At 32.5% G+C, this 72089-nt stretch overlaps 2 protein-coding genes across 2 annotated transcripts; one reads left to right on the top strand and one right to left on the bottom strand.

The window, feature by feature from the left end:
- Window positions 1–35760: 35760 nt before the first annotated feature.
- LOC139512663 (uncharacterized) lies at window positions 35761–47097 on the bottom strand. The gene is made up of 7 exons (XM_071300446.1): window positions 46757–47097; window positions 41793–41897; window positions 40968–40994; window positions 38800–38929; window positions 38240–38319; window positions 37269–37472; window positions 35761–35954 (listed from the first exon to the last, which is right to left on the bottom strand). The coding sequence occupies exons 1-6, from the start codon at window positions 46980–46982 to the stop codon at window positions 37285–37287; spliced, it is 756 nt and encodes a 251-aa protein (XP_071156547.1). The 5' UTR covers window positions 46983–47097; the 3' UTR covers window positions 35761–35954; window positions 37269–37284.
- Window positions 47098–49988: 2891 nt separating this feature from the next.
- On the top strand, window positions 49989–66189 carry LOC139510959 (sulfotransferase 1A1-like). Its single transcript, XM_071297516.1, has 7 exons — window positions 49989–50061; window positions 52898–53089; window positions 54002–54337; window positions 56827–56933; window positions 57807–57972; window positions 59643–59786; window positions 66077–66189. The coding sequence occupies exons 2-7, from the start codon at window positions 52915–52917 to the stop codon at window positions 66187–66189; spliced, it is 1041 nt and encodes a 346-aa protein (XP_071153617.1). The 5' UTR covers window positions 49989–50061; window positions 52898–52914.
- The last annotated feature ends 5900 nt before the right edge of the window (window positions 66190–72089 follow it).

The raw sequence follows: 72089 nt of genomic DNA, 5'->3' as shown, positions 1-72089 counted from the left end.
CCTCTGAAAGAATAAGTTCAAGGGATCTATTATATAGCATATATATTATATAGGATTAAAGAGTGTGAAACATTGGAATTGAAAACTAAAAACTAATTTATTACTACGAAAATAGCTTCTTTTACCATGAAACAGAGTGGGTTGTATTTCATCATTTGAAATCTTATCAAATCAATCTTATTCCATTCTTTTGTGACAGAAACAAATCAATTTTATAGTTCTGTTCAAACATTGCCTGCTTTAATTGTTTTAACAAATTTAAAATGTTCCTTTATTTCATTTGTTCTTTGCATTTCAAATAATGAAATTATCAAGAGAACTATCTTTGAATTATACATTAGAGAATTTATTAGAAGTAGTGGATTCGTAAACGGTAATCAACGAGCAACGTTAGTTGCAAGTAATTTTTGGTTTCCGAATCCACTACTTCTAATAAATTCTCTAGTTGAACTCATTTATAGTAAAACGACTTTCTGTTTTACGTTTTAACAATAAATCCGAGGAATTTTCAGAAGATTTAAAATTTTGTCTTATTATGGTATAGTAGTTGGGAATGATTATTTCCACATGGTTAATATCTATATTTAAAGTTGGATTTACCTTAAATGAGGAGCTATGCCCCCTTTTTAACTACATATTGGTAACTGTACATTTCATGCAATGTTTAATCATTTCAAAGTATTTGAATTTAATAGATTTTAATCCACCATTTTCTACATAAGAAAATGCCTGCACCAAGCAAGGTTGTTATCCATAAGTCCGTTACCATTCTACACTGTGGGTTACGAACTGTTTGGGCATATATTCTGTTGTTATTTCTTCCATTGGTTTGTCGTGCTCATTGTGACGATTTTACAAATCGATTCCGGAGATGACTAATGCAGATTTATCTGTCTTGGCGTAACGCCGTTTCACGTGGGCCGCGACTTCGGGGATAATTATTTGTCGTGCGAGTATCTCCAAGCCGAGTCTTTAGCCTTGTAATAGTCATTCTGGAGACACTGAAATAGTTTGCAATCTGTATATGAGTCATTCTTGCTGCCAACATTCCAAGAGCTCGTTCTTTTTCATTTCTACATAGACGTAGCATTGACTTACGTGTATTTTTTTCAATTTTTTAATGCGACCTTTTGTTAACAATAGTGTTTTACACAATTAATGATCAAAAGGTCAACTCGATTACATTTCTATACAGGTAAATTTTTGAAAAAAAGCTTATTTGTTTGAAATCAGAAAATGACATGCCATCTCCGAATGTTTTACAAATTATTAAATTTGATAGATAAATCATTCAGGTCACTAGTTTTAATCTTGAAAATATTTTCAATTAATATATGTTTTAAAAAAAAGATAAAAACCAATGTAACGTTTCTTTTGTTGCCTAGTATATATAGTGTTTAACAAAATTTTATTATTTGTCTTAGGGCTGGCTATTCCAAATCTGTAATGCTTATCCCAAATTCACTATTCAATATTAGTCCATTTCATTTTGTTTCTCAAAATTTGATGAAAATTACGTGCTACAAATTTTATTTGAACAATCAAATATAAATTTTGTTTAAACTGTTTCCGTTTCATTAAGTTTAGATTTTTTAAAATGTTTTTACGTTTGGCATCCATTGTCAATGAGCCAATAAGCTAGTATTATCTCTGGCACTCGTTAATTGCTCCTGCTATAGATTTATCATTATGTTGATTTTATGAAATTCCAATTAAGCTGTTCAATAGTCGTGATCGGTTAGTCGTTAGTAACAAAAGTCATAACGGGAATATAAGCAGTTCGAATTCAAACTTTTTACCCAGAATAGATTAAAAAAAAATCAACTTTATTTTTGTTATCGACCAAAATATTGTTTTAAACTTAGAGGTATTAGATATTTCATTTTCATATAATGGCAATGATTTTGTTTATGTTTTCTAACTGTCAATAGTTATCAAAGGTACCAGGATTATAATTTAATACGCCAGACGCGCGTTTCGTCTACATTAAGACTCATCAGTGACGCACGGATCAAAATTTAAAAAGCCAAACAAGTAAAAAATTGAAGAGCATTAAGGACCGAAAATTTCAAAAAGTTGTGCCAAATACGGCTAAGGTAATCTACTCCTGAGGTAAGAAAATCCTTAGTTTTTCCAAAAATTCAATGTTTTGCTCACTGGAAATTTATAAAAAAATGACCATATAATTGATTTTCATGTCAACACCGAAGTGCTGACTACTGGGCTGGTGATACCCTCGGGGACGAAACGTCCACCAGCAGTAGCATCGACCCAGTGGTGTAAATAGTTATCAAAGGTACCAGGATTATAATCTAATACGCAAGACGCGCGTTTCGTCTACATTAAGACTCATCAGTGACGCTCAGATCAAAACTTAAAAAGCCAAATTAGTAAAAAATTGAAGAGCATTAAGGACCGAAAATTCAAAAAAGTTGTGCCAAATACGGCTAAGGTAATCTACTCCTGGGATAAGAACATCCTTAGTTGTTTGACGGTCGTGACCTTTGTATTGCACTTTTAAATTAAACCTCATTCCTTGTTTTTTTTTATGATTTCAAAGGAAATGTTTTATTTTTTTTCTTACATTTTTGTTATTATATATTTTGATATTGCTATGAAATTATACTCAAGAACTTTCAAAAGTCCAATATAATCGTCCTTGAAAAAAATACAAAAAACATAAAAAAAATTGAAAAGAGCCTGAACAAACAAAGACATACTATATATTTAATAGATTACAGAAGCTTATTATTAAGGAGACATAACAATCCAGTTTATCGACATATACTGACAATCAAGCGGTTTTAGAGTTTAATTTTAATATTGATTTATGTCAACACTCGTTGTATAGTGGTATCACATGTACCATGCATAGACTGAAGACTGTAATGATAAATGATGAAAATATGCACAAGTTCGAATCAAAGTATATCCATGAAAATTTTCATCTATAAACATAAAAAAAGAGTCCAATTCTAAACAGTCTGGGTTCATTTGTATAAAATATCTCAAAGTTTTTCAAAAGTTATATTTAAAGGCATTGAGCATTAGCGAACGAAAAAAACAAAAGCTGTAAAAGAAGAAAAGAAATACAAATAAAAACTGCACAATGATATAGGCAGCAGATACGAATATATGCCTTTACAAAGTCCAACCTCTAACAACTTAACACACATAGAAAATTATCACATCTCGCAACGTACAATATCAGAACATAAAATAATCAATACAACTACCCGCATGCACAGTATAGTTACTTAACTTTATTGTTGTTTAATTCTAGAATATCCTTAAGAAAGCGTTAGTCTCGAGTTGTATCCGTTATATAATCCAAGTGTGCACTTACAAATTAGTTTAAGCGTGGTCTCAAAATTTACAGTAAAATCAGCGATCCTGTTCTAGACAAATACTTTGTTTAAAACACGACCCTGTTCTCAGTAGCAAGGAATTAAAAAGCGACCCTGTTCTAACCAGCAGGACATGAAAAAGAGACCCTGTTCTAAACACCAGGGCATGAAAAAGGGACCCTGTTTTGCGTACTATAAAAATATAGGAAGTAACACCCCCTCCCAGGTTTGTATTCTGGCAAATGCTGAACATGCTTTGGAATGTCTAGGATGTATGTCTTTCTTCGCTCTATAACGATACTGATTATGCTCAAAAGATTAGTTTAATTGTCAACATTTTTTATTTGGTTGCCATTGACGGTGCTCGGATCTTGCGGATATAACTTGAGTTTTTCCGGCGTTGGTATTTAGACCTTTTTCCTGTGCTTTTTTGTTTTTTGTTTTCTCTTGTAGCTTTTTGTTAGTTGTTGATATTTCAAGCAAGGTTCTTATTTGAGCTGAACTGCTGTTTGTAAAAAGTAGTGATCACTGTTTGCAACAGCAACTCTAAAAACTCTGACATCACGTTGAGACCTGTACCCTTTTTGTTTGTTTTTCAAAACATGATCAATGTGTTTGATGGTGGTTCCGTCTGGTGATTTTCAAGGAAGTTTACATATATTATTGGGGGAATAGATCGTACGTCCTGTAAAACAGTTGTTGCTTAAACAAACCCCTACTAGTGGGTCCAAATACTCATTTCTTTTGCCGCAGTCATGTTTTCCCATGACATGGTCTATATTGGTGTTACTGAATTTAACTTGAGCATTCAGCTCTCTAATAACAATGTCCTTACCGTATCATGGCACTTTGGAGCAGACAATTTGTACATACGCGTAACAATCATCCAGTGTATCTTCATCAGCAGTGTTTTTTTGGTTTTTTTTTCAGTATACAGAATTGCGTGCTCAGTTCTCAGTTTCATTTTTTCAGAACCTAAGATACTCACAGTCCTTTTTTTATTTATTAAATTCCCTCCATAGGAACTGTCATACTGCCATCATGCTATGTTGGTGCCTAGAATGCCGTGCAGAGATGTATGCAATTTATGCTTACTTCTACGTAATTTGGTTTGTGCGATCATATTCCATCTAAGTTCTGTATAGTGAGATATTAAGGTAAGACCGTAAGAAATAAAACTGGAAAGGAATTGCACGAAAAGACAAAAGTGTAAAGTTCAAAGTTCTTTATTTTCCAATTAACGGCCCCTGACGGGACATAATGACAACAATACACAATACAATTTGATTCTTAACACATTATAGTCCGTTTGACTTCTATAAATCTTCAAAAAATAATTCTTAAAAATTCATTTTTAAAGATAAATATTTTTTTTCTTCATGTATGTTAATGTATGATATATACGAACTCTGACTATGAATATCATAATTTTAAACCTATAATCAAAAAAGTTACTCATTAGGTCTCTATGTTACTTCAATTTATTTTAATATAAAATACTCAATGGAGTACGTATGAGTAGTGTAACAGCCTTCCATTCAAAACAAAAACATTAGACATGTGCTCTAAACCTGTTTTATTGTACCATGTGTAAGTGGAATTTTAGATACCGTCTTAACCTCCTCGTGACTAGTGCACAAAAGTTAAAAAAAAAATGTTCACTTTAATGCAGAATTGATCAAGGGATGATACTAAAAGGTTTTGGCATCCAAAATCGTATGTAATTATATTTACAAATGCACATATATACATATTCAACACTCTAGCATAGCAGAAGCAGGTGCTAGTGAAGTGCCAAGGTCGCACTACTCTTTTAATAAGTATGTTCATGTTTGGTTATAAGACAACAAATTTTACATAAAATTTCATGATCTTCATTACTCATCATCCAAATAAATTTTTCAGGATTTTGTAATTGGGTAAAATTAGGACATTTCAAACAAATAGCATTAATAAGACCATAACGTTCACTTTTATACTTTGTACATGTTAGTAAAAAATGATTCTCATCTTCTACCTCGCCAGATGAGCAATGAACACACAATCTATTTTGTCTGATAATACCTTGATATCTTCCTAACTCTATTTGAAGACTATGAGCTGATATTCTGAATCTGGTGAAAATTCTCCTCTGCTCAAAATCTTTTTTAACATTCAAATAATTTTCAAATCCAAAGTTTTGTTGAAACTTGAAGTACGTACAGTTTGCCATCTGATAATGATGTTTTTTGTTTTTGCCAAAGATTAATATAATGAATTTTCATATATTTTTTACATGTTTTCTTAAAACTATTTGTTTTCATTGACTTTAAGCATGTTAAGTCAGTATGGTTATCAAAAAATCGTTTTTTCTGCATATAAACAGAGCCATACCAAGAAGGACTTTTCTTTTCGTACAACTATATGGAAGTTAAATAGGCATCTTAATCTTAAATTTTCTAAACGGTGCCAATATTTAAGCATTGAACTGACGATATTAAAATGTGCAGGTAATCTGCCAAATTTTGACAAGGAGGCAAAATTTGTACTCTTTTTCCCACAACCTAAAACAAGTTTACATAATTTAACATGCAAATCTTCACATTTAAGTCTTTTATAAATTTCATCAAAGGACAAATCAGTTTTTTTTTCAATCTTTTTGTAAAGGGATTAAAATAACACCAAATTTGACAACAATATAATAATATTGGCATAAAAGTGTGATCGAATACATGTAATGAGATTTTGGGTGAAGGACAGTGAGAAATAAATTCCTTGCACAATTTAAAATAAGCCTTTAGACCCTTCTGATAAAGTTCATTTTGAGCATAGGAGAAAGATCCAGATGAACAGAAAGTAATGCCAAGATATTTACATTTGGTTACACATTCAACAATTTTTCCATTGTATTTGAAATTATATTTGAGATGTCTGCCTGCCTTATTGAATATAAGTACTTTGGTTTTAGATAAATTTACAGTAAGACACCACTGTTTGCAAAACTTATCTAAAATATCTAGTTTTTGTTGAAGACCATTCGATTAGGAAGAGAGCAGAACAATATCATCTGCATACATCAAACAATGTATAGGCCGAGAGTTTAGTAAAATTGGATCTGATGTTTGTTTGAGTAATGAAGGAAGATCATTAATAAAAATTTTGAATAAGTTAGGACTTAGGTTGTCGCCTTCATTAGCTCCCAATTTACTATCAAACATTTTAGTGCGAGCAGTGTTACTTGTTTTTATACAAGATTTACTTACAGTATACATATTCTTAATAACATTATAAAATTTAGTACCAAACCCTATTCCTAAGAGTTAAAGTCTTAATCCTGTATGAATTACAGTGTCAAAAGTATTTCTTAAATCAACAAAGCAGGCAAACACTCTACCATCCTTATGTGAACAATATTTATCAATAATGCATTTTAATATAAACATATGTTGAGATGTTCAAGCATTTGTTTGTGAAACCAATCTGAGAGTCATGTATTAGATTATGCTTTATTAAAAATTATCCAATCTAGAGTTTAATATGCAATTGAATAATTAACCAACACAGCTGGTGATTGTCAGGCCTCTATAGTTACTTCGTGCATCTTTATCGCCACCTTTACGCAGTGTTTTTATATATCCTTCCGCCCATGATTTAGGGTATAAACTATATAATAAACTGGTATTAAACAATTTAATTAAACATTTTGTTAAGAAAATTTGGCCACTATTCAACATGTTGTTGCTGATATGATCTAATCCAGGAGTTTTATCCCTTTTTAATATACCAATAGCAGAATATATTTCTAAGTCCTTTTTTGGAAAATCTAGATGATTGAAACATTTATATTTTGCAGCATCTTCTAGCTTTTTATCAAGTTCTTTTAAACGATCTGTAAATTCTAAACTGAAAGAGTTCAAGTCCTGAAAATGCTTTATCCATTGAGTCGGAGTTATGTTATTCTCTATATTACATGAACTTTTATTCTGAAGATCTTTTATTAGCTTCCAATACAATTTTGGGTTATTATCATGTAACCCTTCTGACTCTAATAGTATATATTTTTTAAATTCTTTCTTTTTAACTTTTCTTGCTCTTGTATATTCACGGTTTAATTTATAAAAGTGATTTCGTACATATGGATCTGTTGGAAATTTGGAATACACTACTATACTATAATTAAAAAGATTAATTCTCATTTTTTTTAGATCATTATCAAACCAGTTATTTTGTGGCAGTTGTGTTTTGTTATCTTTTTTAGGTCTAGGTTTTCGAAAAGATTTATCTGCAGCATTAATGAAGATGTTATAAAATTTAATTGCAGAGTCTGGTGAATTTTGAATAGTACTTTTTTCAAAGTCAAAAATCATCTTTTGGATATCAATAGACGACAACGCATCTTGGAATTTGTCTGAAGAATCAACTGACCATACATAGTTACATGATAAAGGCAAAATATTACCAATTACCTCTGCATGAGTTGTTGTAAAATGAGCTGACATTTTCCATTCAATTTTTTAATGACAATCTGACAATGGAGGTATAAAGTCATAAACTTTAAAATATAACAACTGGTTGAGAGCACTCTCATACATGATTGCATAGTCAACGACACTTGCACCTATTGGTTTGTAACATGTATATTTACCAAATAAATCACCAATAATTCTACTATTTAAAAATCTTAATTGATGACTATTTCTAAGTAAAATTTGTCTATCTGATTGATATGTGTCAAAAATAGGAACATAATTGTTGTCATCATCAACTATGAAATCACATTCAGATCCAACTCGGGCATTAAAATCTCCATTGTTTTTAAAATTAACTACATCCCTTTTCAATACCATCAAATATATCAGTCTGCAAATTTTTGGTATATGATGATACAGCGGGTGGGAAATAAACAAGACAAATAGATCAATCTTGCTAAAAACCAAAATATGCCTTATCCAATTTAACCCATTGATAATCAGGATTTGAATTTGGTAAAATTTTAACATATTTTTTTACGTTTTCTTTATATAAAATTGCAAGACCATCAAAATATCTCTGATTACCTTTAGTTATTTTTCTACATACTGTATGAAATTTAAAAGGCCCAATATGCCCTAAATTTCGTTTAAAAAAAATAGTGATCTTGTGTTTTGTCTAAATTTTTAGATATTAAACCTCCAACATTCCAAAAACACATATCAGTGATCTATGGTTTGTAATTTTCATAATTGTACATGATTAAACGCCTTGAACTTGTAAATTAAGAGATATACACTACCACAATAAACAAAATGACTTTCTTTTTTCAAGACAAAAAACAAAACAAAACAATATGTTAGCTAGCTTCTGTGTCAGTGAATACCTTCACTGGTCAATGATTTATATTAATGAAGTTAGTTCTTCACACTTTAAAAATTATATATAAAATAAAAAAAAAGTAGTGGGAACTTTAAATTGAGTTATGTAAGTTTACAATAATTTTGTTACTCAAAAATTAAGTGTAATGTACATGAGTTTTTATCAACCAAGACCTTGTCCATGACCTTGTCCTCGACCTTGTCTTAGGCCTCGTCTGTTGTGTGACCTACTCCTGTCTGATCTCTCTCTATACGGAAACGGAATGTTAAGAGTGGCATGAATCATTCTTTTCATGTTTTCAGCCCATTGAGAAGAACCTTTTTCATTCAAATGATATCCATCATCAGCAAGGAACTCAGCCATGGCATACCTTCATGACACATATTACTATGATCAACAAGATGGACAGGTGATGATTGAGCAAATGATTGTCTAAGCATTGCATTGATGATTTGCCCATTAGTGTGATGTACTACATTATCAAGTCGTGGTGTTGCAAGCGATACAATGCAGAGCACCTTTTCCCATTTCTTCTGGATATCTGTAATGAACAGTTGAATTTCCTTTAAACAGGTGGCTGGGTCTTTTGTTGTTAGGTCATTTGTTACGATATGCAGTATAAACAATGATATTTTATCAACTTCATATTCATCTATTTTTTCTTTTGCTTGTTCTATGGTGAATGCTATGACCTTTGTTATCTCAACCGCTGGAGTGATCTTTTTCCCATTTATACCTTTGAGATTTGATGTACCAACCATTAGCGCCGTAGCTATATCAGGAATAGACTTCTTTTCTTCCGTTTTTTTAGGATTAGTGTTGGTTCTACGATTAATTTGGTCGTCATATAAATTTGCCAATTGTGATTTGATTGACATATTTTTATCCTGGAGATGAGACACTTGCATGTTTAACTCTCTGACAGTTTTTGTAAGCTCAGTTATTTCTTGTTTTTTTGCCTCATAATTATCACTGTTAAATAATATTTCTTTTGTTGATGTTGTGATTACGCTTTCCAACTCTTTTCTCAGATTACGTACTAGTGACCTCTCATGTTGCAAGGCACTTTCAAAGTTTGCGTTGTTTAAGGCTACATTATTACGTTCAATTTTTAGCTGTAGCTCTAAAGATTGATTGTCCTTTTGGAGTCTTGAAATTTTCTTCTGGTAAGATGTAACTGTGTTTATGTCCTCAGTGTTTTTCGTCTGATTCTGTATACTTAAGAACATATCATGTACACTTTGTATTTTAAGTTGAAGATCATTTTCTACTGATTGTTGGTAGGTATTATTTTTTCTAGTGCATCAACTAAGTTAGCATCTACCCGACTGAGACTGGTATGCAAAAGTGTATTAATATTGGATAGCTCACTTTTTTCTAAATTGTTATTTGCGTCAGATATGTTTTCTTTGCTTGTATCATGTGTATTTTCATCCATTGCCACAGAAAATTCAGGTTTTGAGGATTCCTCAAATGGTGAATTATTTGTAATAGTTGCGGGAAGTCTCTTTTTGCAAATATGGTATCAAATTGTGTGCCTTGGACTTGCAGAAACCCAGTTTTAATGAAGAATGTTAGTTTATATAGCTTCTGGGTTTGATCACCTGCAATTGATAATTTAATGGTGACACTTTTAAGTTTCTGAAATAACCACAGGGCTATCAACCCACTGAACATTCATGTCAGCTTTTTTCCCCAGATATTCATAGTAGTAAGCACCAAGGGCAGTTCACCAGGCAATGATACGCGGTCTTGTTGTTCTTAACCCAACTAATCTTGCTTTTTTTTCATATAGGGACATGTCTAGTTCTTCAAATTTGCAAAGTTTAGATTTTTTAGTTGTTGGGGTTGCGAGTTTTGGCGGTAGACACATGTCTGGATGGGAACGTTCAGTGTTTCCGCTTTTAGTCGAGTGTAGACGAAATGCGTCTTGCGTACTTAACTATAAGCCTAGTATCTTTAATGATCAGTTTCCGTTAAATTAAACTTCAAGAAAAGGTCATGGTATTATACAACTGAGGCTGATAATGATTTTTATTAACTTAAGCTTCCTAATGACCCTACGAAGTTCTGTTTGTTACCAATAGGTGTAAATGCCAAAAGAATAGTTTTCCCTTGATAATCTACATCTGTAATTATAGTTCATTTATGGAATATAAATGTACATGTAATTTTATGTAGGATGGAAGATATTATGATCGATAACTGTTTGTCCTTTTTTGATAATAAATGTTTTGAATAAAGTTGATATATACCGACCAATATGCCCAGAAACTGTGAATTAAGATAATAGAAAATACTTTATTGGACATGATTTTTTTTTACTTCATAACTGGAAAATAGCTAAAATGAATAAATGAAGGTTTAAGGTATCGTAATGTTCTGTTTTGTTATTTTTGTTGCATCATTGACATAAAAAGTAAATTCATAAAAATACTGAACTCAGAGGAACTCAGAGGAAAATCAAATCGGAAAGTCCCTAATCACATGGCAAAATCAAATGACAAATAAAGGCAACAGTAGTATACCGCTGTTCAAAACTCATAAATCCATGGACAAAAAACAAAATCGGGATAACAAACTAAAACCGAGGGAAACGCATTAAATATAAGAGGAGAACAACGACATAACACTAAAATGTAACACATATAGACAAAATCCCACGAGAAAAACAAATATAACATATATATATAACATCAAAACCAAATACATGAATTTGGGATAGACAAGTACCGTGACACGTCTTATCGCAATGTGAATTTACACTCAAAAATAAGAGAAAACAAACGACACAACGTTATAATGTAATACACACAGAAACGAACTATAATATAACAATGACCATATTCCTGACTTGGTACAGGGCATTTTTAAAGGAAAAAATGGTGGGTTGAACCTGGTTTTGTGGCATGCCAAACCTCGCACTTTTATGGCCATGTGAAATATAACATCAAAATGACAACACAGGACTACAATATAAATAAATTGGAGAACACAATAGACAAAGAATCACACGAACAACAGCCAACAAAAGGCAACAAGTTCACAATTTTAATACGCCAGAAGTGTATTTTGTCCACACAAGACCTATGTGTGACGCACAGATACAAAAGTTTGAAAGCCGAAACGAGTACAAAGTTGAACAGCATCGAGGACCAAAAGATCAAAAGGTTGTGCCAAAAACGGCAAGGGTTTTCCGTTAAGTTACCAGAAAATCCCTATAATTTAGAGTAATTTATACTTTTGCAAACAGTAAATTTAATAAAATGAATATTCAAAAGATGTACATGATAAAGCTGAAGTATTAACTAATTACAGGAAACAACTGAAATACATTTACATAACCAGACATTTGAAACACAAAGTAGACACATCCGAATACGTATAAACCTCTACGCCAAGTGACGTCCTATTTGAAACTGAAAAATGACGAAAAAATGACGTCATTAGAATTAGTAAAACAGAGCATCAAAAAATGAAAAATGACGAAAAAATGACGTCATTAGAATTAGGATTAATTTAAGATTATATATTTGAACTAAATACTGATATTGCATTTAATAACAAAGCACATTTTAATTCTTATTAATATAAAACTGAGGTAGCAATTAACTATATTATAAAACTATGTCAGGTTTGTTATGAATCTAACTTCAAACGTAAAATATCGTACTGATTACTTTGAACGAAATCAAATCTGATAAATGAAGGCGGTGATTAATTTTCTTTACCAAAACACATCAAAAACGAATGGACAACAACTGTCATATTCCTGACTTGGTACAGGCATTTTCAAATGTAGAAAATGGTGGATTAAACCTGGGTTTATAGCGTTTTAAAAAACCTATTTTATTCTTATTTAATGCCATTTCATTAAGTAACGGTAATAATATTTTTTTACTTTTTGCTTTAAATGTTTAAGCATGTACTGTATTTTGTTGATTATAAGTAGTGAGTTTTTTTGGGCAGATTTTTGTATCAGTAAAATGTTTTATAATTATTAAATTAAGTTCAGAGGGATTTTTTTTATTGCATATTGGAAACTTACTGTGGTGGAAATAACATATTTGAATAATGTAACATAATTTATTTGATATTTTAAAAGGCTTTTACTTGAAGAATCTATTCTGATCAGCTTTAACCTTTTCAAAAACGATTTTATTTTATTCGAGCGTCAGGGATGAAACTTTTGAAGACGAAAGGCACGTCTTTCGTACAAAATTACAAGCCTTGTGGCTTTAGTAAGTTTTTAGCTATGTTCATCAGACCCCGTTTAAAATTTTTGTATACTATTTGGGAAAGTCTTAATATTTTTGTTTCAAATGACACAAAGTTTTCAAAGACTCTTTCATCTTGCAATAGTACTAAAACATCTGACTTTTTACACTTAACACAAGTATTTCCCACTCGAAACAGAAAGACAAATTGTGAATGTTGGTCCTGCTTTGTTTCATAAATAAAAAATGGCCACTGAAGAAACAAATGTCTACTGTTAGGAAGGGATAAATCCTACTTTATAAAAAATAAACGCGATTCAAACAAAACATTCTCTTATACTGACATTATCAAAATTCTTGATTTCTTGATTGACGACATATATTTTTTTACGTTCGGAGGACATGTGTTTCAACATACAAACGGCATCACCACAAGTACCAACTGTGCCCTTCTGCTTGCCGACTTGTTTTTTTTATTCATATGAGGATGAATTTAAACACGAACTTCTTGGGAAGAAAGGAAAGAAGTTTGCATCATCCTTTTAATCTAGTTTCCGCCATATATATTATGTTCTCTCACTTAATAATTCAAAATTTGGTGACTATGTTAAACGCATCTTTCCCATCGACCTTGAGATAAAAGATATACTATTTAAAGTTAAGTCCTGGATGATTTCAGCTTCCCAATTGCAAACTTACAGTTTATATGTAGCAACATTCCGGAAGAACTTAAAGTCGGAATATTTATCTCCCGGTTGATAAGATATTTTAGTGCTTGTATTTCCTATCATGATTTCCTTAATAGAGGGTTGCTGCGCAAAAATATGCTGTTAAACCAGGAGTTCCAAGTGGTGAAAATGAATTTATCCTTTATTTTTGCTCAGTTCTTATTATTTTTTATTATTCTTCTTCTTTTTCTTTTTCTTTTCTTTTTCTTTTTCTTTTTCCGCCACTTTAAAATTTGAATTTGTCCGCGGCGTTTCTCCAAAACTAGTCGTCAGATTTACTTAGGGTTTCATAAAATGTTAGACTAACATGTCTAGGTGAGCCATCAATTGTTCGTTTGTGCATTGGGGTCTATTAAGGGGTATTTTTGGGGCCGAAAGAAGGGAGGGGTTTACTATAGAACCCTATAGAATTTTATATTCGAAAATTTTTAAATGCATATAACTTTAAAACTTTAAGTGATAAACACACACAGTCTTCAGAAATGATCATAAGACAATAACACAAATCACATGAAATAAAGGGGGAGTGCCTGTGGGTCATTCCCACCCCCTTAAATTTGAGAATATGCTATTATCTTGTAAACGGTCCAAATCCCCACCCTAAACCATATATATTCTTGAATGGGACGATAAAACAAATTTAATGAAATAAAAGGGAAGTCCCTGGGGGTCACACCCACCCCATTCAATTTGAGAGTGTGCTATTATAATGTAAACGGTCCAGAACCCCACCCCTAAACCATATATATTCGTGTAGGGGACAATAAAACAAATGAAAAGAAATAAAAGGGAAGTCCCTAGGGGGTCACCCCACCCCCTCTTGTTTGAAAACTTGTAAACGGTCCATATCCCCACCCCTAAACCATATATATTCTTGTATGGAACAATAAAACACATCAAATGAAATATAGGGAGAGTCCATAGGGGTTACCCCCACCCTGTTCAATTTGAAAATGTGCTATTATCTTGTAAACGGTCCAGATCCCCACTCCTAAACCCTATATATTCTTGTAGGGGACAATAAAACAAATCAAATGAAATAAAGGGGGAGTGCCTGTGGGTCATTCCCACCCCCTTAAATTTGAGAATATGCTATTATCTTGTAAACGGTCCAAATCCCCACCCTAAACCATATATATTCTTGAATGGGACGATAAAACAAATTTAATGAAATAAAAGGGAAGTCCCTGGGGGTCACCCCCACCCCATTCAATTTGAGAGTGTGCTATTATAATGTAAACGGTCCAGAACCCCACCCCTAAACCATATATATTCGTGTAGGGGACAATAAAACAAATGAAAAGAAATAAAAGGGAAGTCCCTAGGGGGTCACCCCACCCCCTCTTGTTTGAAAACTTGTAAACGGTCCATATCCCCACCCCTAAACCATATATATTCTTGTATGGAACAATAAAACACATCAAATGAAATATAGGGAGAGTCCATAGGGGTTACCCCCACCCTGTTCAATTTGAAAATGTGCTATTATCTTGTAAACGGTCCAGGTCCCCACCCCTAAACCCTATATATTCTTGTAGGGGACAATAAAACAAATCAAATGAAATTGAAGGGAAGTCCATATGGTCACCTCCACCCCATTAAATTTGAGAATGTTCTATTATCTTGTAAACGGTCCAGATCCCCACCCCTAAACCATATATATTCTTGTAGGGGACACAAAAAAAAAACCAAATGAAATGAAATAAAAGGGAAGTCAATAGGGGTCACCCCACCCCCTCTTGTTTGAAAACTTGTAAACGGTCAAGACCCCCACCCTAAACCATTTATATTCTTGTATGGGACAATTAAACAAATTAAAAGAATATAGGAGCTTTGTTTGGGAGACTTCGTAACAGCATCCTGTTACAATTACTTCTTGTTATTATCGACTCCGTCAAATTATGGAATATCGGTTTCACAGATGACAACAAGTATGTCCCTAATGTCGTAACTACAATCATGTCCCCCTTTCAAGAATATAACCAACCGAACTAGAATGATTACCGGGTATGTACTTACATGAGTAACACAACCGGTGCCATATATGGAAAAGTGTCTTCTTAACCTTCCGGAGCATTTGTGATCAACTCTTTTTTTTTATGGGAATCGTGTTGCTCAGTTTTAATATGTTGTGTGTTGTGTATTATTGCTTTTCTGTTAATCTTTTTTTTAAGCCATTGCATTGTCATTTTATTTTTCGATGAGTTTAAATGTCCCTTTGGTATTTTTAGCCTCTCTCTTATATCTATATGTATAGCGTATTTCCTTTGTGTTTATACATTTCTGATAAGTAAAAAAAGACTGTTAACGAAGACGCTCTGTTAATAGTTTTGTTAATGGTTTCAACAGTCCTAAATAATCAAAAGGAGAGCTGCTAAAAATAACAAAATCTCATACCTTACTAGAAATATTTGCGTATTTTGTACAAATATATCAGATATATCGCATATATACAGACTCTGACTGATTGATGAAAAACATATAAAAATAATATTTAAAGAGTCTTTTAATTACTTTAGAAATAGATTTTTACAGGTAAAACAAATGATGTGAAAAATTTAGAATGGTGTAAAAAAGGTTGTACTTGATTATTAATACATATGCAAATAAACGTAGACTTCCAGAACGCGGGTATGTAAACAAGTTCGTGAAATAAATGGGCAACAAAAGCCAAATGAAGGTTGTCAAAGTGGCTTGGTTGATCAGAGGTTTGAAAGAAAATAAATGTCTAGATGTTGAAATACAGAATCGTTAATCTTGCTGTTATTTGTAAAATTTGAAATCATCTATATCAATATAAAAAAGAAGATATGGTATTATTGCCAATGAGACAACTCTCCACAAGAGACCAAATTTACACAGCAATTAAAAACTAAATGTCACCGTAATGGCTTGTTTATTGCCAATCATATGACTTTGACTAATCTTAATACAAAGTACAGACGAGATTTTTGTCTTAGATGCATGATTTTTTTTTATTTTGTTGTAATTGGCTTTTGAACTTGCTGTTAATAACTGCGAGTTCGTTAAGATCTGTACTTAGTGTCTTTTTGTTAATGGAGTGTACAAGTACCCTGTCACGTCCAGATGTTTTTGTCATTTGTTCCATCTTATAAGATAAGCATTTTTTCAACTGATTTTTATAATTGGTTCTTATGTTGTAAAGTTACACCACTATCCCAGGTTACGGGAGGTTTGGGATCCCGCTAACATGTTAATCCCCGCCATATTCTGTGTGAATGTGCCTGTCCCAAGTCAGAAGCCTGTAATTCACATTCGTCGTTTTTTGCGGTGTTACGTAACATATTTGGTTTTCGTTAATTTTTTGTACATTGATAAGGCCATTACTTTTCTCATTTGAATTGTTTTACATTTATAATTTCGGGACCTATTATAGCTGACTATGCAGTATTTGCTTTGTTCATTGTTGAAGGCCATACGATGACCTATAGCTGTGTTATTTGGTCTTCTGTGGTTAGTTGTCTCATTGGCAATCATACGACATCTTATTTTTCCTACGACAGGTAAAACTATTTTTATAAATGAATGTCTCAAAGGCCATTTGTTGCATCTGGCTAATATCATAGGTAATGTGTCTAATTTTTCTCGATTCAGGAATGATACAGAATCTCAAATCACCAATGATTATTCAAAAAAGTTGAATTAATGGGATGAAATTTCCAGTTTGACTACATATCATAAAAAAGCAAGTATGCTCCATAGTTTGTCAAATTGAAAATGGCTGTCCTTTAGGTAGCATAATTTAGATTCATTAATTGATTGATAGTGTTTAATGCAACTTTGGGAAATCTTTGCGAATATAAAGGCGGATAGTTTCATTGGCGAGGAAGCTGGAGTGAACGGAGTGTTAAACTTACCTTCCGGAGAAAAGACTACCAATCCTTGCTAATTAAGATCAGCGACAACAGCACATTGGACGGAGCAAGGTAAAACGCGCAACCCAAGTGTTGTACATTCGTAGATGAACTACTAAAACCAGTCCCAACCGACGCTCCAAGTAATAAAGAATAATAACTAGTTGCCTAACAAATATGACTAAACTATTGACTTTCAGTTTTGAATTTTCTTCGGAATTCGGTATTTTTGTTATTTTACTTTATACAAAAATATGTATTCAAATATGAAACTAAAGCGGCTACATATATGAAATTTTGTGAAAAGTGTTGACTATTTAATTGTTTGAGAATTGGGGTAAAATGTTAAAAGTAAGATTTTGATATGCCACGTTTTAATTTTACAGCATATTCAATTTTAGACAAGATTATTTTTTTCAATTCTTTCAAGGCTTAGACATTCATTTCCCTAACCTCCCAAAAACGTACACAAAATTTGGTTGTCTCCTTTCATGTTATGACTTCCTGCCTGTAATAAGCGAGGGAATCAGTGTTATTAAAAAAACAGTTTGAAAATGATTTTGTTACACAATCGTTAACATTTTCAGGGGAAACAAAAATCTATACTCAGATCTGATGCTACAAAAAAGCCATTTGGTTTAAGGTCGACCAGAGATTTTCTTTTAAAAATGTCAATAACTTGTGATTTGTCTTCCCTCAAGAAGACGTACATGACGAAGGTAATTTAAGATTTATTCAGTTATTCACGATTTTTAAATTTTGAAAAAAATGTAAAAAGGATTTGTTGTGAATTTCGTTTTCATTTCCTTATTTTCATTGGTCATTGATGCTATGAAGTTTTCTTGCTTATGCCACTTTCTCAGATACAATGTACAAGTAATAGAACCACGAATTTGGACCATTTTGGTGTGAAATAAGTATATATTTTACACTGAATAGTTCATACACACGGCATTCAGTTTTTCAAAATATATAATTTATAATAAATCATTTGTGTATTTGTAGCATTAATATACTCATCAAAGATGCCAAGTTTTCAATTCAAGCATAATGACCTGTGGTCATTATTTGTAATTGTTCTTTGTGTAATGAAATGTTTTATGACATTTTATTAACAAGGAAATTATTTCTAATTGTCAATCGTGTCTTTACATCAAACCCATTTGATGTTTTAAGAGTATATAATGATATTTTAGTCTTATCTCCATGATTTATTATAAGTTATTTTTGACTTTGAACTAGCTTTCAGAAACTGCGATATCTCTCAAATCTGTACTTCATGTCTTTTTGTGTTCCTCTTGGTTGATGTTCTTTTTTATTGAATTGCTTTTCCACTGAGTTTGATAGTTTTTACGTAAATTGTTAGCTTATAAATACGGATTAGAGGAAGTTTTTGCGTCTGCACAAATCCCGCCGCAAACTGTGTGTGTTAGTTTATAAAATATAGATGAACTTGTAACTTTTTATGTAGGATGGAAGATATTATGATCGGTAATTGGTTGTCCTTTTTTAATAATAAATGTTTTGACTTTAGTTGATATATACCGACCAATATGTCAAGAAACGATAATAAAATTAAAATTGAGAAAGGAAATGGGGAATGTGTCAAAGCGACAACAACCCAACCATAGAACAGACTACAGCCGAAGGCTAGCAATGGGTTTTCAACGTAGCGAGAAATTCCCGCACCCGGAGGCGCCCTTCAGCTGATCCCTAAAAAAATATGTATTCTAGTTCAGTGATAATGGACGTCATACTAAACTCCAAATTATAGACAAGAAACTAAATCTAAAAATCATACAAGACTAACAAAGGCCAAAGGCTCTTCTTTACTGTGAATTAAGATAATTGAAACTACTTTATTCGAAATGAATTTTGTTTCTTCATAACTAGAAAATAGCTAATTTAAATAAATGAAGGTTTAAGTTGTTGTAATTTTCTGTTTTGTCATTTTTGTTGTTGTGTTGCTGCATCATTGACATAAACCTATCTTATTCTTATCTTATACTTATTTCATTAAGTATCGGTATTTTTTGTTTGTTTTACTTTTTGTTTTAAATGTTTACACATGTACTATATTTTGTTGATTATAAGTAGTGGCTAAACTCATCATAGAAACCAGGACTAAAATTTTACACTTACGCCAGACGCGCGTTTCGTCTACAAAATACTCATTAGAGACGCTCGAATCAAAAAATATTTAAAAGGCTATAAATGTACGAAGTCGAAGAACATTGAGGACCAACAATTCCTAAAAGTTTTGCCAAATACAGCTAAGGTAATCTATTCCTGAGGTAGAAAAGCCTTAGTATTTCAAAAATTCAAAGTTTTGTTAACAGTTATATCTATGGTAACTCAAGTCAACACAAAAGTGCTGACTACTGGGCTGGTGATAGCCTCGGGGAAATAAATCTCCACCAGCAGTGACATCGACCGAGAAGTTGTAAATAATCTTATTATAGATACCAGGACTAAAATTTTACACTTAGGCCAGACGCGCGTTTCGTCTACAAAAGACTCATAAGTGACGATCGAATCAAAAAATGTTTAAAGGGCCAAATAAAGTACGCAGTTGAAGAGCATTGAAGATCCTAAAAGTTTTGCCAAATACAGCTAAGGTAGTCTATTCCTGAGGTAGAAAAGCCTTAGTATTTCAAAAATTCAAAGTTTTGTTAACAGTTAATTTATAATTATGAACATATCAATGATACCTCAAGTTAGACATACCAATTAGAGTTTTTGTGGGCAGATTTTTGTATCATGAAATATTTTATAATAATTAAATTAAGTTCATAATTTCATTAGGTAAATACATAACTGACAACTAAATCAAGACTGTAAACGAAGACGCTCTGTTAATTATTTTGAAAATGGTTTCAAAAGTCCTATATAAACAAAAGGAAAGATGCTTAAAATTGCAAAACATCGTACTTTACTCGAAATATTTATGAATTTTATACCAATATGTCAGATATATCACATAGATACGGACTCTATTGAACCTTTATTTCTTTGGCTGTTCAACAAATTAATTGTTAAGATGTTGGAATACAAAATCGATCGTTAATCTCGCTGTTATCTGTAAAATTTTAAATAATCTACATCAATGTCTTGTTTAGTTATATGCAAATAATATGAGAGAAAAAATATTAATGTACGGCGTGTCAGACTTGTCTCTGAGAGTCTGAAAGTAAGAAATAAACCTATTCTGATGTTTGAAAAAACGATAAGTAGGTACTTTTAACTAATCTTGTTATGTAAGAAATACAAAGAAAAAACGAGACATTTAGTCTGAGATACATTTTTTTTTATATACATAAGTTGTTATTGGCTTTGAACTAGCTGTCAGTAATTGCAAGTACTCTCATATCTGTACTTAGTGTCAGTTTGGTCTTGGGATGTATAAGTACACTGTCACGTCCACATGTTTTTGTCCTATGTTCCATTTGATAAGCTAAGCATTTTTCAACTGATTTTTTACCTGTATGTAAATGTATGTGCCTGTCCCAAGTCAGGAGCCTGTAATTCAGTTGCGTCGTTTGTTGCTGTCATACATATTCGTTGTTCGTTCATTATTTTGTACATTGATTAGGCCGTTAGTTTTCTCATTTGAATTATTTTCCATTTGTGATATCGGGGTCTTTTATAGCTGACTGTGCACTATGGGCTTTGTTTATTTTTGAAGACCGCACGGTGACATGTAGCTGTTAATTTTGTGTCATTTTGTCTCTTGTGGAGAGTTGTCTCATTGGCAATCATACCGCATTTCTTTTTTTATACAATAGGTGAAGCTATTTTAATAAATTAATGTCTTAAAGATCACTTGTTGTATCTTGCTAATATTATAGGTCATTTATATAATTTTCTCGATTTAGGATTGAGGACAGAATTTCCAAAAGTTTAAGTAATGAGGTGAAATTTCCAGTTTGACTACATATTATTAATACAATAGTTTGCTCTATAGTTTGTAAAATTGAAGATAATTATCTTTATGTTGCATAATTTAGTTTAATTAATTGATTGATAGTGTTTAATGCAACTTTGGGAATTCTTTGTGAATATAATGGCGGATAGTCTCATGGCGAGGAAGCTGGAGTGACCGGAGAGATACACTTACCTTCGGGAGAAAAACTAGTAATCCTTGTTATTTAAATCAGCGACAACAGCACACTAGAAGGAGCAAGGTAAAACTCACAATCCTTGTGTTGTACATTTGTAGATGAACTACTGAAAACAGTCCCAACCGAAGCTCCAAATAATAAAGAATAATAACTAGTTGCCTAACAAATATGACTAAACTATTGACTTTCAGTTTTGAATTTTCTTCGGAATTCGGTATTTTTGTTATTTTACTTTATACAAAAATATGTATAGACAATAACTGTTTAGTGTCTTTAAATATCAGCTGTATTTGTTCGAGGCAAGTAAACAAGGTGTATGCAAGCTTTTAGCGAGCTACTACACCTGTTTCGAGCCGAGTACAAATACAGCTGATATTTAAAGACACTAAACAGTTATTGTCTTTATCCTGCAATTAGTTCTGTATATTGTCTGTGTTTTGAAAGACACAAAAACTAACATATTTAGCATTTATTTTCGATTTGTAATCCCTTGCAGCCCGCGTAGTAATATCAAAATCACACATTACGCTGAAAACGGGTTCGCAAAAAAGAATCTCGAATGGTCAACAATTAAACATCGCTCAAGGTGAATAATTATCTATTTTAACATAACAACTAATTTCAACAGTAAAAACAAATAAAAAAACATTGTCAAATTTGAAACAGAAGTGTACGAGCTGTCCTACGCTTCAGACTTGACATTCACTAAACATGCATGCTGGAATTGACATGGTTGATTTTGTAACACAATCATACACATTCAAGTTTTGAAATCGACAATTGTCATTGTCATTGGAATGCAACTGGAATACACATTCTAGGGTCACACAGGTTCAAACAATACTCAGTCCGGCAGTGGGCGGAGCTTTAAAGCGATATCTGTATAGTATACAGATACAGCATAGCGATATCTGTAGGGCTATATCTGTATAGTAGGACACCCAATTGCAGGATAAATTCAAATTCTTTCATGGCTTAGACATTCATTTCCTTAATCTCCCAAACACCTACCCCAAACTTGGTCGTCTCCTTTCATTTTATGACATCCTGCCTGTAATAAGCGGGGTCAACAGTGTTATTTAAAAAAAAGAAGTTAGTAAATGGTTTTGTTACACAATCGTTAACATTTTCAGTGGAAAAATCTATATTCAGATCTGATGCTTCAAAAAAAGCCATTTTGTTGAAGGTCAAACAAAGATTTTCTTTTGAAAATGCCAATGACTTGTGATAAGTCTTCCCTCGAAAAGACGTAGATGACTAAGGTAATAGAGTTTAAGATTTCTTCAGGAATTCACGATTTTGAAATTTTGAAAAATTGGAAACTGATATTAAAAGGATTTGTTGTGTTGTGCGTTTTTATTTCCTCATTTTCATTTGGATTGATGCTATGAAGTGTTCTTGCTTATACCACTTTCATAGATACAATGTACAATTGATAGAACCACGAATTTGGACCATTTTGAGAGTGCAATAAGTATATATTTTACACTGAATAGTTCATACGCACGGGATTAAGTTTTTCAAAATATGTAATTTATAATAAAATATTTGTGTATTTGTAGTATTAATATACTCATCAAAGATTCCAGGCTTTAAATTAAGGCATAAGGACCTGTGATCACTATTTGTAAATGTTCTTTGTGTAATGAAATGTTTTATGACATTTTGTTAACAAGGAAATGTTTTTGATTGACAATCGTGTCTTTATACATCAAACACATTTAATGTTTGAAGAGTATGAAAATTGAATTGATGTGTTATACCCTTTTCAACTGCGTTTCATAGGTTTTATAGTTTTTACGTAAGTTGTTTCCCTATATATACGGATAAGTAGTAGTTTGCAGACATAAATCCCGCCGCAAACTGTGTGTGTTCATTTATGAAATATAGATGAACATGTAACATTTCATGTAAGATGGAAGATATTATGATCGGTGATTGTTTGTCCTTTTTTAATAATAAATGATTTGACTTAAGTTGATATATACCGACCAATATGTCAAGAAACGATAAATATTGTTTACAGTGAATTAAGATATTTGAAAATACTTTATTCAACATGATTTTTTTTCTTCTTAACTAGATGATAGCTAATTTAAATAAATGAAGGTTTAAGTTATCGTAATTTTCTGTTATTTTTGTTGTTGTGTTGCTGCATCATTGACATAAACCTATTTTATTCTTATCTAATGCCATTTCGTTAAGTAACGGTATTTGTTTTTAAATTTACGTTTTGCTTTAAAAGTTTACGCATGTACTGTATTTTGTTGATTATAAGTAGTGACATACGAATTAGAGTTTTTTGGGGCAGATTTTTGTATTATGAAAATATTTTATAATAATTAAATTAAGTTCAGAAAGATTTTGTATTGCATATTGGAAACTTACAGTGGTGCAAATGACATATTTGAATAATGTAACATAATTTATTCGATTTTTTAAAAGACTTTTACTGGAAGAATCTATTCTGATCAGCTTTAATTTTTCAAAAACGATTTTATTTTATTTGAGCGTCAGGGATGAACCTTTTGAAGACGAAACGCACGTCTATTGTACAAAATTATAAGCCTTGTGGCTTTAGTAAGTTTTTAGCCATGTTCATCAGACCCCGTATCAAATTTCTGAATACTATTTAGGAAAGTCTTAATATTATTGTTTCAAATGACACAAATATTTCACAGACTCTTTCATCTTGCAAAAGTATTAAAACATCTGACTTTTTTCATTTAACACAAGTATTTCCCACTCGAAACAAAAAAAAAAAATGGCCAACGAAGATACAAATGTCTTCTGTTAGGGAGGGATAACTCTTACCAAAAAACAAACCCGATTCAAACAAAACATTCTCTTAAACTGACATTATCAAAATTCTTGATTTCTTGATTGACGACATATTTTTTTAGGATCTGCTTACCCTTCCGGAGCACCTAAGATCACCCCTAGTTTTTGGTAGGGTTCGTGTTGTTTATTCTTTAGTTTTCTATGTTGTGTCATGTGTACTATTGTTTTTCTGTTTGTCTTTTTCATTTTTAGCCATGGCGTTGTCAGTTTGTTTTAGATTTATGAGTTTGACTGTCCCTTTGGTATCTTTCGTCCCTCTTTTTACGTTCGGAGGACATGTGTTTAAACATAAACTCGGCATCACCATGAGTACCAACTGTGCCCTCTTCTTGCCGACTTGTTCTTTTATTCATATGATAATGAATTCAAACAAGAACTTCTTAGGAAGAAAGAAAAGAAGTTAGCATCATCCTTTTAATCTAGTTTCCGCCATATATATTATGTTCACTCACTTAATAATTCAAAATTTGGTGACTATGTTAAACGCATCTATCCCATCGACCTTGAGATAAAAGATATACTATTTAAAGTTAAGTTCTGGAAATTGACAATGAGTGTCGGTTCAATTCAAAATCTTACAATAAAAGGGATAATTTCAGCTTCCCAATTGTGAACTTACAATTTATATGTAACAACATTCCGGCAGAACCTAAATTCGATATATTTATCTCCCAATTGACAAGATATTCTAGTGCTTGTAATTCCTATCATGATTTCCTTGATAGAGAGCTGCTGCTCAGAAAAATGCTATTAAACCAGGAGTTCCAAGTGGTGACAAAATATTCATCCTTTCGTAATAATTACGGACTCCGACAAATTATGGAATATCCGTTTAATAGATGACAACAGATATGTCCCCAATGTCGGAACTACAACCATGTCCCCTTTTCCAGAATACAACCAACCGAATAAAATGATTACCGGGTATGTACTTACATGAGTAACACAACCGGTGCCACAAATGGAAAAGGGTCTTCTTGACCTTCCAGAGCATCTGAGATCTCTTCGTTTTTGATGGGAATCGTGTTGCTCAGTCTTTAGTTTTCTATGTTATGTATTGTGTATTATTGCTTTTCTGTTGGTCTTTTTCTTTTTTAGCCATTGCATTGTCAGTTTATTTTTCGATGAGTTTAAATGTACCTTTGGTATCTTTCGCCTCTCTCCTATATCTATATGTATAGCGTATTTCATTTGTGTTAATACATTTCTGACAAGTAAAAAAGACTGTTAACGAAGACGCTCTGTTAATTGTTTTGTAAATGGTTTCAACAGTCCTATATAATCAGAAGGAGAGCTGCTAAAATTGCAAAATCTCATACTTTACTTGAAATATTTACGAATTTCGTACAAATATGTCAGATATATCACATATATACAGACTCTTTGGATTTTTGTTATTGGCTGTTAAACAAGATATAAAAATATGTCCTTATTCGTATGTTGTAACATTTAAACAGTCTTTTGATATTTTTAAAGGTATAACATTTGATGTGAAAAATTTAGAATGGTGTACAAAAGGTTGTACTTGATTATTAATACATATGCAAATAAACTTAGAATTCAAGGACGCGGGTATGTAAACAAGTTGGTGAAATAAATGGAGCAATAAAAGCCAAACAAAGGTTGTCAAAGTGGCTTGGTTGATCGGAGGTTTGAAAGAAAATAATTGTCTAGATTTTGCAATACAGAATCGTTAATCTTGCTGTTATTTGTAAATTTTAAATTATCTATATCAATATAAAAAAGAAGATGTGGCAGGATTGCCAATGAGACAACTCTCTAGAAGAAACTAACATCATACAGCAATTAACAACTTTATGTCACCGTAATGGGTGGTTTAGTAATATGCTAATCATATGACTTTGACTAATCCTGATATGCAAGAAATAAAAAGTAGATACGAGACATTTCAGTCTTAGATGCATGATTTTTGTTGTTGTTGTAATTGGCTTTTGAACTTGCTGTAAGTAACTGCGAGTTCGTTAAGATCTGTACTTAGTGTCTTTTTGTTGATGGGATGTACAAGTACCCTGTCACGTTCAGATGTTTTTGTCATTTGTTCCATCTGATAAGATAAGCTTTTTCCAACTGATTTTTATAATTAGTTCTTATGTTGTAAAGTTACACAACTACCCCGGGTAACGGGAGGTTTGGGATCCCGCTGTTAATCCCCTATTCTGTGCGAATTTGCCTGTCCCAAATCAGAAACCTGTTATTCACATTCGAAGTTTGTTGTGGTGTTACGTAACATATTTGGTTTTCGTTAATTTTTTGTACATTAATGAGGCCATTAGTTTTCTCGTTTGAATTGTTTTACATTAATGATTTCAGGACCTATTATAGCTGACTATGCAGTATTTGCTTTGTTCATTGTTAAAGGCCGTACGATGACCTATAGCTGTGTTATTTGGTCTTCTGTGGAGAGTTGTCTCATTGGCAATCATACGACATCTTATTATGTCTACGACAGGTCAAGCTATTTTAATAAATGAATGCCCTAAAGGCTATTTGTTGCATCTGACTAATATGATAGGTAATGTATCTAATTTTCTCGATTCAGAAATGATACAAAATCTGCAGTCACCAATGATTAAACAAAAAAAGTTGAATTAATGAGATAAAATTTCTAGTTTGACTACATATTATAAAAAAACAAGTATGCTCCATAGTTTGTCAAATTGAAAATGGCTGTCCTTTAGGTAGCATAATTTAGATTCATTAATTGATTGGTAGCGTTTAATGCAACTTTGGGAAATCTTTGTGAATATAATGGTGGATAGTTTCATTGGCGAGGAAGCTGGAGTGAACGGAGTTATAAACTTACCTTCCGGAGAAAAGACTAGCAAGCCTTGTTAATTAAGATAAGCGACAACAGCACATTGGACGGAGCAAGGTAAAACGCAAAACGTACATGATAAGGTAATATAATTTGAGATTTCTTTAGGAATTCACGATTTTGAAATTTTGAAAAAAATGTAAACTGATATTATAAGGATTTGTTGTGTGGTGCGTTTTCATTTCCTCATTTTCATTGGTCATTGATGCTATGAAGTGTTCTTGCTTATACCACTTTCTCAGATACAATGTACAAGTAATAGAACCACGAATTTGTATCATTTTGGAGTGAAATAAGTATATATTTTACACTAATAGTTCATACGCACGGCATTAAGTGTTTCAAAATATGTATTTTATAATAAAACATTTGTGTATCTGTAGTATTAATATACTCATCAAAATTCCATGCTTTAAATTCAAGCATAAGGACGTGTAGTCACTATTTGTAAATGTTCTTGTGTAATGAAATGGTTTATGACATTGTTATTACAAGAAAATTATTTCTCGTTGTCAATCGTGTCTTCACATCAAATCCACTTTTAAGAGTATGAAATGATATTTTAGTCTAAGTTCCATGATTTATAACTAGCTTTCAGAAACTGCGATATCTCTCAAGTCTGTACTTCATGTCTTTTTGTATTCCTCTGAGTTGAAGTTCTGGTTTATTGAATTGATGTGTTATACCCTTTTCAACTGAGTTTTATAGTGTTTACGTAAGTTGCTACCCTATAGATACGGATTAGTGGAAGTTTTAGCGTCTGCAGACATAAATCTCACCGCAAACTGTGTGTGTTCATTTATGAAATATAGATGAACATGTAACATTTTATGTAGGATGGAAGATATTATGATCGATAATTGTTTGTCCTTTTTTAATAATAAATGTTTTGACTTCAGTTGATATATATACCGACTAATATGTCAAGAAACGATAAATCTAGTTTACTGTGAATTAAGATAATTGAAAATTTATTGGACATGATTTTTTTTCTCTTCATAACTAGAAAATAGCTAATTTAAATAAATGAAGGTTTAAGTTATTGTAATTTTATGTTTTGTTATTTTTGTTGTTGTGTTTCTGCATCATTGACATAAACCTATTTTATTCTTATCTAATGCCATTTCATTAAGTATCGGTATTTTTGTTTTGTTTTAATTTTTGCTTAAAATGTTTACGCATGTACTGTATTTTATTGATTATAAGTAGTGAATAAACTCAACGTAGATACCAGGACTAAAATTTTGCACTTACGCCAAACGCGCGTTTCGTCTACAAAAGACTCATCAGTGACGCTCGAATAAAAAAATGTTAAAAAGGCCAAATAAAGTTTTGTTAACAGTTTATTTATTATTATGAACATATCAATGATGACTCAAGTTAGACATACCAATTAGAGTTTTTGTGGGCAGATTTTTGTATCATGAAAATATTTCATAATAATTAAATTAAGTTCCGAATTTTCATTAGTTAAATACATATCTGACAACTAAATCAAGACTGTAAACGAAGACGCTCTGTTGATTATTTTGAAAATGGTTTCAACAGTCCTATATAAACAAAGGGAAAGATGCTTAAAATTGCAAAATATCGTACTTTACTCGAAATATTTATAAATTTTATACCAAAATGTCAGATATATCACATAAATGCGGACTCTATTGAACTTTTATTTTTTGGCTGTTCAACAACATATATGTGATATGTCCTTATTGGTATTTTGTAAAATTTCAAGTCTTTTGATTACTTTAGAAATAATTTTTATAGGTTAAAAAATGATGTGATAATTTTAGAATGGTGTAAAAAAAAAGTTGTACTTGATTATTTACACATATGCAAATAATAAATGTAGCAATAATAGCAAAATGAAGGTTGTCAAGGTGGCTTTGTTGATCGGAGGTTTAAAAACAAATAATTGTTAAGAAGTTGGAATACAGAATATATCGTTAATCGTACTGTTATCCGTAAAAATTGAAATAATCTAAATCAATGGCTTGTTTGGTTATATGCAAATCATATAAAAAATGTTGATGTACGGTGTGTCTGGTTTGTCTCTGAAAGTCTGAAAGTAAAAGATAAAATGTTTTGATGTTTGAAAAAACGATAAGTAGGTACTTTTAACTAATCTTGTGATGTAAGAAATACAAAGAAGACTCGAGGCATTCAATTGAAATTCTCTACATTAATGGCTTGGATAGTAATATGCAAATCATATGACAAAATTGATTTAATGAACAGTGTGTCAGATATGTCTCTGAAAGTCTGAAAGGAAAAAATAAACCTATTCTGATATTTGAAAAAAAACGACACGTAGGTACTTTAAACTTATCTTATTATGTAAGAAATACAAAGAAGAAACGAGACGTTTAGTCTAAGATGCAATATTTGTTTTTATATTAGTTGTTATTGGCTTTGAACTAGCTGTCAGTAATTGCGAGTACTCTCATATCTGTACTTAGTGTCAGTTTGGTGTTGGGATTAATGTACCCTGTTACGTTTACATGTTTTTATCCTATGTTCCATTTGATAAGTTAAGCCTTTTTCAGCTGATTTTTATAATTCGTTCCTATGTTTTAAACACTAGTGTTCAAGTTTAGGGAAGGATTGAGTTTCCGCTAACATGTTTAACCCCGCCACATTCTGTATTCATGTGCCTGTCCCAGGTCAGGAGCCTGTAATTCAGTTTCGTCGTTTGTTGCTGTGTTACATATTTGTCGTTCGTTCATTTTTTTGTAGGTTGATTAGTCCGTTAGTTTTCTCATTTGAATTATTTAACATTTGTTATTTCGGAGTCTTTTATAGCTGTTTATGCAATATTTGCTTTGCTTATAGATGAAGGTGACTTATAGCTGCTAATGTTTGTGCCATTTTGTCTCTTGTGGAGAGTTGTCTCATTGACTATCATACCGCATGTTCTTTTTTATACGATAGGTGAAACTATTTTAATAAATGAATGTCTTAAAAGCCATTTGTTGTATCTGGCAAATATTATAGGTCATTGATCTAATTTTCTCGATTCAGGAATGAGACAGAATCTTCAATCACCGATACAAAAAAGTTTAATTGATGAGGTGAAAGTCCCATATTGACTATATATCATTAATACAAAAGTCTGCTCTATAGTTTGTAAAATTGAAAATGATTGTCCTTAGGTAGCATAATTTAGATTCATTAATTGATTGATAATGTTTAATGCAACTTTGGGAAATCTTTGCAAATATAAAGCATATAGTTTCATTGGCTGGAAGCTGGAGTGACCGGAGAGATACACTTACCTTCGGGAGAAAAACTAGTAATCCTTGTTATTTAAATCAGCGACAACAGCACACTAGAAGGAGCAAGGTAAAACTCACAACCCCAGTGTTGTACATTTGTAGATGAACTACTGAAACCAGTCCCAACCAAACCTCCAAATAATAAAGAATAATAACTAGTTGCCTAACAAATATAACTATACTATGGACTTTCAGTTTTGAATTTTCTTCGGAGTTCGGTATTTTTGTTATTTTACTTTATCATGCTTATTTCATAAATATGTATTCAAATAGGAAACTTAAGCGGCTGCAGATATGACATTTTGGAAAAGATTTGACTATCTAGTTGTATGAGGGTTTGGGCAAAATGTTAAAAGTTAGACTTTGCTAGGTCACATTTTAATTTTACAGCATATTCAATTTTAGACAAGATTATTTTTTTTCTATTCTTTTAAGGCTTAGACATTCATTTCCCTAACCTCCCAAACTCATACCCCAAATTTGGTCGTCTCCTTTTATGTTATGACATCCTGACTGTAATCAGCTGGGGAATCAGTGTTATTTAAAAAAAAAAACAGGTTGAAAATGATTTTGTTACACAATCGTTAACATTTTCAGGGGGAAAAATCTATATTAAGATCTGATGCTACAAAATCAGCCATTTTGGCTGAAGTTCAAATAGAGTCTTCCCTCAAAAATACGTACATGACTAATGAAATTTCAGATTTCTGCAGGAATTTACGATTTTGAACTTTTGAAAAAATTGTAAACTGATATTAAAATGATTTGTTGTGTGGTGCGTATTCATTTGCCTCATTTTCATTGTTCATTGTTGCTGGGAAGTTTTCTTGTTTATGCCCCTTTCTCAGATACACGGTACAAGTTATATGATAGAAATTATTTTAAATTAAGGAATGTATCTCCCTCATGCAAAGCTCTGATTCCTTTCACGGATTTGGCTATACTTTTTGGATCTTTTGGATTATAGCTCTTCAACTTTTATATAAGCTTTGGATTTCAAATATTTTGGCCACGAGCATCACTGAAGAGACATGTATTGTCGAAATGCGCATCTGGTGCAAGAAAATTGGTACCGTTAATTTTATTATAGAACCACGAATTCGGACCATTTTGGAATGAAAAAAGTTTATATTTTACACTGAATAGTTCATACGCATGGCATAAAGTTTTTCAGAATATATAATTTATAATAAAATATTTGTGTATTTGTAGTATAAATATTCTCATCAAAGACACCAGGCTTTAAATTCAAGCATAAGGACATGTGATCACAATTTTAAGTGTTCTGTGTGTATTGAAAACGTTTTATGACATTGTAATAACAATGAAATGTTTTCTGATTGTCAATGGTGTCTTTACATCATACCCATTTGATGTTTTTTAAAGACTATGAAACGATATGTAAGTCTTTGCTCCATGATTCTGTATTACTGTTTGTGTTCCTCTTAGTATATGTTCTGGTTTATCAAATTGATTTGTTGAGTTTTTACTGAAGTTGTTATCCTATAGATATGGAATAGTGGAGGTCTTAGCGTCTGCAGACACGTTGAATCCCGTCGCAAACTGTGTGTGCCTGTTAAGGGATGAGAGCCTGTGTTTGTGGTTGTGTTTGTTGTTGTATATCGTATTTGTTTTTCGTTAACATGATTAAAGATTAATCAAGCCGTCAACTTTCTCGTTTGAATTGTTCTACAAGTTTTATTTGGAGCATTTAAAGGCGTGCCGTGACCTATAGATGTTAACTTCTACGTTACTTGGACCGTGCAATCATTTCACTTCTTATTTCTATAGATTGATGTTTTGGGGTAAGAAACCAAAATGGAATGGAATTCCAAGAAAAGACAAGTGCTATCTGTATGATCAATATTTAATTGAGAAACCTGTTTTGATGAAAATCTAAGTTGATTTGAAAAAAATGTTAAAAACAAATTAAAGGTGACTATCTGAATTTTATCATAACTGAATATTCTAGCTTTTTTTTACTTATTAATTAAATCCTTACATTTGACATCAATGCCCCAAACTACCAAACAACCTGGCATTCTAAAAGATGAATGTAGCTGTAAAGTTTTTATGAAAATTCAAGTTGATTTGAAAAAGATGTAGAAATAATTCAAGGTGACTATCAGAATTTAGTCCGAACAGAAAACTCTAGCTTATGTTTTTTAACCTTTACTAAAGTAAAACATAACCCTTATTTGATGGTTGAAAAACAATGATAGGTTGAACTTTGATTAATCTTGACATGTAAGGAATACAAAGAAGGGACGATATATAAAGCCATATTAATAAATGGGTGTCTTGAAGGCCATTTATTGCATTTGGTTTATGTTATATGTCGGTGACCTAATTTTCTTGATTCAGGATTGACATAGAATCTCCCATAACAAAATACAAAATATTTTGATTAATGAGATGAAATTTACACTTTGTATACATATTATGTTAAGAAATAAGTTAGCTCTATAGGTAGTAATATGCAAAAATGTGATCCTTTAGGTAGAAAAACCTAGATTTATTAATTAATTGGCAGTGTTATACGCCTCTTAAAGAAATGTTTGTGAAATTTATAAATACTAGCGGCTAGTTTTATTGGTAGGTGAAGTTTACTATCATTCGGGAGAAAAACTATCAATCCTACTTAATCAAAGATCAGCCACAAACGTATTTGAACGAGCCGGTTTATAACTCACAACCCCAGTGTTGTAGATGAACTTCCGAAACCAGTCCTTCGCCGATGCTCAGAGTAATTTAAAAATACGTAGATATTTATTCAACTATGCCACTAAGGTGGCTGCAGATATAAAAATTCCGGAAAAGGGATGACTATCAAATTGTCTGAGGGTGGGGATGAAATGTTACAATTAGCTTAAATTGCTAGACCACACTATCATTTCCTGCATTTCGTTGGACAGAATATTCAATTATAGGAACAAGATTTTTTTTCTCAATTTTTTCGAGTCTTGGGTATTTATTCTCAAATCCTCCTCCCCAATAAATACCTTAAACTGGTCGTCTCCTTTCATGTTTTGAAATCCTGCAATTATGAAGCGGAGCATCCGATTGGTTATTTTTTACACAATCGTTAATATTTAAGATTGCCGAAAATTTATGTTTAGTGATAATGCTGCGAAAAAAGCAATTTTATTGAAGGTCCAATAGTGATTTTCTTTGAAAATGCCAATGACTTTTTATTTGTGTTCCCTCCGCTTCTCGTAAAAACTGGCAATGGCTTAGGAAATGTAGTTGAGAGTTTCTGAAGGAATTCATGATTTTAATCTTTTAAGAAAGTAAATTCGTATAAAATTATTTATTGTATGTTAAGTAACAGAAATATATGCTGTGTCTGAGAGGTCGATATAGGTGTCTGTAGGTCATCGTTAGGACAACAGTTTGAACTATAATAATATTGATATTAAAGAAAAAGCAGATGTGCTATATAATCATTTCGTGTACGTAAATGCCTGCAGATGGTCTTAAAATAACATGATATATGGTTCGCTTTTTTTATTTGATAAGGTTACGAAAACAGCTGCCGTATTTAGTGTGATAATGAGGTCTTCGGTATAATTTGTTATACACTATTTATAGAATATTTTCGGTCTGGGTTAATTGTAAGCTTGAGCTAATTTTAATTGGTCATTGTTGATGTGAAATTTCTTGCGTATGTCATGTTCTCAAACACAATGGACAGTCAAGGTGTAGAAAAATACATTTGGACCTTGCAGGATGTAATTACTGTGCATTTCACATGCAATAGTTCATACGCATGACAGTAAATATTTGGATACTTGTAGTATAAATATAACCTTAAAGAAAGCAGGCATTAAATTAAAGCGTAAGGACCTGTGATTACAATTTTAGATTTTGTTTACGATAATCAAAAAAATATATGACATTAAAATAGTGTTGTGTCTGTTTTACAGATCAGGCATTTAATCATTATATTGACTCAGTGCTTGAAGTTCAAAATGTTCTCGAAACAACAAATCCAGTATTTAATTTGGTTGATTTCTGTAATCATACTCGAATGTTTTATAATCGTAAGCCAAAAAGTACCTGTTTTGTTCTTCCGGACCTCCAAAAGACAGCGAAACCCTTTATTCAATTAAAGGATTAGGATAAAGAGTAATACTGAAAGAAGGAGGTCTGTTTTATATCTTGATTGTGTCCGCGTTATTGGCAAAGATGAACGACTTCAAACTAGAATATGTGACAATTAAACCTGATGTTTTCAATTTTTCAATTATCGACTTTCCATCGTATGGCTTATACATATATCCGTTTATGCGTTACACTGGAGCATATTTATAAATCACAAAATGTATGCGATTTTCATTAACATACGTAGAGATTGTCTGATACGATGTGTCGGTGCTTCAACTCACTAGCGACATGTTTTCGCGGTCTTAGGTATTTACATACCAGTAAAGTCGTCTAATATGTAGTCACCCAAATATGCCCTATTAGCAATGTAACATTTTGACTTACTTGTATAACTTCGCATGGTGGGTGATTTGTGTTAACAGAAGACATGTACCCTAAAACGCACCAGGCCTTGAAGTCATAAAACTTTCGAGTTTATTGTACTCATACTCCAAAATCGACCAATCAAAATACTGGATTTTATGCTTCGAACATGGTTTTGGTGCTCCGAGCACTGAGCAAAGTTTTATTACTTCACACACTGGTCTCGCAACTTTTGGAGTTCATGCGATGCACGCAGTTTTTGTTTGGCACCTTAATTTGTGTTTTTATATAAGAATAACACTATAAGAACATCGGTATACTACTGTCACCTTAATAAGCATCCATCGACACTCCTTAATTAGCATCCATCGACACGCCTTAATTAGCATCCATCGACACGCCTTAATTAGCACCCATCGACACGCCTTAATTAGCATCCATCGACACTCTTTTTTCATTAACGCACTCAAGTTTATTTAGATTTCAATTTATATTCTCCCAGCACTTTAAATTAATGGAGCTAAATAATGCAAATACATAGGATTTTCTACCCCTTGAATAAATTACTAAGCTCTATTTGGCAATTTATTATTAAATCCTCTTTGACTTCGTACTTTATTTGGCCTTGTAAAAACTAATCCTATTTGATTCCAGTACCAATGATAAAACTTTTGTAAAGGAAACTCGCGGCTGGCGTACATAATTATATAAGCCTGATATTTTTGATAATAACTTGTATTTTTATAATCAAGTACTAATATTTAACAATATGTATTAGATATATTAGACTTATTAATTTTCCAAATTACATATATATATTTGATGTGAAATAACAAATTCAACGCAGTCCTGTTTATCAATCACATAAGAAATCGATTTTTTTCAGTATTCTGTTTCTTTTTCTTGAAATTTTCTGTAAAATAAAAGAAATTGTCAACGCTTTATTCAACAAATACTTATCTCTCTAAAAGAGATAAGTAATATAAGAGAGGCGAACGATAACATATTGATATAAGTCGAAGATATATCGACAACTTCTTTGGCAAAATCGAAAAAAGACCAAGAGACAAAAAACCGTCAACAAAACACAACATAGAAAACTATTACCTGAGAACACAAATTAGTTAATCATTACAGTAAGCCAGTGTATCAACTTCATATTATTCTTTTTGCTGTGATAATTACTTTTGCGATAACGTGGCGGGTGACGACTGTTTACGTTTCCGACTCAACTTAGTAAGTTAAACATAAAAAAAATTATATTGATTTTCGCCATTATGAATTTAGTCCTTCCAGTGTTTGTCTGTTTTGAAAGGAGTAGGTCATGTAAGGGCCGATTTTGGCCTCAAATTTCAGGTTCATCTAACGAAAGTTTTTGGACACTTTTTAAACATTTAGGTGTCTATTTCAATTGATTCGATTAGTTTATGTGAAAGATTTTAACTGATTTAGTCATTAAACACGCTCTGATTCAAGCTTAAATATGAAAAATCTATCAAATATGCCAAAAAACGTCATTTTTCAGATGGTTTTTGTCAAAAATGAAAGTGGCCGCATCCGTGTTCATCCTCAACCTTTATATATGTTTTGTATTATCATCAAATACAACTTACATTTCAAGATTATGAATGAACACGAATGCGGCCACTTTCATTTTAGACAGAAACCGTCTAAAAATTAACCAAAATGCTAAAATTTTGAAGATTTCAGTAATTTAGCATGACTTAATGATGCTTAAACGCGATATTTAGGCATTTTATTGTCAAAAACAGCTCATATGTATCTAGCAGAAGCATTTTACTTTCAAAATATAGCTTAAAGATTACATTTTCACAATTTTCTAAAACTGCTATATTTTGGGGCCAAAAAGGGGTCTAACTGAACCTTCTCCTTTGGACTAGCATTATTACTAAAATTCTTAGCTTAAATAAATTTTGAACAATACAGCCAGTGTTTATAAATGATAACAGTACATGAACTTTGGTTAAATTTAGCAGCAAGTGTGTATTATTTCATATTGTTAATATCCAAAACTGTACAAATATGCATAGATATAACTAAGCTTTTAGTTTCTTAAAAGTGTCTATAAGGTTAGATTAAGATACTCGTTCTCTCCTGCACTCCTATGATATGCAATTTCTTTAAACATAATTATTTACTAAGAAGAAAATAAAATCACTTGTTTCTAAATTAATTCCTACATATTTTCGTAACAAGTTACATTTACCTGTTCTTAACGATGTTTAACATTTCAAACTTTGAACCTGTCCAATTGGAGCAGTTTGTAATCCAAGCTGATTACCATTGGAGTCGGAACAGAAACATACTGATCCAACACACTTGTACTTCTGGTAGCTACCGTCATTGGTACAATAGAAGAGTTTTCCGATTAATCCGCTAGCCATATACTCTGTTAGATCACGGGCGCATTCTGAAATATTAAGTGTTATAACCATTGTAAAATATAAAGGGAACTATAGTCGACATACTGCAAAATCTTATTATATGAATTGAAAAAAATTAATGAATTGTTATATATTTCATATGTCATAAACAGACATGATAGAAAATGCAAAATTTTCCTTTTAATATTGAAAGAAGAAATAAAGAGTACAAGTCCACTCAATTGACCTCTGTCATAATCCTATCTGGCTTAAAAGAGCTAACAACCTATTTATATTTGTTTTTCCTAATCTTAATGACGAATTTTCAAATAAAGTTATTACGTTAAAAAAGGCACAACATACCAAAATTACAAGTTAAAAAAGAGGGAGAAATACAAGCTCTTTATTCATAATACATAAATGACATTTATAACCAAAAAAAAAAATAAAACCCTTCGTGTTTCGGACATGATGGCATATGTACTATAAATATGATATTATACTTATGTCTCTCATCTGGCTGCAATAACCACCACATGACAAGAAATGTATGAATGTTTTTAAATGTCTGGAAGCATGTCAAACCGTTTAAAGAGATATGCGTTTTAGGTAGATGAGAATTGCTAGTAATAAGAGTTAAAATCCCATTTATATATGTCATTTAATAGTACTTGTATCGGAATCAATTTAAAAATATATTATACTTTTAAATTACATGAAAAATGTATAAATTGATTTGTGAGTTTCGAAAGCTCATGATGTATTATAATATCTTGGTGTAAAGAAATAAAACTGAATAGAAAGTTATACTTACGACAAGTTTGTCCACTGGACTCCCAAACATTGGCAGTGTAACCATCAATCTTGCTTCCGTCTTTCTTTACACAATAACACCTGATAATTGAGTATATTTTATGAAAAAATGTGTGTGCTGTATTGTATACTCATATTACATTCGGATTCTTTACGACCAACGTATTATTGCTGGGTTAGCCATATGTTGTATGAGACCATTTTGCAAACTATAATTATTAGTATCAAATATTAAAACAGTTTAGGGGTTATTGTGAAACTACCTATTCAAAGGTCAGTGAGAATCAGAAATCGATGATTACATATTTTAAAGTCCTTTGCTCGCGAGAGAGTATAAATACCAGTTCATGTCTTCCCCTTTTACACATGAGTCATCTTTGAAACGTGAAGACAGAAATAAAAAAAAAAACTATTTACACTTTTTCGCAATTCCACATGTTCGCAATTCCACATATTCTTTAAAAGATAACAACTAATACATTGTAAAAATACATAAACATAAAGTTTATGATCGGGTTTTTTCACAAGAACCATGTTACAACTATTCTTTAAAAAACTTACTGTGAACCAGAACATTGTTTTGGTGAATACATTCCATTGGTGTCACATACTGGTTTTCTAGCTCCTAAGAGGGGAACACCATTTTGCTGATTTCCAAGGTATGTTTGAAGCTCGCTTTGACATGAAGGTACTGAAATACGATTTTGAACCGTGTATATTAAAGCAATTGCATACATCTATCTGGGTTAAGGGTATGAATATAGATTGAATCCATCTAAGAAAAGGTTGGAAACCAAACCAGATCAATAACATCTGAAGGAACACTTGTAACACATCTTTTTTCAGAGTAAGTCAGGCTATTTGGTTTAGAAATTGTAAGACTTAATTTCATTTTGATATGTTCATGTTCGCCGAATGTTTGGAAAAATGAACGTCTACTTCATTTGTCTTATGTTAAGCTGTAATAAAATTGAGAAAGGAAATGGAGAATGTATCAAAGCGACAACAACCCAACCATAGAGCAGACAACAGTCGAAGACCACCAACGGGTCTTCAATGTAGCGAGAAACTCCATTACCCGGAGGCGTCCTTCAGCTGGTTCCTTAAAAATATATATACTAGTTCAGTGATAATGGACGTCATACTAAACTCCGAATTATACACAAGAAACTAAAATTAAAAATCATACAAGACTAACAAAGGCCAGAGGCTCCTGACTTGGGACAGGTGCAAAATTGCGGCGGAGTTAAACATGTTTATGAGATCTCAACCCTCCCCTATACCTCTAGCCAATGTATAAAAGTAAACGAATAACAATACAGACTACTAGCAGTTAACTGACATTCCAGCTCCAGACCTCAATTAAACCGATTGAAAGATTATGTCTTCATCATATGAATATCAGGCACAATCCCTCCCGTTAGGGTTTAGTATCATACTATCATAAAATATATGAGAAGAACATAACCCGTGCCATGCCAACAACTGTTGTTGTTTTTTTTTAAATAAATGTGTTAAGTTCCGATGCAAAGACCCTATAAGTGAATCAATATTAAAGCCAAAATATGCAATCTTTAATGACCTGACAACAGTGTCGTAACTATATCCCTTCTTAATAAGTCTTTTTAACGGTTTTGTAAGCTTTTGAGGTGAATACTGACATTTTTGTCATTCATAGTGATATTAAGATGATAACACAATATTGACTGTTGTACCCCTATTTTTGACATTTTTACTCTTTGAGTATGTTTGTTTTGTTCATGCATCGTTGACAATGTAATGGAATTTGATGCGACTGTCATACAAGTGAGAGGTTTAGCTAGCTATAAAACCAGGTTCAATCCACCATTTTCTACATTAGAAAATGCCTGTACCAAGTCAGGAATATGACAGTTGTTATCCATTCGTTTGATGTGTTTGGACTTTTGATTTTGCCTTTTGATTTTTGATTTTCCTTTTTGAATTTTCCTCGGAGTTCAGTATTTTTGTGTTTTTACTTTTTTTTTTGTGCTTTGTTAAGAATATTACCATAAAAGATTGGAACGTATATGATGTCTGCATGTTGAGTTATATTTACGAATTATTTTCTTATACCGATGATAAAATTTAGTTAATGTTTTGACTAGTTTGTAATATCGAAAACTCTGGTGTAATAATTTTTCAGTTATACATAAATTTCTCTCGCTAAACTCTAATACGTTGTTACATACACGAGCGTAAAGATGTCTTTATTCTCTCTTGGAAGAATAGTGTCTCGTAGACCTCAAAATTATTCATTTGCATGTGAACAAAATAGGAATCTTGTCAAGAATAAGCTACATCTTAGTGGAACTATATTAAAGCAATGGGTAGCATTTAAAAAAAGAGCATTAGTCTGAAAGGTGGTATAAAAACCAGCAATCATTCGTTTTATTTAAGTCGTTCATTGACTCTTTGTGGTCACCGTTGAAGAATCGGAAACGTTAATGATTTGATCTAAGGTTGGCCAAACTAAATCATGGTTACCTCTTTTCCTTTTATGCGTATTCAAAATAAATCTATTTTATACCATAAAGAAAGTCAACAAATATGTAATGAATTTCGGATCACAAGCACAGACGACCGTTTAAAAACAAATGATTTTACAGTAATACAATAACCCAAATAATTTTGATAGAAATGTTCACCAAAATAACGTGACTACACACATAAACATAGTAAGATCAGCATGATTTAAAAGTTGTACTTACATGGTTCAGGAGCAGCAACAGCGTTACCTACAGTACAAAATAAATAAAGAATATAAACAAAAATTCCAAAGATTCGCACCATGTTTACTTCAGTCGTGCTTTAACGTGAATGTAAAGGATTTAGAATGGAGGTTATACATGTATAAAGATATACAAGACATGTGACATTTTGGTATCGACAACAAAGTTGCCTTATCAGACACCTGCAAATGACTTTGGACTTAATCAAATCGTCACCTGTCGGAGAATTACATATTTACACGTGCATAGTTATACATGTACATGTAGCTAAACATGATTTTCTCACGTTTTTATAATCATATGCATATAGACAATATGTTTCAGTGACGATGCATCCTGTTTCGAGCCGAAAACAGTTACAGCTGATTTCCAAGGACAATCAACATTAATTTCATTTATCCTGTAATTGATCGAATTCTGAACGATTACGACTGTCGAGACATATACTTCAACCGGGTGAGATGCTGATCCAGTGATTTAAAATAAAGGGGAGGGTATTCCAAAAAACGCAATGCATATGATGAAAAAAGGGGGAGGGTTAAACCATATGTCCTCATACAAGAGAATTAGTTGTCAAAAAAAAGTGGGGTTTCAATCCAAGATCACTCTCCTCACCTGGATCCGCCAATGTGAGTCTTATGTGTTCTCTACGTAATACGAAATATGACTAAAAATGTATGTTTGTCATCTAAGTCTGTGATAGGTGCATTAACTGTACATTATAGATGTGTACTGTATTTCCATTAACATACATGTAGGTGAATGTGTTATAGGATATTTAAGCAGGTTAAAGTGTTGACTTACCATGGACGCAGGTAAAAGTTTTGGAATCACAATGAGTTCCAGGTTCACACTCGGCAGTAGAAGGTGCTCCAAGCAAGAGTAAATTAACACAGCTTTGTCCTTCAGCTGCAAATACAAAATTTATATTCTTCTGAAATTAGGAACTTTATAAAACAGTCTCAATTAAAAAAAATTAAAAAAAAAATGTAGTTATACTCATTAATAGCAAGCATGAATAGAAATCTTAATAACAAAAATGTAAAACAAATTGGACATCACATTGCAAATTTTGCAGGGATGGTATCTCTTAAATATAATAGTCTTGCTGTCAGTCTTATTAGCTTTTTCTTATTTTTGTACCAATCCGACTGTTTTTAATTGTTTTTCATCTTGATTAAGTTTCGAATTTCAAGTTGTTTAATTATATCTATCGACAAATAGTGGCTAATTATTAGTATTTACATATGAGAAGATCTGGGATAAAAATTACGAATAATGGGTAAGACAGTTATTTTATGTGCCTTGCTTGCTGTTTGGTGTGAACCAAGTCTCGGCGTTAAAGGCCGTACTTTCAGTTTGACCTAAAATGGTTTACTTTTACAAATTGTGACTTTTATTGAGAGTTGTCTCATTGGCACTAATACCCCATTTTCTTATATCTTATTTTAGCTCAATAACTCAATAAAGAATATTCAGTTGACAGTTTTGACATGTATAAATTCTATGTATTTGTATATCTTGTTTCGATGATCATTTCTTATATAAACTCTAGTTTTTCAAAACTCTAAAATAGATTTAAAAAATCGTTCTTTGATGGCAGTTACTCGTATGCGGACATTTTGTTTTATGGTTCAGTTATTTTGCATTATATTAGGTAAATAAACTAATCATAGATACCAGGTTTAAAATTTTGCACGAGATGCGTGTTTCGTCCACAAAAAACTCACCAGTGACGCTCGAAAAGAAAAAGGTTAAAAAGGCCAAAGGAAGTACGAAGTTATAGAGCAGTGAGGACCAAAAATTCCTCAAAGTTTTGCCAAATACAGCTTAGGTAATCTTTTCATCAGGTAGAAAAAGCCTTAGTATTTAAAACAATTATGAAAACTAAAACTTTTGAAAACAGTTACTTTATAACTATGGCCATATCAATGATTATTCCTGTCAACACAGAAGTGCTGACTTCTATGCTATTTTGCTGTTGATTAATTTTGATGCTCCCGTCGTGCAACAAAAATTGTCAACTGCCTAAACACTCTTGTGACTCTTATGACATGATCAAAATAGATTTAGAAACCAATAGGCAGGTGACCATTTCATTTTAAGGCATTATATTTCTATACAGTTTTCAATATTGGAAAATAACATGTATCAAACAAATGTTGATATTTGAGATCTCTTCATTCACACTTAATTCGCAATGGCTCACCTATCTCACTATAAAGATTAATACTTATAAAGTACACGGCAACGACAACCATCTAATCATACATGTAAAATACCAATTACTGTGATGTATTTTATCAAAAGGCATCAAATATCGGAATAAAGATGAAACGCTTTTAAAACGATCGCAATGTTAGAGGTTTCTTTTTCCAATTTGATTACCACAGGATTCTTTATTCATATGTAATATGTTTTCTATGACATTTATCAACAGTAGATAATATTATATTTCCATCGATTAATTTATTCCATAAACTCTGCAAATGAACACGAACACGACATGTGGTAGATATAAATGAAATTTTATCTTCAAGAGTACTTTTGAATTTATCTAAAAGATAACGAAAACCTGTTTGCATTGTTATAATTCTTATGATTATGTTTCAGAATAACATAGTTATGGGTACAGTTCAGTATCAACATATTTAGATTATATATATATATAAAAAGAGTCCTCTAGTTAATATTGCGTAAATGTGAAGGAAATCGTCCCTAGAAGATACTTTAAATTCTGCTCGGGGCTATATATTCCTTTATACATATAAGTCTGGAACTCCGCGCAGGACTAGCTTTTACACACCACCATGCAGCTTCTAAATCTTCTAACTTTGGAACGGAGTGTTATAATATTATATTACACCTGCAACGTGTTCATCCATGCCAACAACACCAATCCCCAATGACATTCACTTATGAAATACACGCCTCTCAGATCTTGTTCTTCACTGCTACACAAGTGAAGAATTGAATCATATTTAAAGATCACAGTCTAACATTTTTATTTTTCTTCCTCTGAATTTTCATCCAAAACACTGCAACACAAGCATTTCTTACAATCAGGCAGTCAGTACTGAGCAGATTTGCTGCACCAATTATATTGTGACATAGCATTCAAAAGAACTTCGCATGAAAAAAACGGGGATACAGAAGAAAACAACATTAATAGAGGTTTCTCTCGTGCTTACAACAATAGTCGAGATACATTTAAACAGTATTAATGAAAAGGTCAACATAAGAGAGTTTCGTCGGTCGACATTTGACCATACATCTCATTCAACTGACTATAACCATCATTGAATATAACACTGTTTGATATAGGGGAAAGAATTACCCAGGAAAAACTTTGGATAAAAAATCGAATACATTGACACCAAACAAAATCAATAAAAAATGTCAAGTTTAAAGCATGTAGAGCCGTCCACAACAACTGGATGTACTGTTTCATTTAGGATTTATATACACACAACCTCGATCGTCTATTGTAAAATCTCTTGAAATTCCACATTTTAGATTTATACAAGAATTGTTATGGATTTTGATATGTATAAACTTCCAGATTTATATCAACATTAAACAAAGATAGATAAAACTCTATACTGATGAAAATAGAAAATATCGATACAAATGTTATTTTTTAAAAAGACTTTTTTCTTCTGATACTTAGCCAATTAAATATTAACCTGCTGAAAAATGCTAATTTTTGCTCTTCCCGAAATGAGAACAGTTGAACTCCTGTTTATGTGACATCATGGCAACCCACCTGTAGTGTGTCCAGCGCTTAAGATTTATCTACTCAATAAACAGCTACAATGTATTTAAAAGGAAAACTTTCGTTATGGTTGTAACTCAGAACATAGGTGTATAGATCTTGTCTGGCTATACAGTTACCGTCATGAACGATAAAGCATTGTCATTAGTCTTGCTTTCTGCACAATATAATATTTCTTATGACATTGCACAAATATTCATACTTTAAGTTAAAAAACTATATTTAATGGTTTCATAACGAGTGAGAAAAGGATGCTTCATTGCATCAATATATTCCATTGGGAGAACAAGACTGTAGTAAAAAGTATTTTGTTCTATTGATAATAGTCGTTTATATAATAAATCTGCAGGTTTGTCATAAGTCTTTAACCTAGCGGGAACCTAGTAGTACATGTAAGTCATCTGTTTGTTTACTTAACAAAAGAAATGAAATAAAAAAATGACTTCTTTCTGTTTTCTCTGTCTTTGAGTTGAACAAAAGTTGAACGAATGAACACTCCTTTTCCGACCAAAGAAAGGATAAAAGCATTCAATTTGCAATATTATTTATAATTATATCATAACAACCGCCTCCATACCATCACGCGAATAATTGAGGAAGGACACAAGACCTTCAGTCTGATTCAATAGTAAAGCTTTCTATTTCCCCAATACTATTATATGTATGTCAGTGAAAAAACACAATTAAACATTATTTCCTTTAAAACATTAAATTTTTCCTTGTTTACAAATACCTTTTGTGAATATTTCCATACATAGATAACGGATAAAGGCTTACTATGACCACATAATGTAGATATGTTCATATAATAGATAACGTACAAAGGCTATTTATGACCACTCTGTAACTGCATGATTTCATAGTACTCCTCAAATTTATGAATAGTTTACCATTTATTTTAAAGCGTTTTCAGATTTTTTATTTTATTGTTTTAAATTTTAAATACTGGCCGTTCACGTTTTCATAATTTTAGCAGATACGAATTTATTTATAAAGGTCCTTCTGAATACTTTAGTTTCCAGCTGTCTACTTGAACATAGATATGCAGAAATATATAGTATGGTTGCCAGAGTCAAATTGGTGTGGGTTAATTTTTATGTTTGAAGGTCACTGTAAATCCATCAACAAGGAGCAAACCCATACGGCATTTTAAGCTATATAAAAACCTTGAAATTACAAAAAAAATCCAATTTCTTTTTCAGATCCAAAGATCCAAATATCCATGCAGTATTAGAGAGAATACAAAAAAAATCATTTTTTTGATATAGTTTAGTAGAGCCTTTATCACATGTTGTCGTCAGGTTTGGTGACAACCTAACACTGCACATGGAATCATATTCATAGAGCATCTACAATCGGTCAAATTCCAGTTTTGGAAACTTCTTCATGTTTCCAAAGAGCCAGAATATAGAATACCCCGGAATCTGGCGACTATATTTCTACAGAAAGACATTTCAACACGTATTGCTGTCTCGTTTGAACAAACTTGGTAAGCAGTTCAAACCAAATTATGTGCTGACACAAAGAAAATTGGGATGCATTTTCTGTGTCAGATCGGATCCGCACTTATGATATCTATAGCTAATACTTAGCAGTAAACAGTAGGGACTATCGGCCTACATGTATGACTTGTATTGACTTGACTATATTGACGTATATAAGATAAATAATTTGTAGATAACACAGGCCGTTCAGTCACCTGTTTGTACAAAGTATAAATCAAAGGATTGTGGTTTGAACGAAAACAATTTAAGAAATTCTCACATCGTTTGTATTCAATCATATCCGTTTGTGTCCTCCTTTTTATCATAAATAACGACGGCATTAGTATGACGCATGTTAAATTTGGGAGTCATAGTGAAAAAGTTATAAATGTTTGAAAAATTCGACGAAAAGAATTGTTGATCAATCTATGTGTTTGAAATGAAGACATAATAAGTTGTTGTCTATTTGATACGTTCCCAATTTCCATTCTCAATTTTATAATAAGTACCTATATGCTGGATACAGGCGTCACAACATCCACAATACCCTCCATTCTTTGAAATTCTTCCGAGGCAGTTTGTTTCTGTTACAGCGGCACATCTTACAAGCATACATGCATTCTGTGGACACTGTATCATAGCCTGCGAGGACACCGCAAACAATAAAATAACTATTAAGGTTTTCATTTTCCTTGTTGACTGTTCTATATGTTTAGATAAAATGACGCATATCATTGAATCTTAGTATCTTATACTGTCTGTCAAGTGTTACGTGGGATACAACAGATTTGGCAGTCATTTTTGGAATTCCAAAGTGTAAAAGGACGTGTTTTGTATACAGCTTAAAGTGGAGTTGTTGAAATAGTAAATAGTTGGAAACAATATTTATAAAATAAAACTGAATATGTCAAATGTAACACAAAGAATTACTCTAAATGACACGGAAGTTGCGTATTAATAGAAGTCTATTTTATGATATATTTTTTTTAAAGTTTCATGTTCCGCAATGTGCGTCAATTGTGTTTAATTGTTACTTTTATCAAGGCAAAAATAACAATGCATGCATTTCTTTTCTGATCGTACCAAAATATGCAAAACAAAGCAAAAAAAAAAAAAAAAAAAAACCAAAAAAAAAAACCACTAACGCAAAAAACTGACAAAAACGAAACAACCCTCCCTAAAACAAAAATATTTTGAAATCATGTTGAAGAGACAAAGTAGATATTGTAGCAGCCCTCCAATCATATTATAATTTTCCCGCTTCTGTTTTCATTGACTTTTCATTGATTAAGATCTTACGCTATATAGCGTTTCTGTCAACGTATCATTAAAAATATGAATTTTGTCAAAGAAGAGATTTAAAGGCATGTCATAACAACTAGTTTCTAACGCCACTAATAGTACAGGTACTGGAATTGCATATACATCTTTCAAAATCGTATTTTTACAGAAGAAACAATGCAGCAAAATATCATCAGTGACATTGTTATCTCGTTTTTGTTTATTGACCCCATACATGTATAAAATTGAGAACAGAAAAGGGGAATGTGTCAAAGCGATAACAACCATAGAGCAGACAACAGCCGAAGGTCGCCAATGGTCTTCAATGTAGCGAGAAACTCCCGCACCCGGAGGCGTCCTTCAGCTGGCACCTAAACAAATATGTATTAACTAGTTCAGTGATAATGGACGTCATACTAAACTCCGAATTATACACAAGAAACTAAAATTAAAAATCATACAAAACTAACAAAGGCCAGAGGCTCCTGACTTGGGACAGGCGCAATATTGCAGCGAGGTTAAACATGTCTGTTGTATGTATTGCCTTATTCTCTCAGGACTCCAACACAAATATAATTTATATTCTAATTCGACAACCCATACAATAGATATAGGAAGATGTGGTGTGAGTGCCAATGAGACAACTCTCCATACAAATAACAATTTAAAAAGTAAACCATTATAGGTTAAAGTACGGCCTTCAACACGGAGCCTTAGCTCACACCGAACAACAAGCTATAAAGGGCCCCAAAATTACTAGTGTAAAACCATTCAAACGGGAAAACCAACGGTCTAATCTATATAAACAAAACGAGAAACGAGAAACACGTATATATTACATAAACAAACGACAACTACTGTATATCAGATTCCTGACTTAGGACAGGTGCAAACATTTGCAGCGGGATTAAACGTTTTAATGGATCCAAACCTTCTCCCTTTTTCTGAAACAATAGCATAACATCACAACAAAGAAAAACATACGATAAAATATCAATTGGCAGACTTAACTCAATCAAAAAACGTATGATTAATCAATGAACGAATAAATTTGATCTGCGATATCTGAATACAAATGCACAGTTAATTAAATATTAGATACAAGTCTGATTTGTCATGATTTTGCAGTTCATATCAAAAGGGAGGAAAATTATTTGAACAGTCAAAAGGAGATGTGTAGTATACGTAAATCTAACAGTTACCCAACGTAAAAAAAAACAAGCCCAAAATACAAAGAGATTTCGATAGGAAAACATGTAGCTCTCAACAATAAACAGGTGTCCGCATAATATGAAAAATAAAATGTGAAAAAACAAAATGACAGCTAGACGACAGCCACATAAAGAATGTGTCGGAGTTGAACATGTTTGCTGGCGCCAATCCCTCCCTTAACCTAGGACAGTGGTGTAACATAAAAAAAATGATTATGAAAAATCTATTTGAACACCCCATTTTCTCTGTTCTTTATTTTTTGCCCATTTTTTCTGTGGTAAACTATAGGCCCATTATTGTATATTCTGTTGCAATATACCGCATTCAGACCGGCAATAAAATATCCTGTGGAAAAAGTCTTCGTTTACACTCCTTGTTTCTTCAGGTGGTAGAGGGGTTCTTCCTCTATCTTGGATTTATTTTGACATAGCAAAATTTGTCTAGATCTATAATGGCATACGCACATTTCGAGAGTGGTATGTAATGTATATACTACACATGTGTTTGAATTTCATATTAATATTAAGGAAACTATGTGATTCATTATATTTACGGAGCCCTGTATTTAACAATCACATAATATATGTGTTTGTTTATTTTTTTTCAAACTTTGCCAAATAAGGGGAGATTACTCACAAATAAGGGAAAATAACTCAGATAAAGTTACTTATATAATAGAATGTGTTATGAATTTAATACCTATTTTATTATGAAGCAATAAAACAAGTCCGGTAACCCCATTTTCTTTTTCTTATCTGAAAGCTTAATTACTAATAGAGCTATCTTCTCATAGTTTATTTTAAAACTATATTGTGTAATTTTCTTCGTATCAAAAAAAAATTGGATTAATTATCCATACAAAATCTATTATTACATGATCTTACATTGAATACATAAATACATAAAGCACGATATAAACCACATTTTGACAAAGTATTGTAAATTTCGAAAGATTTTGATTTAGACCCTCCATTCATCTTGAGTCAGGATTTTTATATTTAGTCCGACATAATTCGTAATGATTTTTCTCTTTCTCATTTTTATGTACAGTGTAGTGCGCTGCTGCTATAATAATTTAATTTAAATGTGTATTTAGTTTTTTGTACATTTCCACAGGTAAATTATTAGAACATTGCAATTATCATCATTTGTTTGTTCTTCTAGATTTTGTCCTGTGTACACAGTTGCACACAAATATATTTATATAGAGCTGGGGATTTCTCATATAATCTGAGTATAACGTAAGTAATACTATAAATATAGATTAGACAAAATTGATGTTACTTTTTGTATTATAATCACGCTCGATACAGTCATATTGGTAAGATCAATATAATTTATTCAGTGTATATTTTAAGATTCAATTTCATCACATTAACATAATTGTATTTACAACACACAATTTTTATATAGTACACCCTGGAATGATGTCAGTAACTAAATACATAAAACTTGTGTTAATTTCACTTGTGTTAATATGACTTTTTTTGTTCTTGCTCTTATCCATCATGGCATAAGATGTTATAATAACCGTAGTATTTGCATGTTGGCCTTTTATTCTTGAAAAGAATCATAAAATGGAAATTACACTTAAGCGTTTGAAGATATTTCTTGGTCCACCTTCACCTTCACCTACATGTTTATAAACAGATACTTTTGTGAGAAGGATGACGTACTATACGCTAACATATATAAATATTCAATACTGGTATTTTCCCCGGCCAAATATCCTTCATCAACATGGCATTATAGTACTGTTTTATTAAAATGAAAATCAATGGGAATAGTTGTGTAAAATATTGGTTTTAATTCACTATTCATTAGGTATCTTTTCTTAAATGCATGATTATTTTATGAGTTGTTGTTGGCTTTGACTTATCATAGCTAGCTGTCAATAACTGCGAGTAATTTCAGATCTGTACCAGTGGCGGATCCAGAAATTTTCATAAGTGGGGACCCACTGACTGACCTAAGAGGGGGCCCGCTCCAGTCACGCTTCAGTGATTCCCTATATAAGCAACCAAATTTTTTTCCCAAAAAGGGGGGCCCGGGCCCCCTGCCCCCCCCCCCCTAAATCCGCCTCTGTGTACTTCGTATGTTTGTTGTGGGTGTATTCACTCAGATTTGTATCGATCTGATAAGTTAAGCCCTTTTCAACTGAGTAATATATTTCGTTCTTATGATGCACCAGTGGCGGATTCAGAGGGGGCGTAGAAGGCGTACGCCCCCCCCCCCCCCCCCCCCCTTGCTGGCACTTTTTTTTTTTTTATATAAAATGATTAATAATCAGCCTAGACTTTGTGAATCTTGTTGTGTATTTAATTTTAATGCGACAGTTCTCCACTTATAAAGATATTTTTCGCTCGTATTCACTGTAATATATTATTGATTATGTCAAAGTTATGTGATTCGCTACGGTGGAGTTGACAAGTATGTCGAAAAGAAATCCGTCACTCAGTCATTTTGAAATTCAGATTACAGTAACACATGTTTAGGCTAAGGATGATGCCTTCAAAGTATTGAGCAAGATGTATTGGCTTCTTTATCACAATTCCACCCAACAGAAAATTATACTCCATTACACTCTAAAAAAACCGGGCGTATTTTTTTTTTGGGGGGGGGGGGGGGAGGATTGCATATAAATCCCATATCTGACCGGAAGGTCTGTTCCGCCGAACTTATATACTAAATATTTTTTTCAAAGCCCGACTGCAACCGGCCTACTTGGTGTGGCCTATATGACTCCATGTGTCGAACGTTATTCATAACTTCATTTTCGTTTCCGATTCATTCGTAGCCTTTTGGTTGATTTGTAACCCTCGCTTCCATTGTTGGGTGAAACATTTCAACCAAACATTTCAATGGAAAAAAAAAATCTTGTTTGTTTTTCCTCGTGTCGGTCGTATTGTAAATTTCATTGAATAGCCGTATATCTTGTTCACAACAAGAAATCTGTAAAGTTATGCTAACTAACCATACAACAAACGGGAATTTCCCATGTTTTTTACTGACAAATTCCACCAAAAATGTTCAGCCCCTACACTTAAACTAAAATGCATTTTACACTTATTTTATGTTTTTAGCCAAAAAAATGGTCCCCAAAATTTTTTCGCCTAGCTCCTCTCGGCAAAATTTATTACTTCGCCCCCCCCCCCCCCTTTCCAAAATCCTGGATCCGCCCCTGTGCACTGTTACACCACTGTCCCAGATTAGTGTCCCTTGCTCATTAATTGTTTGTGCAGTCACTGATAACGTTTTACAAACTAGATCTGAGTATCAGCTACAATCTCTTGAAAATCGTACGAGTTCAGAAACGAATACTTCATAGGCGGATGAAGTTTCTAAATCGCTGCTAAGAGGAAGATTATACTTTCAAAATTTAAAACCATCTCGTTTGTCATAGACTCAGGTATTAAAAGATGACCGGTGTAGTCAAATTCTGTTTAAAAATGATGCAAAGAATGCTGTATATGAAGTGTCTATGATATCTATTTAGGACTATAAATGGGCCAAATGAGAAAAGTTCGTATTGTTAATGGAAAGAACATCTTCAATACACAAGTGTGAAAACTTTGATGATAAAACTTAATTGATCTAATATAAAATTAAAAAGATGGGATATGGTTTCCAATAAGACAACTCTGCACAAAGAGACCAAATGACACAGGATTTAACAACTACTGTGTGTAAACAGATTATCGTTCGGTCTTTAGCAATGAGTAAAACTTGTTCAGCTATAAAAGGATACGAAATGCATATGACATATGTAAAACTATTCAAACGAGAAAATTAACGGCCTGATTTGTGTACAATGAACGAAAAACAAATTTGATATTACACCAACAAACGACAACCACTGAATTTTGTAAATAAAGTTGTAGATTCATGCCACACAGGTCATATGGTCATTTATATTAAATTTCCAAACCTTAAGAGAAAACAAATAGTAAATTGATCAATTGTTTTTGTTCATTTCAATTACTTGATACCATAAACAATTCGCAGACTTTCTTAATTGCGTCATTCTTTTTTTTTTCAATGATGTGTAACACTTCTCAAACCTAGTACATTAAAACAAAACTTTATATTTATTAAAGAATAGTTAAATTTTATTTTCGTATTGCATAGTACTATTATTACTTTACTTATTTGTACAGCCATCCAGTTGTTAATTATGGAGGATAAAAGAGATTCCAATGCAGCAAAACGCGGTGCATTCCTCGTATTTGATGGGATGGCACTGCCACCCTTTCCGCCATTAAAGAAAAACGCTGAAGAAAGATTCACTGCCATCAGGGATTTAGAGACCAGACCAGATGACATCATATTAACAGCGTTCCCAAGATCAGGTTAGTACATACTTTGTGATTCGTCTGTCCTGTAGTTAACGGAGTTTTTAGAATGAAAACCTTTAGTTGGAGGAATATGATAACGCAGTGTCTAAACGCCACGCGAATTCAACCTCTTTAAAATGAAAACAAGACATACGATTACATCGGGTTTTTCTAGCGACCGGTTGATAACAGATACCGAAACTTTTGTTGAATAAGATATAGTGGAAGTTCAGTGTGAATCGCCATCATTAAACCGCCTCGGTGGTCTCGTGGTAGCGTGTTCGCATCGAATGCGGAAGGTAGTCCGACTAGATCGACCCAAAGACCAAATATAATTGTTAACAGATACTTTTCACGTTAATTACACTGCATTAACTTTATTAAAGTAATTAAAAGACTGGTCGGAGTAAGAATAATTTGTATGGGTATGCTGACAGCATCAAAAGAAGATAAATACTAATATAATTAACTTCTTTTTAAGCCGCTCTTAGGGGAATTCTGTTTTTGGTCTGTCTGTGGGTACGTTCGTTCCATTGTTCGTTCGTAAAGTGTTTCCTTAAAGTTTTTGGTCAATGTAGTTTTTGATGAAGTTTAAGTTTAATCAACTTGAAACTTAGTACAAATGTTCCCTATGAGACGAATTGTAATGCCAAATAAACATTGATAAAGGTATTGGCCCAAATTTCACGGTCCACTGAACATATAAAATGTTAGTGGGTTTGGAGCATCCGTGTACTATGGATGTAATACATAATTACATGTATTTGACATTTTTTTTGGGTATTTTCATCATATAGAAATAAAGATGTAATTATGTATTCAACTTTATCAATGTCGTGCGCTCAATGGGGAAACTAATTTTTTCGACATTTTTTGAAAATGACCCAGTTATTAATGATCGTTGTAAATGTTTTTTTTTTCATAAAGGAACACATTGGTTGTGGGAAGTAATACATATGTTACTGCAAGGAAATGCTGAATATACAACTGCAGTAAAAGAAACTGCATTTCTAGAAATGATTCCCGATTTAAATCCGATAAACGAAGTGAAGTCGCCGAGACTGCTGAACACTCATGTTCCGTTTCGGTGGTTGCCAAAGAAACACCTTTGCGATGGTGGCAAAATTGTTCATGTCATACGAAACCCAAAAGATCAAGCTGTTTCCATGTACAACTTTATGTTAAGCTTTGGTCCAGATAAGGCAATGGCAGGTGCAAAGATGAGTTGGAATGTATTTTTCGAAATGATTATGAAAGCACCAGGTTAGTTCCACCATCTTACGGTGTTTATATATCTCAACTTGTTCTTGTATATAACATGTATAATAACGTATTTGATTTTAACGAAAGAAATCTATGTGTATTTGAAAAATTATTTGACGCTAGGGTTTTCCATTTCACAAACCTGTCAAAACTTGCTTAATACAGTAGATGAGGGACTGGCGGTTAACCTAGGGTCAATGGGACACCTGTTCAATGTTTTAAGAGGAGCTCTGTTGAAAGAATGTCACATCTTTGGTTTCTAGAAAAATGTCTTTTTATACTCCAAAAAGTGTGAAGTCCTGGCTTGGTAATGTTGTTTTTGGATGATAACTCAAATATATATAACGTAGTTTTAAATTTAGACTCGTTTATGTTTTTTCGTTTTGGCTTGTATCATATTTTCCCTCCGTTTAATATGATCCGTTCATCCTATATTGACTCTTAAAATTCAAGAGTTTATCTAAAAATGAGGGTACATTTTATATAGCCTTCCAAATACCGTTTCGATCCCTTACATCACTGAAGAGAATTTATTGTCGAAATCCGGATCTGGTGTACAAAAAAAAGTATTGACACCTTATGTTTGTTGCATAACATCGTGGCCAAAAGTTAATTGTTTTCTGTTTACTAGTATTAAATTTATATTAAGATTCATTTTATTACGTCTTGTGATCAATTTTACTTGGCAATCGCCAATGGCAGTCAGCAGAGTTAAAGAACATCAGTTGTTCGACCTCAACGGTTAGTCAAATGCGTAATGTTTAAATATTATACTTTTTCACTTTTTTGGTCTTTTGGAAAATGTTGTTTGTGCTGTATTTAGACCCTTCTACAACGAAATTAGTCACACGTATAAAAATTGCGGTTTTTATCCAACTCAATCATAGGTTTGAACGTAGTTTTCAATTTAGACTCGTATATATATTATATATATACAACACGTCTAAACATCAACCCAACAATGTTAGATCTGTAAATTTGTTTTTTGTTCTTCCTTCGCCGGGATTCGAACCCATGCTACTGAGATGTCGTGACACCAAATCGCCTGCACTGTAGCCGTCCCGCTAGACCACACGACCACCTGGGCTTCACAATAATAAAGTAATAAAGCTTTCGGTGGCCATGTGTTACCTTTCATCGTCAGTTTTAATCTAGCGGCGTACTACAGTACATGATATAGAATGAAATTCAAAACAGTGTGGCTGTGGCCATTGATTGACACATTAAATTCATCCATTGACTGAGACAATTTACGTGAACGTTTGTCTGTAACGACCACTGTTCACGACGTACCTACGATAGACATTTAAACTGTGGGGTCACCAAAGGTTTCTTAACGCCTTTAATTATAAAATAATTCGAAAAATTAATCAGGAATAATCTTTATGTTTTGATTTATATAATTGATATAAATCAAAACATCGTGTTATTTCTGATTAATTTTTCGAATTAATTTATTAAGGTGTTGAGAACCTTTGGTGACCCCATAGTTTAAGTGTCTTTAAAAAGTACATAGTGAGCAGTGGTCGTTACATACAAACGTTCACCTAAATTGTCCCAGTCAATGGATGAAGTTAATGTGTCAATCAATGGCCACAGCCACACTGTTTTGAATTTCATTCTATAAGGCATGAGGATGTTATTGTTACAGATAAGCTCAATTGTCTATAGTAAAGGATCCTACAAATTAATGCAAGATACAGTCACAGAAAATAATTATATTAATAAGTACGTCTGAGTATTATATATATATATTTTTATTGATTGTTTAAAACATTTATGCAAGTAAAAAAATACAGATAAAAAGTACATGCTTTCTTTTGTTCTCAAAGCAAATATTCATAGCTCCTTTTAATACAAAACAGAGCATAGAAGGCCCCTTTTTTATTGTCAAGCCTGCACATTTATGGTTCAAAAGCGATACAAAACGATTTTAAATTCCGTCGTCATCGTCGTCGACATTTAGATTCAGTCTGCGATTAAAGTGTGTTTGTTAAGGTTGGAAAAAAGCTTGTTTATGACCAAAAGACAGTATCCTGATTGAGTTTTGTATTTATATTCTGTAATTTAATAGTAATAGACTTATTTTTACAGTCAACATTACACTCAACACTGACATCAGCAATTACAGGCGAGACACAGAGTTCCGGGAACTTTGTTTAAATAAATTTACTAAATAAATGCGCATTTCGGGGAGCATCTGTTGGAAGTACCAACTTGTCACATTTATTTTCATTTGTCTAAAAACAGGAACACAGTATAGAGATTTATAGCTAACTGTTAGATATGTTTAGTTGTTGATACATTGGTTGTTGGGTTTCTGATGTGAGATTGTCTTATGATTGACCATGTATAATGGCTACAAGTAGATTGAAACCATGCATATTTGTGATTCACAAAAACAAATTTATAGACAATTTGAAAACATGATGCAAACGAAGAGTATTTTTGTCAATTAAATTAACTTGTAAACTAAACTGTTTTTTTAGAGAAGTTTTTTAGCGGTTGGTTTGCTTATGAAAAAGAATTTGAAAAAGCTTCTAAAGATGGCACATTGAAAACAGCTCATACTTTATACTACGAAGATTTGAAAATGGTAGGTGCTTTCTTAGCATTAACTTTTTAATTACTATTCTTTAGATAAGGCAATATTAACGGCCCTGTGACAATGTGTCGAGGGGCGAATAATTTACCTCACTCTACCGTTCGTTCGTTCGTCCGTCCGTCCGTCTGACTCGCTTCAGACTTAATTTTGGTCAAGTTAGTTTTTGATGAAGTTGAAGTCCAATCAACCTGAAACTCAGTACACATGTTCCCTATGGTATGATCTTTCTAATTTTTAATGTTAAATTACTTTCAAATGTTCCTAGAAATGACAGATATTTGGACTTTTTTTAGTACTAGCTGCATAAAGAGATCATGGTTTGTCTTCATACAGTTTATGAGCTACAACTTTACTACTTTGTAGGTTGGTCCTACATACATGTACGTCCGTCCCTTACTTCCAAGTAAAGAAGATGAAATATGTGGTGGACATTGACACTCTGTTTTTCTTAATATTATATATAATAGATCGGTGTCTGTCTTGGTTTTATCCATAGTGTGTCTTTAAATTATAAATAATGACAGGAATTTTCCAGGCGCCTGTGAATCAGTGGTTTTCCTTTGTTGCTTTGTGCCATGTTGCTTTTTCGGTATTTTTTGGCTAATTTTTGTTAGTTTTCTCGTTTGCATTCGGTTTTACATTTGTCATGTTGCGGCATGTGATTACTTACTATGCATTTTTTTCGCTCATTGTTTAAGAGAGTACGATGAGCTATTAAAATTGGTTACTTCTATGTTGTGGAAAGTTGTCACATTAATCATTCCACTATTTTATTTTTATATTCGTTGTAAATTTACTTATACAATATGTTTTACTAATGTGAATTAAATTAAATTAAATTGTACTTAATCTTATTTATTAAAGAATCCAACTAAAGAAATACGATTACTAGCCGACTTTCTGTCAGTCGATATAGAGGACGAGTTAGTACAAGCCATAGCTGATAAATGTACATTCACAAAGCTTAAAAAGGCCGATGACACATTAAAAACAAAAGTTATCGCAGATTCAGTTAGTAACTATAGGAAAGGTACGTACAGAGTACAAGGGTATTGTCATTGTTGTTTTTGTTGAAGGGGCGGGTTAAGGGAGGGGGTCGAGGCTTTTTTTTGACGAGATACCAATTTCCACCTGTTGCAATATCGGACGGTAAATGTCGAGGCCGCCATGAAATTGTATTAAAAACTCATTAAAGATAACAGACTTATATTTTGATACATAAAACACGGTTTCAAAACAGTGGACGAAGCAATATTTTTATTAATATATCTAGAAACCGAGGAAATCCCAACTGTTTATTTAACAAATGACATATTCATTGAACGGTAAAAAGTCAAAACCATAACAGTCGAAAAATTAACTATTTTGATTAACTATAACATATACCTGTGTATAGATTTGACCAAATGGTATTATTTTCCTCCGCGCGACGCATGGCAGAAACATTTGGCGTCCATTTTACATCTGTTCCTCCGTCCGTCTGTGTTTCCGTTTGTTCGTCCGTCCGATCATATAGCACTCTCACGCGTATAATTCTTGCAGGTTTTAAGGAAACTTATATGATAAATTTCTATCAACAATGTTTTGGAAAAGTTTGAAAATAAGTCCCGACCATTGTTTTGAAAAGAGTAATGCCTCTTGAAAAACATTTATTACAAGATATCAACCTTCCTCCGCCTACCACTATCTTTCGCAAGCTTTACAAGTTAATGTATTGGTTAGTTACGGTACCGTATATGTTAAGCGATTCAAGACTTCCTAAGCATGCACCCAACCAAGTTTTACAATGAAGTCAATGCTGTCGAATCAAATGATGGCGTAAATTGTATAGATGTGTAGGATGCTGTTTGCCTTACGTCACAGTGTAGCACCACCACCGAATATAGGTTCCCCCGAATTAAAGGAACAATGATAGCAAAAAGTAACTTGTTTTACCCTCTAACAGTTAACAACCATCCGCTGCTACTCCCCGTACATTTTAATCGCTTTATATATACGTATTTCTCTGTGAAAGAAATAAATAAAATTATTTCGAAATACACTGTTGTTAAAGATAAAATATGATATACGAAATTTCCAAATTAATAGTTGAAGGATAAATTTGTTTTTATAAGCTTGAACTCTTGCTTCATACTTCGTTGTACAGGTACTTCCTAGCCGATTCTCTCGATTATAAGAGAGAGAAAGTCAATTAAGGATCATTATCAGCCATGCAAAATATCTAATTCTAATATGACGTGCTTCTTTCGCTTTGTGAACAAACCCATGCTCTAAATCTAATTAAATTGGTTTACACATGCCGCGGGTATATTGACCTAATCTTATTTAAAAATACTACCATCGCTAACATTTTTAACAATAAAAATCGTGGTTATCCTTCTATCGATACATGTCATGCCAAAAAATGACTTACATGTTCCCGTCTTTCCACCAAAAATACGGCAAGGTCCACGTTTAATGGTCGCACATTTTCGTTAAATTTGAAACTGATATTACTTGAAAAACAAACAGTATTATTTATTTACTCACTTGAAACAAACCGGGATGCGGTATTCAGTACGTAGGTGAAACTGGAAGATACAATGTATTTATCTAAACGCACGCAAGAACACCTGTATCGTTTTAAAAGACCCAATAAATTCAAAAGTATCATTTATCAACATCTTAAGAAGCACAATCATTCCATTAATTATTTAACAGTTCAACCTTTAGAAGTAGTAAGTAAGCAGCCTGGTGAATCTCATTCAAAGTTTGTACGATCACTGAAAATAATTGGAGTAAATTGGATTAAAAAATTACAGACAGTCTACCCTCTCGGTCTTAATGATAACATCATGGGAATTGGTAATATATCAAGAACCGCTTCTGTTAACATTTTGGATATAGTTTCTAAAAATGTTCGTAAAAATCGTTCTCATGGACGTAGATCGCAATCAAAGAAAATTTCGGACCAACCATACAAATATTTCGGACCCAATTTCTATTTCAAAAAACAACGGCAGACATTATCTGTTAACCAAGCTCTGTTCTTTATCTATAAATAAATTAAATAAAATTTTAGAGGATTGCAACACAAATTGCATATTACAGTCCTAAGTATGAACTCGTTCAAATTATAATGGCATATTGTTATTCTAAACTTTTTCCCAAAATTGATCGCCCTGAAGATCATAAAAAAAAACATTTTATTAAAATAAAGTATGTCAATAAAGGTTTTGATTTTGTAAATATTGCCGGTATTTTTAACGACCATTCTGTTAAAGAACAAATTCCTGAATATTTTGACAATACTGAACTCCCTCTTATTTGTTAAAATGTATATTTAATACAAGAAATCTACCCAGAAATATGTGTTTAATTATAGCCAATTGTGTAAAGATGTAAATATCATTGAAAAAACACCTATTTCATGTAATTGCAGTAATACCGAATACACTTATGGCCCCCTTTCCCATGTCATAACAGGAGACCTTAACATCGTTGGCGACTGAGAGTTAAAATCATTCGTCAGTAAAGGACATAAATATCGCCCCCCGTCAATTATTAATTGGAATGAGTGTCGTAAAATCATCCACGACTCACTCCGTACCTACTGTTTGAAATGGGTAAAACGGGAAAAAGCTGACAAAAAATCTTTGAACTCTTTTTTTAATTCCGTAATGAAGATAGTTGATATTCGAATACAACATTTTAAAGAACATTTTACTCTTAACAACAACCATAAAAACCCTATTTTGCGTATCAAACATAAACCAAAAGAACTAGCAAAGGAATTTGGTTTTATCCCGGCTGATAAAGCTGCTAATAATATCATTATTGTTTGACGTTAATTTTATATTGAGGTTCTGCGAAAAGGAAATCACGAATTCACCAACATTCCAACCGACTTCATTTTCAGAAAACTACATCTGTAACAAACACAAACATTTAGCTACTTCTTTACAAGCAGAACCAAATACAATGACAGTCCCAACTATGTACTGGCTTCCGAAGCTACACAAAAAAACCTTACAAATATAGATTTATTTCATCTTCAAGCCATTGTTCCACTACTAAATTGTCTATTCTACTCACTAGTACACTTGGTACAATAAAAAATCTGATAATAAATTGTTCAAATAAGGCCTTTGAAAATAGTGGAATTAGTTACTTTTGGAGTTTCAAAAACTTGTTGGAAGTACTTGATAAATTGCATGCATATATATTAGTGATTTTGAATCTGTTCAAAGTTTTGATTTTTCTACCCTATATACCACTTTACCTCATATTCTTATTAAGAAAAAAAATCACTTCCCTTATTAACTGGGCATTTAAAAAGTCAGAATGCGAGTACATATGTTCAAACCCTTTTAGGTCATTTTTTAGTAGCAATAAACAAAAGAACTATGTCAATTGGACATGCTTTGATACTACATGTCTATATGCGCTTGAATTTTTACTTGATAACATCTTTTTTCGTTTTGGAGATTCCGTATATCGCCAAGTTATTGGAATTCCAATGGGGACTAACTGTGCACCACTTATTGCGGACCTGTTTTTGTATTGTTATGAGTTACAATTTATGACTAAAATTAGCGAAGACCCATCGAAACAACATTTGATACAAAAATTTAACAATACTTTTAGATATTTGGATGTTATATTGGCTCTCAATAATGACGACTTCAGTATGTTTACTAAAGAAATTTATCCTGTTGAACTTACTTTAAATAAGCTAATACTAACAATGACCACTGCCCTTTCCTCGATCTTGATATCTATATCATTAAGGGGTCATCCATAATTGTCAACCATTTTCCAAAGTGTACACTTTTTCAACTACCAACCGATAAATTAAAACAATCTTTACCATTCATTGATAACAAGCACTTTTTTACATTTTAATATTTTATGATGTATTTAAATGAGTAGTTATTGTTGCAAACTCCATTAGAAATTTGAATTGAGATCGGTTTTGGAATAAGGGAAAGGGGGATGTGAAAAAAAAATTAGGGGGGTCAATTTTTCTCATTTCAGATTTCATAAATAAAAAGAAAATTTCTTCAAACATTTTTTTGAGAGGATTAATATTCAACAGCATAGTGAATTGCTCAAAGGAAAAAAAAATTAAGTTCATTAGACCACATTCATTCTGTGTCAGAAACCTATGCTGTGTCAACTTTTTAATCACAATCCAAATTTAGAGCTGAATCCAGCTTGAATGTTGTGTCCATACTTGCCCCAACCGTTCAGGGTTCAAGCTCTGCGGTCGTATAAAGCTGCGCCCTGCGGAGCTTCTGGTTAATTTTATTTTCGTGAGTATATTTTGGAGTTAAGTATCACTGTACTAGTATACATATTTTTTAAGGGGCCAGCTGAAGGGCACCTACGGGTGCGGGAGTTTCTCGCTACATTGAAGACCCATTGGTGGCCTTCGGCTGTTGTCTGCTCTATAGTCGAGTTGTTGTCGCTTTGACACATTCCCCATTTCCTTTCTCAATTTTATTCTTCAGAATAATGAATTTTATCAAATTATCATGCACTTAAGGGGGCTCCTGGGTATAAATCAATTTTTTTTTCTAATATAAGATTTCGCTATATTTTTTTATTAATGAACTTTATCATATACTTAAAAGAAAAATGAAATAAAAAAAATGGGGTCACCGTTCATTTAAGCTCAAAATCTGCCTCCGGAAGAAGCATACATTTTTGTTAATGTTCTTTTTTTCTGTTGAACTAATAGGAGAAATAGAGGTAATATCGAAATAAAAAAATAACCTAATTACAGAAATCGCTTAAATTTTACAATTATTTAGTTTATGTACAGCTTGTATGAAAACAATAATAAAAAATATAGGTCACCGATGAGTTAAAAAAGATATTTCAAATTTAATGCCAAAAAATGGCATTTTTTTCACCAAAGGGAGATAATTTGGAGCTTTTTCTAATATATAAACATTTTAAAAGTCATCTGGGGCCAAACCGAATCGATTTTTTGGTTGATTTTTTTACCATATCATTAAGTAATAACTAATAGTGTAATAAATAAAATTTGTAATGAAAAAATAAAGGTTCAATTTTTTGCTGAAATTTTTGTACCCACAGCCACCTTAATATATTTCCTTAACTTTAAAACACTTTTAAACCCTTTAAAGATACACATGATGTTACTAATTCATTTATTATGTCTGTAATGTGTTGCATTCCGAAATCGACATATTTGACCTAGATACGACAACCGTTCATGCTGCTGTTTGAACTCCTCCCTCTGAAAAATCAAAGTGCCAGTCGTTTGCTTCTTTACAAACAAAAAAGGGAGGTTCATGGAAGAGCCTACACAAACGCTTTTACACTTATACTTATCGGATATTAATTGTCCTATTCAGAATCGAAATAATTGATGCAAGCTATACTTTATTGTAGTTTTAACATGGGTAGGCATTATATTCGTGTTATTTACCCATGTTAGAACTACAATAAAGTCTAGCTTGCATCAATTATTTCTTCAATATATTTAGTAATGCCCGCGTCACACTGTCCCGATTTTTATGCCGATGGCAACACGATTATGGAAATTTTCAAAATCGGGACTGATCGTATCCAGATCGGGCTATTCGTAGTGCCATCTTTAACCATCGTAGAACCATCGGCCACTTTTTCTAGCCTTCGGGGACAACTTCGGGAAGGGTTCTAAATTTTTTAACATGTTAAAAAATTCCCGAAGGTGCGTCCGATGTTGAGGGTTCGTATTCAGTTCGTATCACCATCCTCACCATCGTAATGTCACCGGGAATGCATCTTTGAACATCGTATTGCATTCGTGTTTCCATCGTTTCCATCGGGCAGTTTTGACGTTACGATGTCTACACGAATGAATCACGAAGCTACCCGAAGGTCTTACAATGGCAACACGACTTCGTAAAGACCTCGTAATCCCGTCGTGTTGCCATCGAATAAAAGTACGAAGGCGACAAGATGGAACTACGACGGCAATGAATTCAGCTAAATGTAAGTTAATTTTCGCACTAAAATACATTTAAAGTGCCATGCGCGATATGCACTGGTCAGTCTAATACGACAGTTAAGAAAGACGTTCATAAAGCATGGAGCTCATATCATATGATTCTATGAGACCAAGAAAGGCGACAGCGTTGTTTCTATTTATTCAAATGGAACCAGAAGAGCAGCTATTACAGGCTCAGGATTTACTTTTACAAGTAAAATATTATTTTTTGTCAATTTTTCATATCAAGTAACATAATGAAAATCATAAACGCGCCTCGTACACCAACACTACAGGTACACGTATATAGGGAAACCAACTTTTTCTTCATTATTCTGATTTTTTATGTATCGTCTGAGTTGTCGTCACACGAATGTTTACTCCATAACCGTTTTGTTTTCTATATGTCATATTTTGCCGCATTTGTTGCTTTCTCCAACATCCTTCCTTTTGTCTATATTATTATGATATTCTCCTGGAAAGAGCTCTTTTTGAATAAAAGGGATCAACGAACCCATTACCTTACCTTTAAGATAGATCAGTAAATATGGGCATAATTATGGGTGATTATTCAGACTAGTGCACACATTTTACAGTTCAAACAAGGCAATGCCGAGCGTGGCATCCCCTCGTATGTAACATATTGGGGACAAATATGGACACTATATTTGTATATGACACATGCAGAAAATGGTAAATTGAATATGCATATTTGATACATAAACTATTTTTTTAGAAATCAACAAAAACATTCAGTAACTGGAAATACCTTTAATATTGTCTTTAGAACAAGCAGGTAAACAAATGAGCAACCAATTTCCTGTGTATTATGCTATTTCAAGGAGAAAAAAACAAGTCCATCTGCATGACCTTGACCTTTGGCCTTGAACGTAAAAAAGGTCAGATCATTACAAGGAGGAACAATATACCAAATTTGGTTAAAATCTTTTGAAGCATATTGGTTTTAGAGTGTCCACAAGAGTGATATTGCCTTGTATTACAACTGCCACTGTGACCTTGATCTTTGAACTTCAAAGCGCTTAAAACATTATTAACGAGTAGCACCATACCAAGTTTTGAGCATTTTGGTTCTAGAGTGTCCATAACAATTTTATGTACACGCAACTTACATGTAGTAGGCGAGGGGATAATAAACTAAGTTTTATAAGAATTAGACAAAAAGATCGATTTCCCGCCATGCATGGCAGACTTGTACAGAAACGATATGTTGTCGAAATTCTGTTTTACCCTTCAAGCCCACGATCTTCCGTCTTATGATTAAACCAGAAATTAAATGTACAATATAATATATATTCAATATTGATCAAACAATTTAAAACGCGTGATGCCTTCGGCATATAATTTAAATGCATCGTAAGCTGTACACGACGTCTTTTAGACATCGTAATCCATCGTGTAGCCTTCGTAACCCATCGTGTAGCCTTCGTGATCCATCGTGTAGGCTTCGGCTGAGATATGAAGCTTAAATACCCGTCTTCTGTTAACCTTCGTATGTCCATCTTTTGCTATCGTATATAATTTCGGCACCATCGTATAGACTTCGTTATTCATCGTACTTGCTTCGGTCACTTTTTTGTATTTTAACGAGATCGGGACCAACTTCGTACGAACTTACAATTTTCGCATTCGGGTGTCCATCGTATATAAAAATCGGGACAGTGTGACGCGGGCATAACCAATATCACAAAATTTATCTTTTAAGCAAAGCGATGAATATAATTAAAAAAAAAAAAATAGCATTTGTCTTGACATTATTTGTTTCCACCGCTTCGATGGTACCTTTAACCGGTGGTGATACTACACAGTAAACCTGTAGTGTTTACAAACACTTAGTCTAGTACTGTAAATTCAGAAATCATTCCGAGTTTTTTTTATGAATACGAATATTGCGATTGGGTGAGTATCACAATAAGAAGAATTCGGATTATTATATCTTATACAAATATCAGTATGGAGGCGCTTTTTGTGAAATCGCAATAATAGATTTTACATTTTTGTTCCTTCTTCACAATACGAAATAATAAATGCACACAGTAATTTCGAAATTAACAGAATTTCACTTATAATCAGAACGAAAAACTAACAAATTTGCTGTTGTTTTTTTTAAATTGAGCATTTGCTTTTATTTCAGGAGAGGTAGGGGATTGGAAAAATTATTTTACAGTTTCACAGAACGAACAGTTTGATAGTTTGTACAAGAGAGAGATGTTAGACTCAGAACTTAAAATCAAGTTCCAAATCTAAGTTCATCATAGGTCAAAAATGATAACCGATTTCTAAACTTTAGGCTACATGTTATATTTTTGAGAACCTAGTTATTGTAGAAATGTATTTTTGTCTTTTAACCAAACTTATCATTCAATTTGAAAATACTCAAAGCCATGAAAATCTTCTGTAGACATTTAGTATAGTGGATTGAAGTGCATAACATCAAATTATGTTGTATTTATAATAAAACTATGATATATAATAGGCAAAAGCGAGCAAGAGGTAGGTTTTTATTTGTATCTCGAATGCTAGTTGTTATAGTTAAATATAAAATACAAAGATGCATTTGGTATGATTGTCATACGGACACCAATCTTGGCTTTGAACTACATGTAGCTGTCAGTAACTGCAAATATTCTCAGATCTGTACTTAGTTAGTGTAATTTTTTTTGTCGAGATGTACAAGTACACGTCCACGTCGACTTTTTGTTTGTCTTAGCTGTATTGCTGTTTTTATCTATCTGATGAGTTAAGCCTTTTTAACTGAATTTTTATGGTTCTTATGTTGCACTGTTACTCCACTGTTCCAGTTTAGGGGATGGCTGAAGCCTTCAAACGAGTTTAACCCCGCCACATTCTGTAAGTGGTTGTCCCAATTCAGGAGCCTGTAATTCTGTGATTGTCGTTTGTTGCTGTGCAATATTTTTGTTTTTTGTTCATTATGTTGTACATAAATTAGGCCATAGTTTTCTCGTTTCACTTGTTTTACATTTGGCCTTTTAAAGCTGACTATGTGGATTGGGCTTTGTGCATTGTTTAAAACTATGCGGTGACCTAAAGTTGTAAATTTCAGTGTAAGTTGGTCTCTTGTAGAGAGTTGTCTCATTTACATTCATATCTCATTATCTAATTTTTATATTCAAACACTGAAAACAAGGTGACAGATTGATGGTCTACTTGTGATGCTGCTTCTCATCTCCTGTACATTGTATATTTAAATTGATATTATTTACCTTTATATATGAATGTTTCCACCCAAATAATTTCAATTGCTTGTGAATAACATAATTGTGCCTTAAGTTCAAATTCATGGTGAATATTACTTTCACAAAATGTACTATGAAATTATTAGTAAAATATTGTAAAAGAAAATATTTTTTTTTTTATTTTCTAAAAGATTTACCTAGATTTACCTTGATTCATTAGTTTAGAATTACAACATAATCTTACATAATCCCATTGTTTACATAAAAAAATCTGGGAACTCCAACATTATTCTATTTTACCTATAACATTCAAAATGTAGGAATAGCCAGAATAAACTCTTCATGTTTGTATACTTGCTTTTAACAGATTTATGGTGTATTTCTGAACATTTTAACAATTTATGAACGACTAAAGATTGTTAAAAACGATATTTTTTTTTATTGATGTTCAGGAATTTTGAGTTTAGAAAAAAAGACACAAAAAAATAACATTGCATTGCTTTAACTTTAACAGGTACAATCTTATTCTATTGTTTACATAGTTTACATGGCTGTTGTAATGATAAGGCAATATGCAAATGAAGAAACTATCCAAAATTTTGCCATATGATGATTTAAACCTTACTATAGACCTAATCACTTTACTTTCCGCTATAAAGATGATGTTCTCCAACTATATAATTCAAAATTTGTTGACCGTTGAACGCATCTTTTAACTCATCGAACTAGAGATACAACAGATACAGATACAGGTAAGTCTGTCTCATATCTTGACATACATGTAAAAATTGACAATGAGGGTCGGTTGAAAACAAAACTTTACGACAAAAGAGATGATTTCAGCTTCCCAACTGTGAACTTTCCATTTCTATGTAGCAACATTCCAGCAGTGTTTGCATACGGAGTATAGATCTCCCAATTGATAGATATTCCCGGGATTGTATTTCCTATCAAGATTTTATTGAAAGAGGATTGTTGCTCACAAGGAAACTATTTATTCAAGAGTTCCAAATGGTAAAATAGAAATCATTCCTTTGTAATTTTAAGGACGCCATCACGAGATGTTGACCGCTATGGAATAACCGTTTCACAGATGATATCGGATATATATATATAAAAGAAGATGTGGTATGATTGCCAATGAGACAACTGTCCACAAGAAACCAAAATGACACAGAAATAAACAACTATAGGTCACCATACGGCCTTCAACAATGAGCCAAGTCCATACCGCATAGTCAGCTATAAAAGGCCCCGAGATGTTCCTTATGTCGGAACTACAATTAACTGCCCTTTTCACCACGAATGTGGTCTACCGAATTTGTGTACTATTATTTGTCTGTTTGTCTTTTTATTTGCTAGTCATTGTATGTTCAATCTTTGATTTTGACGGTCCCTCTGGTATCTTTCGCTCCTCTTTCATCAAGTTACGATGATTCGATGAACAAGCCTAGGCCATTCCGAATGATCGTGGAACATTTTTTTTTAACTTAACTGTCTTTTGTTCAAAGGAAATGTATTTTAAATACTGCTGGGTCTCAGAAAAAGTATTCAAGGATTAATTGAACATAGAACAGAGCAATTAATAATCAAAGTAGACGATTGAAATATACACAGTGTCGTATATTTTGGCTTAGTTGGTTTCATAATTGGATGGGGGGGGGGGCTATCTCAGAGGTTCCGCTCAATTATCCACACCTGTTGTTTTGCTTACATTTAGTAGATAGCCGCTAATTATAAGTTATATTCAATTGTCACAAATAAGGTTCAGCAGACGATTAGTATCTTATCTGTGACAGACTTTTCCATAAAAGTAGATCACTACGGCTGGTAGTTTGAGAAGCAACAACCACCCATCATGATTTCAAAAAGATATACTATCGTCTAAGAAATGAACAATCCACATGAAGGTGATGGTGGTCTGGAACATCGAAAATGAAAGTTTACGAAGTTTAAAAGTTGTGCTCACAATTTTAATGAACTTGTGCGCACAACTTAAAAAAAGGTGTGCGCAAAAGATAAAAAGTTGTGAGCAGAAGATTTAAAGTCGTGCGCACAAATATTTTTAATTTCATTTTTTGGCACTTAAGGGGCTCCGTAAAAGTTAACAATGGAAATCATCTTATTTGTTGCTAATCTTAATTTTCATAGCGACTCACTGTTAATTTCGGTATGTAAGTTATTAAGTACAAATGCACAAAAGTATTTTAAGTTTTAATCGGTTTATGACTTTTGACTATATACAATCAAGGTCTGTATGTATACAACTTCAAATATCTGAGAGGCATTAATTGGTCGGCATATTCATGAACTTTTTTTGCCTGGCACTTTATCATATGGCATTTACCATGAAGAAAATGTGTCAATATTTCACTGTCATTATCAGGTGGATTTGAATAATATCCTTATTAAATATGTCTAGAAAGCGATAAGGAAAATTGGAAAGAAAACCTTAAGCCATTACATGACTAAGACAATGTACGTAGTTGACAAGTTTCATGTGATGATTATCACTTTTCGAAGTAAACGAACTGTCTCTTCACACTTTTCAAGAAGTATCAAACAGTGTCCTTCATATTTTGCAAAAGAGCATATATTTCTCGAGGCAGATATTGAAGCTGTACAGGCAATCTATTTTCAACAGAAGATCCAACATTGTCATTGTCACCTGTGTAATAATAACTGATAATCAAACCGAATACATTATTAAAAAAGAGACGCATAAGCACCTTAATTTCTAAATTATGTCATACAGCAGCACCCAGATTACAAGAATTGTTGATCTGGTCGAGGTTTTTTGAATTTTTGACAATCAGAGTTTTCGTCCGAGAAAAAAGAATATAGATTAAAAACACGTCATGTTTTTAATTATTGTTTAAGCTGTTTCTGTACCGCATATAAAAAGGACGTATGTAAAGAACATATACCGATATATTAACATTGTATGACGTAGATATTCATATCCTTTGACGTTGATTTCATTAATTTCGAGAATTCTGTAAAACAATATGGTTGATATAGTTACTTTAACGTTTATTATTGTCATGTTTATTCTTGCTTTTTTGTTATTTATAAAAGTTAAAGACTTTAATATACCCACCTAACATCCAACTATGTTGTATATAGATGAATTTCGAAAGCTGAACTCTCTGTTTTATCCGGTTTTTGATATGAGCGTCACTGATGAGTCTTATGAAGACGAAACGCGCGTCTGACGTACTAAATGATAATCCTGGTACCTTTGATAACTATTTTAGGACTCCTGTTCAAGTTATTTCATAAACATTGACCTATATGACATATTGCCTTCCTCTTTTATGCATGTAGACAATTAAAGATGCTCTATGTTATACGATGAACATGTGTCCCATATATTAACCTTTGAGGCATGTAAAACTTTATCACGTTGGAAATATTTCTCTTATATTAACCTTTCAAGTAAAACTCAAATTAAATTATATTGAATTCATCTACGCTCAAGCTCGGATCGGTTAATAGGCAGTCAGGACATATGGTTCAAAATTGTTTTAAAAAAATCAATAACTTAAATTAAATTCAAAACTCCTAACTAATGTCACAAAGTCATATCATAAGCGTGATATAGGCCTAATTTAAAAATCGACAACTTTTGTGAGGCGGTAGTATACAGTCTATCACGCATGTAGGCCTTGTCATTACATGTAAAAGATGTTAGAAATTTTCCAAGTTTAAATATATATCGTCTACGATATCACTCAGTGCTGTTAAATATTGCTTTAGGAATTAATATCGAATTTCTATTACAGTTTTTTACGTATACATTCCGTGCGCACCAGTCATATTGAATTCATTTGCATAGCAATGATATCAAAATTCCCAATGTAAATAAAATGTTCGAAATATTAGTATACACATAAAACTAGACATTTCACTAGTTTATATTTGTCAATTATAGATATGGTCAAGATTGAGCTTCAATCTTACGGTTATTTAATATTTTTATCTGATTCTTTATTGTTATGTTTAATAAAGGATAGGAATAGGAAGAATAATTATTAAAGTGTCACCATCCATTTCAATATCTATATCTATAGATACCTGAATACATAGTGTCACAAAAACCTTACATTCAGTAAAAAGATGCAAGTAGCCAAATATTATCAAAAAACATAATTGTATTGAATGAGTAACTACATGTATTCCTTGCAAGTGCCTCTTTAAATCCAGGACAAACTATTAACATAAAAAGAATACCCTTTGAATCTTATGATATAAACTGTTAAACAGTTATCATTTAGCTAGAAATAAAGTTATTGAAAATGGATGTGTTAAATTGTAAATGTCTACGAACGTAGATATTGAAATGTTTAAATTTAATTTTCAAAAGCGATGCAGATGTTCTATGTCGGGTCATAATTGCTTCTACCACACATTAAACATAACAAACCGTACAGTATCCTATTGTTGTTTACACACTTGTCCTCTGGTCTATGTAAGTTTATACAGGTTATACTTGTTACTTCTACAAACTGAAGATATCAATAAACTGAACAGTGTCCTGTTGTTATTTATTCTATGGTTTATGCAACTGTGTATAGATAATATGTGTTTCTCCTAAAAACTGAATACAACACACCGTACAGTGTCATGTTGGTGTTTGCATACTCGTCCTATGGTCTGTAAGTTTGTACAGATCATAATTGTTTCTCCCAAACACTGAACGCGACCCACCGTACAGTGTCCAATTGATGTTAAGATACTCGTTTCCTGGTCTGTGGTTGTTATTTGTCTCATTGACAACCTAACCTAATTACCTATTTTACAATCTTTAAAAATTTCAGACTTGGTCAGATTATTAAAAAAAAAACAAACTTGGAGTTCAAAAAATACTGAAAATGAAAGTTTTATGAATTTTCGAATATTCAGTTCTACGAGTATTGTTACAATTCTCAATTGTTCACTACTGTTAAA

This window comes from Mytilus edulis, chromosome 2 (genome assembly GCF_963676685.1).
Source record: "Mytilus edulis chromosome 2, xbMytEdul2.2, whole genome shotgun sequence".
Lineage (NCBI taxonomy): Eukaryota > Metazoa > Mollusca > Bivalvia > Mytilida > Mytilidae > Mytilus > Mytilus edulis.
Note: the sequence above shows the minus strand (reverse complement) of the source record. Positions and strands in the feature narration are given on the sequence as shown.

Bases quoted from the DNA above. Each gene is read 5' to 3' on its own strand.
- LOC139510959 (XM_071297516.1), top strand. From the start codon at position 52,915: ATGGAGGATAAAAGAGATTCCAATGCAGCAAAACGCGGTGCATTCCTC. The intron at 53,090-54,001 runs GTTAGTACATAC...TTTTTCATAAAG, and splicing joins AACAGCGTTCCCAAGATCAG to GAACACATTGGTTGTGGGAA. The intron at 56,934-57,806 runs GTAGGTGCTTTC...TATTTATTAAAG, and splicing joins ACTACGAAGATTTGAAAATG to AATCCAACTAAAGAAATACG.
- LOC139512663 (XM_071300446.1), bottom strand. From the start codon at position 46,982: ATGATATGCGTCATTTTATCTAAACATATAGAACAGTCAACAAGGAAA. The intron at 40,995-41,792 runs GTAAGTCAACAC...TTTGTACTGTAG, and splicing joins AACTTTTACCTGCGTCCATG to GTAACGCTGTTGCTGCTCCT. The intron at 37,473-38,239 runs GTAAGTATAACT...TTAATATTTCAG, and splicing joins GTCCAGTGGACAAACTTGTC to AATGCGCCCGTGATCTAACA.